Below are 72,089 nucleotides of genomic sequence, written 5' to 3' on the forward strand. Positions count from 1 at the left end.
GGGACTGGATAATAAACCAGGCTGCCTACTGGTTCACCTGAACCTGATATGTTGAACCCCCTACAATGGCTATTCAGTACATATCTAAAAATAGGTTTCATGCTGGATGAATGAAAGACTGCAACAGAGACTTCAGTGGGCCCTGGCAATTCTATACACATAAGCCTAATTAGTCTCATATGAGAGCTTATGAGAACAATGATCTGTCCCTTGATTACCACAAATTCACTATTGTAAGGAAGTTCTTTGTCATTGTACAGCTTATATCTAAAGGTATAGCATTCATATTCAGGCACATAATTGTTTCCCTCTACTTGGCACTCATTAGGTCAATCACTGAGTGTAATGCCCCTTCTGGTATGTACCTGTCCAAACACTTGTCACAAGTGGATGTCATCTAACTCTCAAACATTTAAGAATTATTCCAAATCAAAGCTCCTACCATGGTAAAAATATTCATCCCCCCAAACTATGTAAACTCTGCTACCAGTTTGAAATTGTTTACAGAAACAAACCATATACCATAATGTAAACAGCTGTACCCACAAGGAATTAGCAGAGAACTAACTCGAGTAACAAGCCACCCTGGTGGAATCCCAATATCAACAAGTTGTATTACAAAAGGAGGACAATTATGGCCAAAATAGGAAGTGCAATACCTAGCAAGGTGAGAAACCACTCAAACTAAATTATCAGGCCCACCAAAGTCAAATTTGAGGCAGAAATATCCTCAAAGACAAAGGATAACCACAAGGTCTTCATCAGCTTTGTCTGCAACCTCAAAGGTAACACAACACTGTACTGAACAAATTGTAAATGGAACCACCTAAAAGGAATCAGAGAATATAGCAAACCTGTTGACTGATAAATGTAATCCCAATTTCACCTCTTCTTTCCCTCAATACCTCTCAGGAGACACCCCCGACCATAACTCTTCTGGCTATCACTAGCAAACAAGTCTTCAATGCACTCTTTAAAGCAAAGAATACTACATCAATGGGCCCTGATAATACCCTGGGGTACCTCTTGGATAGCATGACATATGAGCTATCAAATGCTCTAAAATCACTACTCAGCATTAGCCTTCTAACTGGCTTCATGCTTAGTGAATGGAGGACTGCAACAGTTAATCCTCAACACAAGGTTTGGCCTTCTATGGACCTGGATAACTACAGACCATAAGCCTTACTAGTCTTCTATTTTAAGTAAAGGAACCTCTTATTTACGTCTACAGTGATTACAGATATTGAAATAAAATAGCACAAGCACTGATAGCCATTTGCTAAACAAATAATACAGTCTCACATTGAAAACAGACTTAGCATGAGCAGCAAACTTCTATGCCCTTGCAACTCACATTCATTGAAATGGCATGAAAACCCATATTAAAAGAAAATGCATCTGGCCAGTGGAGGATTAAGTTTACCTTTGAGCTGTTTTCAAACCATAGGCTCCTTCCACACATTTATAGGGCCATGCACATGTGTTCTTTGATTCAGCTTCTTGATTTATTACATTATATTCCTTGTGTAATACAGCACCATTTATTACACTGGCATTTTAAATTTGTAGTTGTGAACATTCTTCTAGTAAGCAATGAAACAAAACATATGAACCAATAATGAAAACTACCCATTTCAGAAAATTTCAACCATAAAAGGCCACTCAAATGTCAAGTCTTTACAATCCACCAATATTACTCAATAAACACAATGTCTACAGAATTAAAACAAATCATCCAAATAATTCCGCATTAGAGAGATCTGTAACAAATAAAGAGGTTGCTACTGGCAAACAACTTTACATTTCAGTGTTTCATCTGCAAATTCAGTGCCTGCTGCCCTTGAAGAATTGCCTATGGAACATTAAAAAAATTGGTAAGGTGGTAATATTGCAATAGGGAATGACTGACAAAGTGACAAGTTCATAGTTACTATGCATCTCATACAAAGGAGGACACACTCAGGAGTGCAGAACTCCTATCCCCCCTTAAAATGCACCAAATAATCAGCAATCAAAATGGCACTACTGTATCAGCACTCCATCTACATGGTGTGGAAGTAGAATCCACAGCCTTCGGCACCAAAGGCAATTATGCTACTAACACTGCTTTCAGATTCTACAGCACAAACAGTGACTGCCATTTGCTAAACAAAACAGTTAGTTGCATATTGAAAACAGACTTAGCATGAGCAACAAGTAAACTTATCTTCCCTTGAAACTCACAATTCCATGAAAATGAAATAAAACTCATTCACTTGAAAAATGTAGTTATCTGAAAATGCATTGAAACTCAAACTCACAAGTCCGTCGGCTGTTTTGTAGTTGTTATAGAGGATTCAGACTCTTGGCTCCTGTAACCAAGTTACAGGGTTAAACCTGATCAAGTTAACTGACTAACCTGCCCTCCCCTTAACTAGAGCATTACACACCATACCTCTCACCTCTTAGCATAAGAAATCTGGACAAATCCTAAAATAATGGGAGGACAAAGGCCCCAAAATGGGGACAGATTTTAAATATTGCTCTTACAGACTTAGAAAGTTGCTAGAATAACAACGCTTGTCTTAGCATGCATTTTCTAAAGGAAATGAAGTCTTAAACTCAAATGAATGATATTTAGTTATTTCAGTCCTCAAATGATTTGACAGAAAACCACAGATATTGAGAAACAGGCCAAAAATATGAGGCAAAAATCAGGACATTCTGTAAAACTCTGGACAGTTGAGAGGTACACATATGTCTCAGTCTCTTAGTGCAAGAAGTCTGGACAATGCCTGAAATAAATGGACATATAACAGCCCAATATAGGGATCATGCCTCTCAACCACTTCAAGCAAGAAATCTGGACAAAACCAGTAGTAATGGGGGAACAAAGGCCCAAAAATAGGGAAACTTTTTAAAATATTGCCCTTACAGACTTAGAAAGTTGATATAATTACAGGTTTTGCATTAGCATGAATTTTCTGAAGGATACGGCGTTTGAAACTCAAATGTCTGCCATTATTTTCTCACTTCAGTCCTCAATGGTTATCCAGTAATTTGAAAACCACCAATTTTAGGAGAAATGGAACAAAAATATGAGGCAAAATCTGAACATTCTGTGAAAATCTGGACAGTCGAGAGGTATGATAGGGATAGATTTTAAATAGGTCCATAGGGGATTACTAGGCTAACAGCTTAACAGCCCTTGAAAACCTAGGCAATATAACTTGATTTTACCCAATATATGGCCCCCTAGGGTCAAGAGGATGGCATGCATTTGTGTTTATGCCTTGAGTATCTTACAGATGGCCCCTGTTCATAAGGGACATAAGCACTACCCCAGGTGTGAATTTGTGATTCCCCATCCATTGATCCAAAATGCATTTGAAGTGGGTCAGGGAAGGGCTCTGCGTAATGTGAATAGGAAACCTCTTCCAAAGAAAGGGACAATCTCTGAGACACATATCTGTCTCTAACATGTTTTATTTGAGTCGCTGACTAAGTTTAGATCCCTAGATCAGGTGACCCTCATGCTGTTTGACTTGTGGATGTGTAGCAGCTTCATCAGGGTGGGATTGTAAGTGCCTTGAAGGTCAGAGATAGGTCACCCCTTAATAGTGTGTAGAAGACAGAGTAAAAGTACAGGACTTTATCTAAACACACAGGACATGTTGTTTACGCCCTGTATTTTCTTTGTGAGGAACCTCTGAGGTCACTCCAGCTGCTGTAAGTGCCTAGTCATGTACATGCCAAATGGCACATTGTACTTGATTACTGGTCTAATGAGGGCTGAGTATAGTAGAAATATAATTTCATTGGATCTGGATACCATACCTTTAATCTTAATTTATATCATATCTTTAATCTTCTACACCTGATACCTTGTCCTTAGTCTGGTAGACTTAGGCATTGTTTTCTTTACCGGTGCAAATGCTAGTGTAGTGAGGGTGTTTTGTGCTGTACATATGTATTTGCATTCTGCTTACCACATGTGTTTTGAAGTAAGGAGGTAGCCTTCAATCTCTTACATATTAAATCATTAATTTAGACCCACAAAAGGAGTTACAGACTGAAGTTTACAATTAAATATGTAGCTTAACTCTTCACTTTAATTTGGGTCCTTATCAAGAAGTTTACACCACTGGTACTATTAAACCTTCTTAATTGATTTATTTGTTAATTGGGAAAGCAAACTGTTCTACTGCAGGCACTTTTCAATCGTGACTGAGCCAAAAGGGTTAACAGTAAATTTAATACATATTTTTCTGTCACTACTTTAACCACTGCATTTCAGGAGAAAACTGGAACACACACAAAAAAGTTAATCACACAATCAATTAATAAATAAAAATCCCTAGAGGCATGGGAAAAACACGCAAGTTCAACACAGACAATAATTTATAATCCCTAGATTTTGGGTCTATAAGGCAAAAACATTAAGCACCAATGCTTCTCTTTTTGATAGGATGCACTACAACAGAAATGGGACAAATAACAACTAGTGTCCCTCGACAAGCGACCACACACACACACACATCAATATTTTATTAAATGTGTGGCTAGATAAAACATAATGAAAATTCTATTTTGCAAACACTTTTAAAGAAAGAAGTCAGTTCATTATTAGCACAAGTACTATATATCTCTAAAACAATGTCTAGGCCTTAAACTGCCTAGTTACTCTTTTGGTCATGGTTATAGGATGCATGGTCATGGAAACAGGAAAGCTAAACAGGTCATATGCCATCTGCCTCCCCCTCAGCATGTTCATCCTGCAGTGTGCATGCCAATTGTAAAAAGTGAGACCCCTGAGATCCTGTGCCAACTACCTAACTTTTAACCAGCCTGTGAAAAACTACAATCAGTCGGAAGCCCAACAGCTGCTTTCCACCTCTGAAATCAAGAAAACCTACAAAAGACTTAAACTGCAGTGTAATAAATGAAACCACTGAGATCCTTCACCATCTACCTAACTTTTAACCAATCAGTGAAAAACTACAATCATTTGGAAACCCAACAGCTGCTTTCCTCTTCTGAAATTAGGAGAACCTACAAAAAGACTGAAACTACACTAAGTATGTTTTCTAAAAGTGAGAGCAATATTTAATCATTAGAATCTGCACTTGTATATACAATTTGTTAATCACAAGTCAACTTATATGGTGCACACTGCCAGTGAACATTGTTAAGCTCTAAGTCGGTTGGTAATTAATGGCACTTCTAAATCATAACAACATTGTGTTCATTACAGGGGAAATCTTGCCATCACTTAGCATACAAATCTTTAGCCTGACTGAATATTCTCCTGTAGCCTAATAACCACGTATAATTGAGATACCAACTGTGAACCTCCTAAATAGATAAATGAATAGCATCTCAAGTCATAGTCCCTTTAACATAAAATAAATCCATCTGAAAACTCCTTAATTTAGTGTGGCAATTCTGATCAGGGAATCTACTCACCTAAGTAACATGAAAGTCACTGAGTGACTCTGGAACATCCTGCATAATTTCAGGAGAGTTCTGTCCCATCCCATTTGCCTTTACAATTCATAGCAGATTACTAAGATAACTGCTATTTTAAATTCCATGCAAGAGTGGGAAATAAGTTTACATTTGCGTTAGCGTATGTGCTGCGCACTCATGGCTTTCCTTAAAGGAGAAGACTCTTCTTTAGCTTTTCCCCTGGATCGTAGTGCCTGCCTTGTGCTACCCCTCCACACAAACACTGCACTGAAGTGCGTACAGTGAGTATGCCTCCCGACGTCCCTGCCAGGTACAAGTCTGACCTCTTGGAGTTTGCATGTTCTCCCTGTGACTCTTTGAGGTTCCTCCCACCTCCAAAAAAATCATCTTTCTTTCCATCTCAAACTAACCAATGAAAGGAGTTGTGAGCAGCAGCACAGATTCTATATGGTGCCCTATGTGGGAAGAGTTGTACAGACCAACCACTTTGGGCATCTACTGGATCCTCAAGATAGGAGAACACTGATCACAGACTGTGAACCATAGCAGGGCTAGCCACTCAACGGTGTAAAATATGGCTCTAGTTGATTCGGTCATGTTGACTAATGTCACCAAATGGACATGGGGTTGAGGATCTGACCTACTGACCAGTGTGTACAGGGCCAGCCAAAGTCCAGTTGCCAAGCCTGGGTTACCTGTGATATGTCTGTTGAGTGAAAGCTGGACGTAAAACCAATCAGCTTGCCAGACATAAACTAAGAATTGCTACATTCAATGTAAATTCACTGACAGGATGGAGTTTAGATGGTACGGAGGAGGATGGACATAACTATGTATCAAAGAGACAAGATGGAAGGGTAATGCAGCAAAGCCACTTGGCTTGGGATCCAGAGTTTATTACTCAGGAGGAAGACAGGCTAGAAATGATGTAAGAATTGTGGTGAAAGAGAGGCTTCAAAATGCACTGAGGGATGTAATCAGACTCCAGTCTAATGATAGGACAGTATTCATAATCTCAGCCTAGTGAAGAGAAAGAGTGGATTCAGACAGCTGTTGTAGGGCCTACTAGATAAAGCAGGACTGGTGTTGATAATGGGTGACCTGACTGCACATATCGAGTAAGACAGAACAGGGTATGAGGACTGCCATGGATGGAGCCTACAGGAATAAAGAAGAAGAGATCATTTTAGCTTCTGTCATGCAAATGGCTCAAAAATGGGTCAAAAAGAGCGACAGTCCAAGATCACATACAAGAGTGGTCAACATACAATTCAGGTAGGCTTCCCTGAAAGGGTAGAATCAGGGATTATAAGGTTACCCCTGGGGAAACAGTTGACCCACAACATAAACCACTGATTGTCAAAATCAGCTCCAAGTGGTGGTCAGAGATGGCTCTAAGGTAAACAGAGACCAGGCTAAAGACCTGGAAGTTGACTGGAGAGAATGTACAACAGGTTAAGGAATTATTCAGGGCTCTAGCAGGTGGAGGTGAAGAAGAATGGCAGCACCTCAAAACAGCATATGTGAGAACTGCAGAACAGATATGGAAATAAGGTACATATGGAAAGTTGGTGGTGGAATGCATAATTCCAGGACGTCATCAAAGGATAGAAGGACTGCAAGAAAAAGTGGGAGATAGAAAAGATGGACCAGGCTAGGAAGGAATACTGGTTGTCTAACAAAAATCTAAGACAGCAGTTGCAATAATGAAGAGCACGGCATCAAATGCACGCTGCCATCTTCTGGAAAGTGACTCAGTAGATGGCACAAAGAAAGCACATCAGGTTGCAAGGCAAAGGCAGAAAGCTAAAGAAGATAGTCAGACACCATTCACAATGGATGCCAGCAACAACGTGCTCACCAGTCCACAGGACATGAAATTCAGATGGAAGGAGTGCTTCCAGCAGCTTCTGAATGAACAAAAAAGAAGAAGCTCTACTGCCCCAGACACAGTCTACAATGAGAGAAGAAGAGGAGCCCACCATAGAAGAAATAATCAATGCTAATATAAATGAAGTCAGGGAAAGCAGCAGGTTCAGATGAAGTCACAGCAGATATGATAAAAATGCTGGGTGAGATGGGGAGAAATGTCTCCTATGGGTACTCTTAGCAGTGTGGAAAGAAAGGTATATTCCAGATAACTAGAGAATAAGCAAACCCTTGCCAATGTACAAGAACAAAGGGGACATCCACAACTGTAGGCACTACAGAGGTATCAAATTCCTGTCACACTGCATGAAAGTTCTGGAGAGGGTGATTGATAAACAGATATGCAGAGTAGTAGAAAGTAAGACAGGAGATGAGCAGTTCAGATTCAGGTCACTATGAAGCACAACTGACCCAATGTTTGCAGTGTGACAGGTAGTTGACAAGAAGCTACAGATGAGGAAAGAGTCCAATTGGGCATTCCTAGACTTGGAAAAAACATATGAGAAGGTCTCAAGAAATCTGTTTTGGGTAGTCCTGTGGTAGTTCAAAGTCCCAGAAACATTAGTAGAATTAGTGCAGGCTACATAAAACGTCCAAGTGACTCTACAAACAGTGTTCTGTTTCATAGAGGGGTTCCTATTGGGAGTGGGTGTCCATCAGGGTTCAGCTCTGAGCTCTCTGCTGTTCATATTGGTGATGGATTATATTGGCAAATAGGTTGGCGGGGACAGATCAACAAAGCTGCTTGATGTAGACAATATGGCATTACCGGCAGACTCTGAGCAAGACGTTCAGCAAAGGATAGGGGAATGGAATGCAAAACTGAAGGCACATGGGATGAAACTAAGTCAGATAAAAAAGTGGTAATGGAAGCAAATTGAGGAAATCAGAAGAAGCTACTAATTGAGATAGAAAGGAAGATAGTGGAACTGGTTAACAGCTTCAAGTATCTGGGGGGGGTGGTTGAGGAGAAGGGAAGTCTGAATGAAGAGGTCGAAGGTAGAATCAGAGGGGCTGCAGCCAATTGGCATACAGTGTCAGGTGTAGTGTATGACAGAAGAATGCCAAAGAAGCTGGAAAGTAAGGTATAACAAAACAGTTGTATGACCAGTATTACTATATGGTACAGAGACCTGGGCAATAAAGGTAGAACAGATGAGGAAGCTAGAGGTGATGAAAATTAAGTTCTTGAGATGGGTGGTAGGATGCACACTGTGGGACAGATGAAGAAATGAAGACATAAGAGCAGAAGCCAAAGTAGCTTCAATTGTAGAAAGGATAGAACAGATTATGGATATTCAGGCACATGTGCAGAAAAGCAGAAGACAATCTAGTAAAGAAGATTTGGGACAGACAGGAAGAAGGTAAAAGGAAACAAGGGTATCCAGTGAAGAAGTGCATGGATTGTTTTGAGAAAAGATCTGTGACAGTCAGGAATGAGTGTTAAAGAAGGCAGGAGTGTGGAACTTGAATTGAGAGAGATGGCAACAGTTAAACAACACCCTGGCCCCATGTAGAAAATAGGAAAAAAAAAGAGGTTAATGATGATGATAATATAGGGAATTTATGTATGCAGGCTAATAGCACCACTGTATTATCCATCTCACCATGTATACACAAGAAAAAAGGACCTTACAGCTATAATGTCAGGCAAATCAGAAATATGTATGCAATGAAATGACAGTGGCAGCCATAGGAAAGGGGTTTAGCACCTACGAGCATGTAACAGGCAGGTATGTGTTATATGGTTATGTATATGATACATGCCAATCTAATAACAAACAACATACATAAGAGACAAATGACAAGACATAGTGGATGACACCTCAAAAGTCCAGTTTTGCTATTGCTGATTTCCAAACAGTCTGACATAATAATACTGGGCATGTTAACATGCAGTTACATGGAACAGTAACATAAGAGCAATTCAACAGCAGTAGCACAATAGAAAGTGTTGCAACAGAGGACAAATCACATTTTCTGCTCATTTTGCGGCATGCCACACAGTAAGAAATGTTTATGTAATCACACATCTGCCATTAAGTTGTATAGTGTGACGGAAACAATTGCAGTATCAAACACATGTCCAGAGGAAGACATGCAATACAGAGCATAAATATCTTGTGAATAGGTAATGCATATGAGCAAGGACTGACCTAAGAAACATTTGTATTGTGTCATTTTTGAACACATGCCAGAACAGATATCAGAGAGATGCATAACAATTGTGGGCACCATAGACATAATCGTATCAGTCTTGTAAGGAAGAAAACCCTTTTAAGGGCTTACAGCACTATCATATCATATAAGGTGTATTGATGACCTACCTGATATGAAAATGCCTGAAAAAGGTAGCCATTTGAGCTTGTGTGTAAGCCACTGTTGTCTGACACATTTGTCTATCATACAGATGTTTTCAGAGTCAAACCCCTGCCTAGTATACAAGGCTCTCTGCAGACCCCTGTATTGACTGTATATGCCACGTCAGATAACACTGGAAGTTGTCACAAATAACTGAAGTGAATGTGTTTGTTAGCACAGAAAGTATGAATATAATATCAACAATCTGATTCATTCACAATGCTGGAAAGGAGATACATGTTACTATCCACAAAACACTGAACATTACAGTATGACTGCTTCTTTGACAAGGAAGCTGTTCCCATCATGTAGGACACACACTGTTCCAGAATTGAGCACCAGTATAACTGTGCAGGCATGCTATAAAAGCCAGTACTCAATGAACGTGCCATAGGAGCACTCACAGCACAACATGCCCTGAATAAATATCAGACTGCCATGCAATCACAACCTGTGATGATCTATCATTGTCCAACATAAAAGTGCTTATGGATCACTATATGCAATGGTGTTTATCTAACATCAGCACATTCATATAATGTTGCTCCTTTCAGAAATTGAACAGCAAGTGATGTGACTCTGCTGACTAATGACATCTGAATGAACCACAAGTGCCACAGTGGAAGTCTTACAACTAATATGACAATCCACCCATGCTAACTTATTACATCAGCTGTATGTGTGATAAACAATCTCTGAAATGAAAGGAATGTTCGAGGACTGTCATTCTGTAAATGAACATTACAACTGTGGTACATGTTATTCATGCATTGTAGTATAAGGCATAACAGTGCTAACATGCACTAAATATGTTGGACACATAAGCGTTTAACAGCAGACAATATGTGATATTTTACAGGATGAATGCACCATGGTAAAAACAATAGTGCAATTGTGATGTACGTGGTTATATGAAGGGATTACATCTTGTTATTTCTGCAAGGGATATTATACCTATAACTGCTGTATTTCTTCAACAACAGACAGCATGTTATCTCATTCCCTTGTGCCAGAGGATAACACTTCCTACTTATGTTATGTAAACAACATGAAATCAGATGTCATCATTAATCTGAATAAAAGAATTGCTATGGGAAAAATTGCCATAGCTTTTAGTAAGAGAGGTCAACATCTACAAAGCAAATGTGCTTGACAGTGTTAGTGGAATGTACTGTCACAATAACACTGACACAATGTAGTCTGAGCAGTAATGGATGAATTTCATATAACTACACAACATCGCAAACTAAACATTTTTGCCTGAATTGCAAGCACCACATAACCATGTTGAGATACAACTGAGATAGTGCAGTTAAATGGATGACGTCATCATTGTTTATTAGCTGGATGTTTATGCTAAAAAGTGTTCTAAGTGCACAATAACACCGTGCAGCTGCTCATCATATGTATTGTTGCAGAATAGTATACACAGTGTGAGAGTGAAAGTCGCACTGAAAGCTGGACTCAAACATCTACATTTGTAGTTACACAATGTACAAAACACACTATCAAAGTCATGCAACATAGGAGAATGCACACTCCAAATGTGACATATTGCAGGTATGTTAGCAGTATGTAATCATTGTGTAGACAAAATGTTATTTTCCCTGGTGATGCTAGGATTTGGTAGTATCATAGAGTACCACTGTAATTCAATATCATAATTAGAAGGAATCATAAAGGTGTTTTTCAGGTGGCCACTGTATACGTCAGTAATAACAGTAATAGCAGTGATAAAATCAAAGCATCTTCCTATCCACTTACACCATCTATACAGCACATTATCAGCAGTCAGTGCCACAGCAGAATAATGACTACAATTGAGACATGCAGCATCTATGATGGGAGGACATCAGCATGGTGTTGCCAAGGAGATGTATCTGATAACATCATTTTTATACGATAAAACACACACCAGGATAAAGTATAAATTCTTTACTGATATATCCGGTACCTCGGCTTATGCCTTCAAGGAATAATTTTTTACATCAAACAGCCATCTTATATATTATAACATCAATTAATTAATTCATTCATTCATCCCAATTAAACACTTAAATTACTCAATAAATTCATCTTAACATATTCAATAAAGTGCCTGTGTTGAATTCCCTAATCATGGACATTCTTTCACTAAATTCATACATTCCATTTAATAAAATTTAATTTTTATCAAAATTTCATTTTGATCTAATACCATTAATAGATCCCATGTATTTAACTAGAATACTGTATAACAAATATTTAACTAGCATGTTATATGAAAAGTGATATTTCAACCAAATGCAAAATTTCATTGATACTGACTGTGTGCATAAGTGGTTGTAAATATCTATGCTGTAAATAAATTGACTATGCCATATATCTCTGGACGAACTCAAACAGATCTGTGCCATATGCCCCTTGGTTGGCCCAAGTTGAATTGCAATGCTGAAAGAAAGCCCTGTAGTATTATAATTCACTTGTCTTGCTTACTCGTTATGCTTGAACAGCTGTTTTGGTAGGACTGTCTCATAAATTGTGAACATTTAAATCCAATTCCATATTTAACCCCCTGGGATACAGAGTCTTGAAATTAATAATGCACTTGGTTTCCAACAAAGTTAGATTACCAATTAACTCATCCCCACTCTGCTGTTTTAGTTTGGCTAACACACTAAAAAAGAAGGACTTATCTGAGCCTTCATGGGCCCGAATGAAATGTTCCGCTATGGGACTTTCCATCCTATCTCTTCTAATGTCACCCATGTGCTCCATGATTCTTTTCTTCACGGCTCTTTTTGTTTGACCTATGTACCACTTGATTGTGGTACATCCACATCCTTTGATGTATATCACACCCCCTGAGTCACAGTTATACATGTCCTTGGCTTTATAAATTTTGCCATTGATATTAACCCCATCCAAATTTTTAATTTTCTTACATATGATACACTTCCCACAGGGAAAACTTCCCTTCATGCCATGTTTGCTCTCCAATTTACCTATGGATAGCAATTCTTTCAAGTTTTTTGACCTACTGTAAGAAAAAGTAACTCTGTCAGGAAAAATCCTTCCAAATTTTTCATCACAAAGTATGATGGGCCAATACCTATTAACCAAATCTCTCAGTGTATCTGAAAATGGGGAGTATTTATTAATAAAAATAAGGGTTCCTGTGCTTCACCCTTCTTCCTAAAGTATATCATGTCTCTATTTGTTCTATCTTCTCCAACTACTTGACTGTGTGTTAGCCCCAACTTCCTTTTGACTCTGTTTTCCGCTGTGGTCAAAACATCCTCTTGATATTCCATTCTTAACAATTTGTCCCTGACCTTTCTGAATTCATGTACTAACTCATCTTTCTTTGAAGTATTGTTCGCAATACGCAAATATTCTCCATATGTCAATGATGCCAATAAATGGGGGCCATGCATGCTATCAGCAGTCAGGAAATTATTAGCTGTTGTGTTCTTAAAATAAGGTTTGAAAGCCACTGTGGAATTCTCAGCCACAAAAAATTCCAGATCCAAATATTGTATTGCAATCCTACTGGTATTAAAGGTGAACCCAAGACCAAAAGTTTTGTCCTGCAGTGTGTGTATAAAATCCCCAAATACATCCATCTCCCCTCTGCAGATGAAAATGAGGTTGTCTATGTATCTTTTAAATATCAGAACCATACTTTTATAAAATTCTGTATTATACATGTTGACTTTTTCAAAATAATCCATAAACAAAACTGCATATGTAGGGGCATAAGATGCCCCCATCGCTGTCCCTTCCATCTTAAGGAAAAAATTGTTAAACGTAAAACAGTTATGAGTTAAAGAAAACTCTAACAAACGAATCAAAAAATCAGTCTGTGGAGCTTCCTCCAACATACTTTTTACTGCCTTCAATCCCCATTCAAGCTTTATGCTAGTATATAAAGATTTTACATCAACACTGGCCCAATAAAAATCATGGGACCATGTCATGCCCCCTATCAAATCGGCCAACTCTTTCCCATTCTTAATATGGAAAGTAACTCTGCTCAAATGGCTCTTCAGATGAAAATCCAGGAATATACCTACATTCTGCAGGAAAGCTCCTTTACCCGACACTATAGGTCAATCTGGCGGGTTTTAAATGTTTTTATGCAACTTGGGTATCACTTTAAATATCACATCTTTGGGGTTTCTGATATAAAGTTTACTAACATCTGTAGAGCTCATAAAGCCCAACCTTTCCCCCATCTCTAATATTTCCAATAGGATGCTGTTGAATTCCATAACAGGGTTACATGTTAATTTTTCATATATTGTGGTATCTTCCAGCAATGCATAGGCCATCCCATTATATTGTGTCTTACTCATAACCACCCAGTTTCCACCTTTATCTGCCTGAGTGAAGATGTACTTATCACTACTAAGTCTTAACTGTTGTAAAGCATCCCATTAAATTTTGGTTAGATTAAATGCCCTAAAATGTTCCATAAATACATCGTATTCCCTTTCAATATGCTTACATAAAGCAGTTTCAAAAACGGAAACACTTGACAGTTTTGGTGGCATGAAACGGCTCTTATATGGTACTTGTGGCATTATCAACGTACCGTATCCAGTAAAAAAACTCGTACCTTCGTTCACAATGGCCCCCCCCCATCTTCCTCACATAAAGAAAGTCCTTCATAATCATACACGGACATGTTTAGCAACAGATCATCTTCATTCTCACTTTCCGACTCACTGACACATCCCCCCATAAATTGCAACATTAATGTCGGCATCAGCGTTATACATATCAAATTTTTTAGACAAATTTTGCCTATTATTGAAAAATATTTTTAAATGCAGTTTGCGACAAAACCTGATAATTTCCAAAATCAATTCAGAAAGACTAGTACAATATGTGAGGATGTATTTAGCCCCTTTGTCCAATAAAGCTATAGCATTACAGTCCAAATCCAAATACGACAAATTTACCACTTTCAAATTGTCCACATTGGTATTAAGTCCTGGATTTAAAACAGCTGTCTCCACATTCCTTACACCATCACGGATAACTTGATCCCCTTCAGTTCCTCCTCCTCCTTCTGCCTCTATTACTGCAGCCGAATTGATTTCCCTCATTCTGTTTGCCGCCATTGACATTGAAACTCCCCTGCCATCTGCGGCCATGATCCCTGCCGATTTCCGAGTTCTCCTTCCTGGAACCTGACACCACCGACTCCTCAGTGAGCTCCTCGGATAACACACTTTTTTTGCTGCTGTTTGAAGCCAACTCTCCTGAGAAAACAGAAGAGTCATGAAAATCCTGATTCATATTGCCCAGTCGCCTAACCCTTTGCCTGCCCCTCAAATCCTTCCGCTGCCAAGCAAAAATCAGGTTATTCATATAGTCGCTCATATCTCTCTGTAACTTTCCTTTCTTCCAAATGGTTACAGCTTCCTCCACTTTATCCTTAACTTCCTTAACCTTGGATTCGAAAATGGCATTAGGTATTTTCTCCGCCAGGTCGGTTTGAGTCTGGAGAATCTCGGCTCTAGGTTTTTCTTGCTGTCTCATGTTCCATTTTAACGAGGATGCTCAACCACACCTTGGTGCAAGCCAATGAGGAGGTGTTCTACTCATTCAGCAAATCATTCTAGTCATTCACAAAATCATAGACAGGCAGCTTATTAATCCTGAGGCCCCTGGGGGTAATGTCCAACACAAGGTACTTTTCAAGCAATTTGATATCATAATACAGCATTATCTCCTTGGTAAGTAACCTCTCCAATTTTGAAAACTCAATGTCATTTGGCTCTCTTCCACCATCATTAAGGGATCATCCTCTACTATTCTAGATTCTCATTCTCTCCAAATGTCCACACACATAAAACATCTTCCTATCCACTTACACCATCTATACAGCACATTATCAGCAGCCAGTGCCACAACAGAATAATGACTACAATTGAGACATGCAGCATCTATGAAGGAATGACATCAGCATGGAGTTGCCAAGGAGATGTATCTGGTAACATCATTTTTATAGCCAATCAGGGCTTGTAAATGTTGTCACTACAAATGTGTGTAAAACGATCATGGCAATCACATTTGCAGAGGTTAAGCACTGCTGTATTTGACATCCTACCTATTTAGTTACACATTATATAGAATAGTGTAAGACATGGAAGCACCACAGGAGAAGTCTGACATTCAAATATCTTCAGTTCACTTGCAAAACAATGGCTTCATCAGTGTGTTGACCCAGGGTTGCAGGCAGACAATATAATGTAATCTTGTGCTCTAATTGATGCCACACAAAATACCTACCATTTGAAGACTGGAACCATTCTTCCCCCACATACAACAAATGTTTGCATCACTGTCCCTCTAAAACATTAAATGACTATTTTCTAACCCATAAAACTGTTTTTGAAGCATTACTTTACAAACTCTTGGACACAGTATTGCCAAAAAAAGCAAAGTTTTCTTTACATAATGCAAAGAAAATTGTAATCATTACAGTACAAACAGTATGCATAGCTGCACCCTTGTGTTGCAAACAAGTTGGGATGCAAAAGGTGTGCTTAGGAATTGGTGTAGTTATCTATCATTTACATGATTGACGAAGTAACTCAAGAAGTCACTTTGCATTGAAGGGATAGATTTGCCCCTATTTTAGGAAGAGATGATATCAATGTACGAAATGAGGAGAGGAGTAGGAAAGACAATGATTATGAGAATATATTTGTTCTTGACTATAGTGGGGACACAAAGGTTATTACACAAGCATTGAAAGAAGAATGGGACAGATTCAGTAATTTATCTGATTTAAATCTCCGGTTTGACATACCATTGAAGTTTGTTTTTAGAAAAGGGAAATGTATAAAAAGTATGTTGGAAAATAACAATTACACTAAAGGAAACAATAATAATAATAAAAAATTGGAACTTTTAAATGTGGATCTTGCCCACAATGCCCCTACATTCTCAATATGCCTGAGGTATACGTCTCTAGTTGTAATAGATGTGTTGTTTCCAAAGTGCATTCTAACTGTGAATCAAAAGGCATAGTATACCTTGTGACATGTGAAAAATGTGAAGGTTTTTTATGTGGGGAAGACAGAGAGATGTTTAAGGAGAAGAATTTATGAACATCTATATGACATTAAAAAATGTAATAACAGAAATGCTTTATTCAAACATATAGAGAATTGTGGGCAAGCAACCTACAAGTTCTTTGTATTAGATGAGGTTCAAAGAGATGTCAAAGGGGGACCATGGGAGACACAATTAGAATACTGGGAAGTATATTGGCAGTTGATTTTAGAAGCCAATAGATGGCCTGAGTTAAATGACATTGTGTCCTTGGCACCAGTTTTGAAATTACGAACTGCTAAATTGTAAGTTTTGCACATGTATTATCAGCAATTTTTAATACACACAGTGTTTTGATGTGTATTTATTATACACATTCCCCTTATTCAATTTTGTCACTAACATATATTAATTTCAGAGGGTGTATTTTTATTGTATGTAATACATATTTATTCTATGTACATACACACATTCATATATTTATATTTATTTATATGTTTCATTGATGAATATTTAAAGTTTTTTAACATTTTTATCTTTATGTTCTAATGTAGTAGATTAAATGTATCAGGATTTAAAAAAAGTTTTAAAAGGTTTTACCATTTCATTTTATGTATAAATGTGTACTTGCAAACTAAACATACTTGTATCAAACGGTTTGGGGCAGCACCCTAACTAATTGTCTTTCATAATTGAAGTTCATTGGTATTAATCAAGTAATTAGCAAGGATGAGCTGTGGTATATATTGTTGAATTTGCAAACTTGTCATTGTTCTGAGGAAGTCATGGATGAAAACGTATTGTGTACTGGTGTTTCAGCATTTATTTTATGTGTTTGCTGTGTTTCAAATAAATTTTGGTCAGGTTGAACGGCTATCCAGGTGCTTACTTCTTTTGTTTGGTTTGTTATGTTTTGGCACCTTTTTCCTCCTTTTTGAACTGTATCTATCATTTTAAAACAATTGTCCAGAGTAGAGGTTGATTGAGCACATACCCACCTAACTGTAAATATCCTCACACAAAAGTCTCCCATGTTGTGCATTGAACCTCCTACCTATCTAGTTATACAATGTAGAAAGCAATGTACTAGTCACATGTGTTACAGAAGAAGTCTGACTTTTAAGGATTGAGAGTGAACTTTTGTCAGGATGACCTAATCAATGTGCTTCATACATGATGTTTCTTTAAAAATTGGTATAAGGGAGCTGTGTGTACATTTAAATGAATTCTCTTCAAGGGAAGTGGAGACAGCAACAGACATTGTATACAAAAATTCACACACACATATCTTCCATGGGGGTATTGAACTTCCTACCTATCTATTTACACAATCTAAAGAACACTGTATTAGTCACAAGCACCACAGGAGAATTCCAACTATTAATGGGAGAGAGTGTACATTTGTCAGGATGAGATTATCAGAGTGTGTCATACAGGTTGTTTCTGTAAAAATTGGGATTAGTGAGCTTTGAGAACAGTTACATTTATCATTCTCAGGGGAAGTGGATTTAGTATACACACACACACACACACACACACACACACACACACACACACACACACACACACACACACACACATACAGTCTTCCTTGCTGGGCATTGCACCTCCTACCTATCTAAGTTACACAGTCTAGAGAGCAACGTACTAGTCACAAGTCACAAGTGCCACAAAATACAGACAATACCTATGTGGAATTGGACACTGGAATATTTTAAAAGCAATGCTTGGAACAAATGCATGTGTGCATAGGACAATGTAACATCACTATGATTCTCATGTGCAATGACCTACTTTTATCATGAAATGCAGATACTGTGCATAGTGTACATTGTGTTACTGTTAGGGACATTAACATCTTCCACATAATGGGATGACATGCACATTGACTGTTGCACACTAATGGATTATCAGTCAAACATTGCTATAAGTTCATGTTGGGATGATTGCAAACCTGTATTGTCTCATACATGCACTATGTGCATTGTCAAGACAAACATGCAAGCCATACATAGGACAGTGCATGGCAGAATGACAGTGATGGCTTCTGTGAGAATAGGTTGACCAAGCTGGTTACACAGTGCAAGTGTAAACACTGTACAGTAACAAATGCACTTTAAATGAATGAATTAAGTGAGTCAACGTCATTCTGAAATCATGATCACCAACTGACAATAGTAATACAGACCTACAAATGTTGTGGAACAGAAACTATAGTTCTTTGTTTTTTTATTGTACTCTCTGAGCACAGCATTGCTAAGCTGATTTGTGCTGAAGTTTCTTCTGTCTGACACACCCTTAGTAGGTGTATGTTAAAGAGGGAAGACTGTGAAAGCTGATTGTTCCTGCAGTCAGGGTAATCATAGACACAATCAAGCCATTAACACAGAACACTTAATGCTTGTCCTTGCATTGCTATGGCATGTGCATGTAATCATGTAGGTCCTTACACCAAGTTTGCATTCCTTACACTTAGTGCAGCTTTTGGTATTTAGGAATGCTAATTATTTTCGCATATTCACAGTACTTACAGGGCTGACTGTGCAATATAAAGATAATCGTGCAGCTAATGCCCGTGTACAGTATTGTACTGGAGGGACTGTTTTGAAACACAGAGCTTGATATTGCTAGTAATACAAGACTTTGGACAATTTATCTATTTTCTACAGTGCTGTATTGTCAATGTATGTTGCTGTTTCTTAACTAACACTTTTATTTTAACATTAAAAGGTGAACTGCAGTGATCACTGAAAGCATTTGCATTACTTACTTTCCCCCTCCCTTTTGCCATAGCCATGTCTGCATTTCTAAAATTATGCTACTGATTACTTTATTTTGTATGTCATGTTTGCACACTTATTCCAGATGATTGCATTGTAAGTATGTAGGAAGGTCTAGCATTTTTATCTGTGTTAGCAGGAAAATAAATATTTGTCCAGTGTGTGTATTTCTTCCTAACTGAACTCTTACCCAATGGATATGACAGCAATAACAGTCTGGTTTTACTTTTTTAATGATGCATTTATAATTGTTGGTTAATGCAGCAATGTATTACAAAGTTAAACCTGTGTTATCTCCATTATAGAATTGTTATTAGATCTTTTTTGGGGGGGAGGGTTGGGGGGCTAACTTGTGTGTAGTCATTGTGAACACTTGTTTTATTTTATTTTATTTATTTTACATTTGTTTACCGGGCTAGTCCAACTGGATACATGTCCATTTTCAGTAGAGACTGATAAATACCACCGTTGCAAGTTGCTGCACCTCTAAAAAGCTCCTAGTAATCCAGAGGTTATATTCAGGACTCCTAATAATCCAAAAAATGTCTGTAAAGAACGCCAATAAACGAAAATACCAAACAGGAATTTTATTAAGCTTAAAACCAAGCTTTTCGTCGGCGCTCTGCACCAACTTCTTCAGAAAGCAAACTAAAAACAAAGAACAATACATCTGTCCCATTATTTAAGCATCATAGCTCCACTCAAACACTCCCCCTTGTGGACACACCTGAAAATTGCACATCAATGCACTTAAAAAACTTAACCACAGAAAAACTGTGCATCACCATTTGTATAAGATCAGCATGACCAGCCCTGAATGTTTGTAATCAAACTAATACTCTAAATTTGCACCACCAACATAGCATGTATACAATCTTAAATACCTGGTAGGCACTATAAACACACAAGTGGTAAACCCAGGAAAAGTATATGTGTGTAGCGCCTGTTTTAAAAAAGCCATGTAAATAAATCAAAATGTCATTCAGAAGGTAACACAACTCGATGGAAGACTACAAACCATGAGTTGATATAAAATATACAAAATACATCTATGAGTATACCTTGGAAATGTATGCTTAACATTGTTATGTTGTTATCATAACCATCTGATAATAATAGCAGTATTAGTAGCAAAAAAAAAACACATTCTAGACAACCCAGGTCATGAATTTTCATTTTTGGTGATTGACCAACTTTGTGATGGAGGCACAGGGGGTCCTGATTCTCTGAGACCTGAATGCAAGGAGTTGATGTGGCAACTCAAATTGGAAGCTTACCACCTACCTGGACTAAACAGCATGCTTTCTATTAGTTGCTTTCTTAAACTGAGAAGCCTAGTTAGGTAAAGCTTCTTAGACTGATTTAATCCCCTTGGGAATGACCACCTTTTTAGCTATTTTATGGGGATTGTTTCTTTCTTCATTTTTTGATTGTTAAAATGGTTTAGTGCTACTTTGTTATTATTGGTTTTATTTTTTAATGTCTTTATCAATGGTTACATTGTGATCCATTATTTTAAGCGGGGGATGTGTAGTTTGATCGTTCATCAGAAAAGTCTTTTATGTAAGGGATGTCAGCCTCCTAGTACCAGCCGCTACACACAATATACAATCAATATATAATATATAACTTACTTTTTTTTTTTTTGCTACTAATACTGCTATTTTTTTTTGCTACTAATACTGCTATTATTATCAGATGGTTATGATAACAACATAACAATGTTAAGCATACATTTCCAAGGTATACTCATAGATGTATTTTGTATATTTTATATCAACTCATGGTTTGTAGTCTTCCATCGAGTTGTGTTACCATCTGAATGACATTTTGATTTATTTACATGGCTTTTTTAAAACAGGCGCTACACACATATACTTTTCCTGGGCTTACCACTTGTGTGTTTATAGTGTCTACCAGGTATTTAAGATTGTATACATGCTATGTTGGTGGTGTAAATTTAGAGTATTAGTTTGATTACAAACATTCAGGGCTGGTCATGTTGATCTTATACAAATGGTGATGCACAGTTTTTCTGTGGTTAAGTTTTTTAAGTGCATTGATGTGCAATTTTCAGGTGTGTCTACAAGGGGGAGTGTTTGAGTGGAGCTATGATGCTTAAATAATGGGACAGATGTATTGTTCTTTGTTTTTAGTTTGCTTTCTGAAGAAGTTGGTGCAGAGCGCCGACGAAAAGCTTGGTTTTAAGCTTAATAAAATTCCTGTTTGGTATTTTCGTTTATTGGCGTTCTTTACAGACATTTTTTGGATTATTAGGAGTCCTGAATATAACCTCTGGATTACTAGGAGCTTTTTAGAGGTGCAGCAACCTGCAACGGTGGTATTTATCAGTTTGTGGTTTTGTTTTTGAGTCGTGCAGAACATTTTCAGTAGAGGCCCGGGAAGATAAGCTCCAAGATTAAATTAATGTAACAGGAATACAAAGCAATACAGCAACATAAAACTAATACATGTTAAAAATACAAATACAGTAAAGCTGCAGACTAACATAGCAGAACTAGCATCAAGGAGTATAGGCACTAAAAATGCTAAAAAAATGATTACATACATTATTGTTGTAGGCTAGCATAGGAAGAACAACATCAATAGAAAAATATGAATGCAGGTTTTGGCAATGCAGTAGTTTGAGAAGCATATATCTGAGGTATATAGTTTGACATTTGTTCTACAGAAGAGTGGAGAAGAGATGAGAGGCTCTAACTAATTATTATGCCTGTTTATAACTTTACACATCTATAACATAGGTGGCATTAATACAAAAACTAACATTGAAAGTGCCAGGAGCAGGAGTAGGGTTTTAGAAATATGTAAAGTAAGTTTCATGTAATAAGAAAGAAATAAGAAACTACAATATTAACTAAGAGGAGGGTTTATTTGCCCACTAGTGGGTTATAGAAGGGGGAAAAAGTAGTATACTCTACAGCTAGTGTTAATCTGGGTTAGTACATGGGCATAACTATTGTGCTTTGAGGTGTAGTTTTAGTTGGTACTTGAAGAGTGGTAATGATGAAAGTAATTGTAGGCTGCTGGGGAGTCTGTTCCAAATCTTACCCATGGAATTAGAGAAGAGGGAGTCCCCTGCTTTATTAAGGGATTTCTGAATGGTAACGTGTAATTTATTTGTTGAGCGAAGAGTAGTAAGATTTCTATAAGGAGAGACTATGCTACTAAGACTAGGAGTATTGTTGGTATGAAAGAGAATCTTATGGGTAATTGTAAGTTGATGAAATAGTAGCTCGTTTTGGAGTTCTAGCCAACCTAGCTGTTTGAGATTTAAACAGTGATGGGTTCTATATGGTGAACCCGTTGCAAATCTGGCAGTGTTGTTGTAGGAAGTTGCCAGTTTATTTATGTTAGTTTTGGAAAGATTTGTATAAATAGATGAAGCATAGAGGAGGGTAGAGAGCAGATGGGTATGAGCGATGGTGGTTCTGGCTTCAGGGGTAAGGAAGGATTTTATCCTATAAAGTGAGCCAAGTTTTCTATTATCAGTTTTAATAGTAGTGTTAATATGTGTGTCAAAGTTAAGATTTTGATCAATTGTTACGCCTAAGAGCTTGGTGGTCAGGTCAGGTGTAATAATAGTACCATTGCTAGATTTAACAGTAAGATCAATAGAGGGGGACTTCAGTGTGGGAGTAAATATCAGTAATTTAGTTTTTTTGGCGTTTAGTAGGAGGCAATATTGCAAAAAACATTTTTCAACCGAGTTAAATACTGTCTGGATGATGGTTTGGAGCTCAACAGATGAGGTGGCGGAACACACTAGTGTGGAATCATCTGCATATTGTATTCAGGTAGCTTGAGGAATAATTAGCTTTAGATCGTTGATGAAAATAGAGAAAATGAGAGGTCCCAGGATGGAGCCTTGTGGGACCCCAAGAGTAATAGGAAGAAGAGTGGAAAGGTTGTTGTCCCAGAGGACAGCTTGCTGTCTGTTTTCTAAGTAGGACTTGAACCACTGTAATGCCTGTGTGTTGAGTGAGAAATGTTGTAGTATACCTAGTAGTAATTGATGGTTCACCATATCAAAGGCTTTTGATAGGACTATGAAGAGTGCAGTGGAGAGCCTGTTGATGTTGCAATGCTTATTGATGCAGTCAGAGAATGATAGTCGGGCAGTAGTACTACTATGGAAAGGCTTAAATCCATGTTGACAGTCTGATATAAGATTATATTGGAGAAGGTGATCAAGTAGGAGGCGGTAGATACATTTTTCCATTATTTTGGCAAGGGGGGAGAGTAGGGCTATGAGGCAATAGTTAGATATTTTGGTAGAGTTAGCACCCTTGTGAAGAGGAATTATATGTGAGATTTTCCAGAGAGATGGGATAGAACCTTCAGTAATAGTTCTGCTGATTAGTATGGAAATAGGATAGGAAAGTACTTTAGCTGCGATTTGCAGGTATTCAGCTGGTAGGAGATCAGCGGATGGGGTACATGGTTTAAGTTTAGTAAGTATGGTAAAGATGAAGGATGTAGGGACTGGATTTAGTTGAAATCTAGGAAATTTAGGAGAAGGTGATCAAGTAGGAGGCGGTAGATACATTTTTCCATTATTTTGGCAAGGGGGGAGAGTAGGGCTATGAGGCAATAGTTAGATATTTTGGTAGAGTTACCACCCTTGTGAAGAGGAATTATATGTGAGATTTTCCAGAGAGATGGGATAGAACCTTCAGTAATAGTTCTGCTGTATAGTATGGAAATAGGATAGGAAAGTACTTTAGCTGCGATTTGCAGGTATTCAGCTGGTAGGAGATCAGCGGATGGGGTACATGGTTTAAGTTTAGTAAGTATGGTAAAGATGAATGATGTAGGGACTGGATTTAGTTGAAAGGTAGGGGGTTTTCTAGTCCTGGAGAATAGGAGGGTTGAGGTGACAGAAGGTAGGGAATTAGCAAGAGATTGTACAGTTTCTGTAAAGAAGGTATTGAAGGTGTTAGCAATCTCCTTAGGAGTGCTTAAGGAAAGTCCTGGAGGGGTTGGTGTCTTGGAGTGGCCTGGGTGTAAAAGTCTATTAATAGCTGTCCAGAAAGTTTTTGGGGTTTGATAATGCTTGTCCTGGAGTTTAAAGTAGTAGTTTTTCTTATCAAGGAGTATAGACATGTAGAAATTGTGTGCATGTTGGATGCATACAGTCACACAGAATTGAGCTCACACCCATCTTGTCTATTTATTATATATATAATTTTTCACATCTGTTTTCTATTTCCTTTCATACAAGAATATGGCACCCAAGAAGACACCTGTGCCCCATAAGCCACCATATAGTGATACAGAAAATGAAGTCATTATCCTGGCTTTATGTTGCCCTGGAGCTTTTCTATTAGGTAGACGTAGAGGTGACAATCTGCCTGAGACTGGAAATGGCAGCAGGTAGTTAATGACCTTAATGCTCTCAGTCAGCATGGGAGAACCTACTCCCAGATAAGGCACCAGGCAAATTATTTGATAACCTCTGCCCACCATAGGGCCACTGCAATTGCCTGGGAACAGGTAGCTATGGTGGTTGGTCCTGCTACTGAACCACCACTAGGTGAAACTGAGGCATTCCTGTTAACTATCAGAGATCCAGATAGCTCAGCAGTGGGTTCCACCAGAATTCTCATGGTCCTGCCCTTTGCTATCCTTGTTGAAGCTGTTTCCTAAGAATTGCATTGTGTAACATGGCATAGACTGTAAGTATTTTCACACAGGTGCTCAGATCATACTGTAGTGCACCTCCTGATGTATTTAGACACCAGAACCTTGATTTAAGCAAACCAAACACATGTTCTGTGATATTCCTAGTTTGAAGGTGGGCCTCCTTGTATCCTTGCTCAGTGTGCTCATGTAGGTTTCTCATGGGGGTCATGACTCAGGGCTGTAGTGCATGACCTGCATTCCCCAGTAGAAGCCCTTGAGGAATGTCACCCCTAGCAAACCTGGTGTACAGTTCACAAAAATGCCATATGTGTAAGTTGTAGAAACTGTCTGGGTTACTTGCACAGACATTGTACAAGATCCCTTGAGCATTACAAACAGACTGAGAGTGTACAGAGTGGAAACCTTTTTTGTTGATGTTCCTCCTTCCCTGTTCCCCAGGTGGGGCTTTTATATCTACATGTTTGCAATTTATGACCCCCAAAACTTCAGGGACATATGCTATTGCATAAAATTCCTGCCAGGTTATTGCTCTCTCCTATGGTGTTCATAGGAAACAGATTAGCACCCTTGCATGTAGTACTGTTGCATTTAAAAACTGATATAATATTCTCGAGGCCAGTGCCAGTGTATATAATACTAAATACATAGTTGCTATGTATTGTACCCAGGGAGTGGCGCACTGCAACTGTGGTCCCACTTCACAAAGGCGGTGCCTCCACCGACCCTGGAAATTACCGGCCCATTAGCTTGACAAGCCTTATCTGCAAAGCCATGGAGAGGATCATAATGGACCTCATAAATAAAGACATAGGGAATTTGCAGACTTTGGATCCAACCCAGTTTGGCTTTGTCAAAGGCAGATCATGCCTTTTAAAGTTGATTGACTTCTTCGAAACAGTCACCAAAGCCATTGACGAGGGAAAGGCAGTCCATACAGCCTACCTCGATCTGGCTAAGGCCTTCGATACAATACCCCACTCGGGTATCATTGAAAAACTCATCAGCTTAAATGTTAACCCATACATCACAAGATGGGTTGCAAACTGGCTGAGTGACAGAACCCACAGGGTCAGAGTTGCTGGCGCCATGTCAGACTCAAAACCTGTCACAAGTGGTGTCCCACAGGGCTCAGTCCTGGGCCCACTCTTGTTTGGCATCTACTTTTCTGAAGTACAAGCAAACACAGGAGGGTTATGGCTGACCAAGTTTGCAGATGACTGCAAACTGGGCGCCATAGTAGAAAACACATCTGACACAGATATCCTTCAGAAGGGTCTCACGGAAGTGGATAACTGGTGCCAGAGCCACGGCCTGAAGTTAAATGCCAAAAAATGCATAGTCATACCCTTTGGGAAAAACAAGGTTACCCCTAGCTACCAAATAGGTGGCAATCCACTGAGCACAGAAGAAGTTATCAGGGACCTGGGGACCCAGGTTGATAGTAGTCTGTCATTCGACACCCATGTAGCTAAAGTAGTTAGGAAGACCTTCTACATTGCCCACCTTATCATGAAGGGATTCTCATCTAGATCAAGGGAGGTCATAGTCTCCCTTTACTCATCACTCATCAGACCAATGATTGAGTACAATGCCCCATTCGGGATGTATCTGACCCGACACTTGCAGCAGCTGGAGAGGCCACAAAAGTTCCTCACCAAAAGGATAAAGGGTCTCAAAAATCTGTCCTATGCTGCCCGACTGAAAGAACTCCAGCTCTATTCAGTCGCCACCGCTTGCTCAGAGGTGACCTTTGCCTAACATACAAGGCCATGTCAAACCCAGATTTGATGAATATGCTTCACCTCAAAAATCTAGATCCATCAGAGCCACAAGGGCGGGAGACTTAAACCTTGACACGGCTATTAATAGGATGTGCTGGAGGGATAGATTCATCACCCAAAGACTCCCTATGCTGTGGAACAAAATCCCGGTACATGTGAGGCAGAGCACCTCGCTGGCCTTGTTCAAGAGAAATCTTGACCAATGGATGGGAGATCGCAGATATACCCCAGGGATTACCTCAGTGTCACTGCTCGACAGAGGCACAGCAAAATAATGGGTATAGTTCCCCATACTAAAGGGTTGGCGTAAGCCACAAAACGATGGGCTAGGCTTGTAAATGCCCTCGGGCAGATAGCCTAGTATGAACCTATGAACCTATGAACCTATGAATTATTATGCTAGCATAATAATAGCAGCAGCAACCTCAAACATGTTTTTTTTTCTAAGTGTAATTGTGCCTTTATTCCAAAGAGTTCTGGTGTACATGGCAAAAGCCTACACTGAGTGTACAATTGCTTTATAGCTTCCTGAATAGCTTTGCCATGCTGGATTGGTTAATTAATATGTTCTTAGACTCTTTCTGCTTTCATTAGCATATTCTGTGTTCCCCTTTGTTTGGCGGCTCTACACATGAGCTACTTAATGAATACCAAATAGAGTGCCAACATGATTGCTACACTGGGTGTAGCTGTTAATGAATCTGGCTCATTTTATTTTGGGACTGCAAAAAGAATCCTTTTTTCTTTTCTTTTTTTAATAAAAAAGTTTCAGACAGTTTAGGGGTAGGAAGAGACAGAATGGAGGAAATACAATGAAAATCAGGTAGGTGTGTTTAGTTTTGAATAACGTACCTGATTTTCATACTGTTTTCTCCGTCCTGTCTCTCTTGTATGTCCAGAGTCCAGATTTCTGATTTTATTTATTTATTTTTGTTAAAAACATTTAAAAGTTACAGTATATACCAATGGAAAAAAGTCCGGGTGACTGGACCTTTTTCCATTGCTATATGCTCGGATTTACAACGGGCATGCTGATTGGGCTGACCAATCAGCGTGCCCTTTTTCAAATATTAATGGCCAGTCATTGTATAATATTTGTTCTTACCTAGTCCAATCAATTAATATCTTCGACTCCTTCTAATATGCCAATCAACCTCAGTTTTATTTCTTCTGCATTTTATATTCTGTTGCATCTAGCTGCTTCTCCACTTATTCTAGTTGTCTATTTGTTTCATTTGCCTTATCATGAATCCCACTAACTTGCTGCTTAATTGGCATCATGATAACTTTTTGATTGTGCAGAAATTCAGCATCTTCTATTCCACTTACTTCCAATTATACAATGACGGGTCATTCTTATTCAAAAACAAGCAAGTTGATTGGACAACCCAACCAGTGTGACCATTTTAAATTGATCAAATACCAATAGAATAAAGTCCAACCTCTAAAGTACCATTCAGTGGCTAGACTTTTCCAATGGAGTATGCTACGGAGGGACAGTGCAAAACAGAAGAAAAATCAGATGTTCTCAAAAATAAAGATACAGAAACATACCTGATTTTCCTTCTTTTTTTGCACTGTCCCTTCATAAAACTCTACAGATTCTGATACCTCTCAACTGTTCAAATCTTCACTGTATGTCCAGATTTTTGCCATACAGACTTACTGTCTTCACATAAAACAGTAACAGAAATTCTCTTTTCTCCATTGCTATTATGTGAAAAAAAAAAGAAAAACAGCAACAGAGATTCCCTTTTCGCTGTTGCTTGTTTTCAACAGCACTGATGTACTTTGCAAGAGTGGGAATGTAAGTCCCATATGTATGCACCTTACATCAGAAAAGGTGGAAGAACAAAGAAACAGCATGGAAGAACACTACAGCACCATTATACAAAAACATTATTACAGAAAGGTAAGCAATTTCTTTCTTAAATAATGTCATTGTATAATAGAAATAACCCACTTATGGGTGTGGGTATATCAGGAGATAGCCACTGTTGGATTTGTTTAATCACTCTGGCTTCACCCTTGTGATCAAACTATGCCAACCATGGGTAAATCCTGAGACACCAGCACTCACTTGTGGATTATTGCATAACATACAAAGCTATGTCAAACCCAGAGCCGTTGGACATGCTCTACTTAAAGAAATCCCAATCCCTCCGAGCTACACGCTCTAGTGACCTTAACCTTGTCACCACAATAAACAGAACATGCTGGAGGGATAGATTCCTGTCCCAGAGACTTCCCATACTCTGGAACAGACTACCTATCTATGTCAAACAGAGCTCCTCATTAGCACTCTTCAAGAAAAATCTTGATGATTGGATGGGAAATGGGAAATTCACCCCGGGGATCACTTCTGTGGCTCTGCTCGACAGGGGCACAGGAAAATAATTTTCTTGGGTGTCGAAAGCCAGAGTACATTTTTTGGCTAGGCTTGTATGGGCTCTAGGGCCGATAGCCTAGTACCTACCTATGAACCTATGAACCTATAAATGTCTCTCATAACTAGCCAGCAGTCATGTTAATTGCCATAGACTATGCCTAATCTCCCAAACACCTTCACTGCTTCTCTTACATTACTTTTCTTTTCTGTCATTCTCTCATCCTTTTGATATATGTTGCAGTTCTCTCTGCACTGCTACTCATCTCTTCTTCTAAACTTGAATTTTCTATAGTGCTTTCAATATCTTCCATCATTACTCATTACACAACATCTTTACACATTAGTATGCTTAATCTCACCTCAAATTACTTAATCTAACTTAAAAAGTATTATTTATCCAAGATACACAGTAGAACACCGCGGTGGTGGTGCTGCGGTAGCGTTGTCACCTCACAGTAAGACACTGTCCGGTTTGATTCTCAGCTAGACTGTCTTCTGTGTGGAGTCATGCATGAATGGGTGTACCTTCGTTCAAGGTTGTGCATCAGGGCTGGTAACTTGGCACGTAAAAATCAACTACCAATCATTAGCGGACTGGAGTTCCGCTGTGGCGACCCCTAACCGGGAAAAGCCGAAAGACACAACAACAACACAGTAGAACACAAGGAATCTGTGACATCCACTCTTTACCCCAGGCCAACAATCAAGGAGCCTCAATCCTCAACACTGACATCAGTGACAGACAGTCACTAAGAACAGTAATGGATTTACACAGTATTTTAAGATGCAGCTCTCTGCATCAATCACAGTTTCCTCCAAGAGCACGCAGGGAATATGCTCCACACCTATGAATGGACTCTTTGTCTCTCCAGATCCCAAACAATTCTCAGTTTGGAGCTCTGTGTCCCAGTTCCAAGTAGCTGACACACCCACACCTGGGTATTTGATTTTCACACACACACTCCTAAGAAAGGATGGTACAGATTTACCAGCTGTGCCTGATCTGCCCAGACTATAAGGTAAACACACTGCCACCAGTCAACTACTCTCAGACAAAGGTATCCAATTATACTGAGTAAAATCAATACTAATATAAATGGTAGAGTGTAACCAAAGCAGCCAGGCTTTTTGGAGTGACCAAGGCATCACTAAAATAAGCACAAGTACTCTCAAGATGTTAAAAATATTGTCTAAAATACCAGCCACAATGAAAGGCATAAAATATTTAATAATAAATAATAAAATAGAAAATATAAGAATACTAAATATCTAAGTACAATAAACATCAGAGTTTCAATCACAGGAGAAATAAAAATAACACAGTTGGACAGATTAAAACAGATGTAGAAAAACACTACTTAACTAATATCACTGTATTTCCTGACTGTTTTAAGAATAGCTATTCCCTAGCTAACTTATTACAACAAGGCAAGATAGGATGCTGAAATGTTTACTTCTACAAGGCAAGATGATGAGCTTCTAACTAAAATTTAACTGAACTGTGATAACTGTCATAGATCATTTATATCAGGTTCCAAAGATAACAAAACAAAACAAGCTGCTGTGTGAGTTCCATCCTCTCAGTGCTGGTTTTAGAATGACATCACATTTGATCACCTGACTCTGATACAATACACACTCATACCTTTGCTAAGAACTGTTGCAGTATCTGAAAGTTACAGAACAATTTCTAAAACCACTACCCTTCCCTTCCAGAATTCTTTGTTTAATCATAAACATTTAATCAGGTATAATAACACTATTGATACATTTTAACATAAGCATCTGTAAAAGTTAGCATGAGAGTCAAATGACACAAAATTATTTACAAAACTCCAGCTAACTATGCTGGCATATGTTACACATGCACTGCCCTATCCGCCCTGGCACAGATGGCAATACCCCACATCATCACATCTTTGAAGACTCAAGCTAGTTTTTCAAATTACCCTGGAAAAACATTGCTTGGGAGAAATGGGCCTTTCTGGGAACACATTAACCTATACCCTGTCTTAAGAGTCCATCTGCATTGGCATTGCTGACCCCACTGCTGTGCTCTACTCTCATGTCATATGCCTGCAACCCTAGGCTTTACCTTAATAACTTGGCATTTTGCTGGCTGACTTTATATAGCCATGTTAAGGGATTTACAGTGAAATTCCTTCCATACAGATAAGCCTGAAGTTTCTTCAGTGCCCATACTATGGTTAAACATTATTTTTTTACAACTGCATAACATTCCTCCCTGGGTTGGAGTCTATAGCTGAGATATACAACTGGGTGCTCTTCTCCCTCTGAGGAAACTTGGCTGAGTACAGACCCCATCCCATGTTTTGAAACATCCACCTGCTCAATAAATGATGTGCTGTAATCTGGACTGGCTAACACAGAGGGTCCTCCCAATGCCCCTTTAAGGTTTTGAAATGCCTGCTCACATGCTGGGATCCATACTACATTATCTGGCCTGTTTTTCCTTGTCAGTTCTGTGAGGGGAGCAGCTATTGTACTATAGTTGGGAATGAACTTTCTATAGTACCCTTCATTCCCAAGAATGCCATCACCTACTTTTTGGTAACAGGGACAGACCACGCCTGAATAGCTTCCACTTTGGCAGGTTCTGGCCTAATCTTACCACTCCCCACTCTATGTCCCAGGTAGGAGAGCTCTGCCATACCCACCTGACACTTACTGGGCTTAATGGTCAGCCCTACCCTTTTCAGTCTGCCCAGGACATCCCTGACATGCTGAAGGAGCTCTTGGCAGGAATGGCTGTAGATGGCAATATCATCCAGGTAAGCAAGGTTATAATTTCCTGCTCCTGCTAGGATATGATCTACCAGCCTCTGGAAGGATGATGGCACATTTTTCATCCCAAAGGGCATCTTTGTGAACTTAAATAATCCAAAAGGTGTCACAAAAGCTGAGATTTCTCTAGCAATGGGAGTCAAGGGAACCTGCCAGTAGCACTTGGTCAGATCAATAGTGGTCAGATACTTAGCCTCACCCAGCTGTTCTAAAGCTTCATCTGTCCTAGACATGGGGTAAGCATCTGACTCTGTATTTCTGTTTCATTTTCTGTAGTCCATGCACAATCTAATGCTAACATCTTTCTTTGGTACCAACACCAATGGGGAGGCCAAGGGACTGCTGGACTCCTTGATTACTCCCAGTTCCAACATTTCTTGCATCTCCTACATCAGAGTCTGTCTAACTCACTCAGGCACCCAATAAAGGTGCCTGCTTGATTGGCCTTTGGTGTCCTGTATCCACATGGTGCTGCATGAGATGGGTGCACCCAGGTTTCCCAGTGAACATGCTTTCAAACTCCTGCAATATAGCTCAGATTTCTTGAATCTGAGGGATAGCCACTGAGATACCTCTACTCCTTCCACAGGGGTGTCAGTCCGAGCCTCACTGAAGGGATCAGTCACCAGATCCCCCTCAGACTCCTCCTGCCATCCACTGCAAATACTCAGCACTAGGGCCTCCCTATCATGGTAAGATTTCATCATGTTAACATGATACAGCTTGTGCCCCTGCCTCCTTCTAGCAGGTTTACCACATAATTAGCATCACTGACCTTCCTTTCCACTTTTAAGAGTTCCTCCTAAGCTGTCTGCAGCTTATTGTGTCTGACATGCATGAGCACCATAACCTACTGTCCCACAGCATACTCTCAGGCTCAATCATTCATGTTATACCACTTATAAAATGAGAAATCCAAACCAGAAAAAACACCACAAACCACTCACTCCAGGATAAAACCACAGCTTTATTCATCTAAAATCTAAATAAGCACTTTCATCCCAAAATTTACAATTAGTATAGGAACTTCATCAGATCTGATGAAGTTCCTATACTAATTGTAAATTTTGGGACAAAAGCAGTTATTTGGATTTTAGATTAATAAAGCTGTGGTTTTATCCTGGAGTGAGCAGTTTCTGTTGTTATTCCTGTCATACCAGACATTTTCTGTTGTTGGGCTCCTGACAAGTTCTCCTGAGCCAAACCCATGAACTCCTTAAGCCTTGTCCTGAGGTTTAGGACATATACCACAACAGACTCCTTGTGAGATTCACACTCACCTTCCCACTCATCACAAATCAAATCTAAAGATCCCCTCATGCTGTACCCGTACAGCAAATCAAAGGGTGAAAAACCTGTAGATTCCTGAGGTACCTCTCTGTATGCAAACAATAAATGGGACAAATATCTGTCCCACCCTCTCCCAAACGTGTGTGCAAATGCCCATAACATGGAATTTAGTGTAGAGTTTAACCTTCACAGGGAAGGTAACCACTTTTTGGAAAAATCCCACTGAGAAATGGAATACAGGAGAGTGTAAACCCAGGTAATTGTGTTTTTACTATTACAGTTACTCTTTTCAAATAAGATATTGGACTTATGCTTGACTTTATCAGGCATTTAAAATGTTGGGACCTAGTGCATAAATTGTCTTACTTGGAAGTAAGAAATGCCTGATACATTAAGCATGGAAATACAACATCTTGCACATTCACTTTGATAGTGAGGCATTGTGGGTTTAGTCATTCAGAATTCATGGCAGGAGCTTTCTAGTCCCAAGTAAAATTTCACAGTTAATCCTTATCAACAAAATAAAATGCAAAACAACCTACCTTTTGCGTCAAAAACTGCATAACTTGCCATTAAATTTTGTAAAGAGGTTACATCCAGCTCCAAAGATTTGTGAAGGTAAAGTTTTGCTTATTTTTAATTGACTTGAGGCATTTGGGTCCATGTAACAGAGTGATTTTTCTGAAGAATGTTTCTCTTTTTCCTTTGACAGTGTTAGGTCTCGTCAGTCTGAGGGGTCTCTAACTTGGTAACGTTAGAGCATAGTTAGATAATGGCATTTCTATTATTCAAGCCAAAGGTAGACAGTAATCTACATGTAGTAGTTTATACATAAAAGATGAAGGAGTCAAGGTGGCACACAGTGTAGTGGGCAGCTACCTAGCTTTTTGCAGAGAGAGACAATGAATTTCTCATGAATACATGGAGGAAATAAACTTACAGATCTTCATGATAGCAGCTTGGAGTGTATTAGTGCTGTCAGTGGACTTCAGAGATAATAGGGAGTGCATACTGTAGCTTCTGAACCAGAAGAGTCAAACCAGGAAATCTTCTGCCTGTAGCAAACTCTGAGTTATTTTAATACTTAATTTCTAAAAAAATTCCACACGTTTTAAAGCAAAACTGGGGTCAAGACAAACACCTATGAGTCTGTGTTATGTAACTATAATAATAGAATTGTTCAGTGGATCATCTATTTTGAGTGTGATGTCTTTACTCAGTTTCTGGGGTATTCTAAAAATCACTGGGTTATTTTGTGACATAAGACTAATTTGTTACTGTTTATCCTAAGAAATAACTTGGTAAAATCCTTCTATAATTCTTTTCTTTGCAGACTGACTTGATGTCCTGGCATTGCTGAGTATAATGATATCACCTGCATACATGATGATGTTCAGGTATAAAAGAACAGTTGTTAGATCGCTAATTAATACAGAAAACAGCACAGGGCTAAGTTCTGAGCCGTACAGAGGAGAGTGCACCTATATCTGAACATTATGAAAAAATAAAACACTGAATAGTCTAACACATGGATAATTAGTGAATCAACTAACTAGGCAATCTCTAAAGGCTAGCTTCTTCTGAAGGGTTCTAAAAAACACATTTTTAAATAATATTTAAAAACTATTCTGGACAGGTTGACAGACGAGATCAGACAGAAGTCCCCATGGACTATGATGTTTGCAGATGACATTGTGATATGTAGTGAGAGTAGTGAACAGGTTGAGAAGACCCTGGAGAGGTGGAGATATGTTCTAGAGAGAAGAAGAATGGAGGTCAGCAGGACTAAGACAGAATATATGCGTGTGAATGAGAGGGAGGATAGAGGAATGGTGAGGATGCAGGGAGTAGAGTTGGCGAATGTGGATGAGTTTAAATACTTGGAATCAACAGTTCAGAGTAATGGCGAGTGTGGAAGAGAGGTGAAGAAGAGAGTACAGGCAGGGTGGAGTGGGTGGAGAAGAGTGTCAGGAGTGATTTGTGACAGACTAGTACCAGTAAGAGTGAAAGGGAAGGTATACAAGAGGGTAGTGAGACCAGCTATGTTATATAGTTTGGAGACAGTGGCACTGACAAAAAGGCAGGAGTCAGAGCTGGATGTTAAGATTTGCACTGGGTGTGACATGGGTAGACAGGATTAGGAATAAGTATATTAGAGGGTCAGCCCAGGTTGGACGGTTTGGAGACAAAGCCAGAGAGGCGAGATTCCATTGGTTTGGACATGTGCTGAGGAGGGATGCTGGGTATATTGGGGAAAGGATGCTAAGGATGAAGCTGCCAGGTAAGAGGAAAAGAGGAAGGCCTAAGATAAGGTTTATGGATGTGGTGAGAGAGGACATGCAGGTGGTTGGTGTGACAGAGCAAGATGCAGAGGGCAGGAAGAAATGGAAACAGATGATCCACTGTGGTGATCCCTAATGGGAACAGCTGAAAGAAAAAAAAAGAAGACGATTTAAAAACTACTCTTGTGGGTTGCAAAGGTTGCATTTCTTTATGCCACAAACAGAATTATTAGCAATAAGATTTGATATAAAGCTACAATGGTGTTTTCATTGTGTAAACTACACTTACTGTTTCAAATGGATAGGCTCATTTACTTCAAAGTGTAAGAGCTCTGGTGTCAGAAGTATGTCACCTATTATCAGAGGTAACATTAGATAAAAGCTTTTTTTCCCCTTGTTTTATGTGTTATTGAATTTAGTACCAAAAACATCTCTTCAGCACAGCTATTACTACACATTGATATCTGTGATTCAATGCAGTTGAGTCTTATTCATGCTGCAACTAGCACACCATTGCTATAGCATTTCAGTTATCACAAAAAAAGAAAAAACAAAACTTTAGAAGTAGTAATTCCTCCAAATTACAGCTACATTATACAAACTTGTTTTGGTAGTTCCCAATGCTCTATACTTATATAAGTGATGTTTACCATGTCACTAACATTTGAAATTAAGAAATTTGACAAATATATGTTTAAAGGTGGAGTAGCATGGAAAGTGTCTCAACTCACAAGAGCATGCCAGTTGACTAGTGAGTTGTTTTAAGTTTTGTATTTAAGCTAAAAAGAATGCCAGACAAGCACCCCCAAAGTGAATTATGTCTGTATGGTTCTCCTATAACATTAAAAGTGAACAGCAGTGAATTTTTAAAAGCATTAAATATATACTAATATTCTGTTTCATAATGTAAAAGAGATCATTATACATACATTTATTCCGTGTTATTCACCCTAGTTCATTATACAGACATTCATTCCCTGTTATTTGACCTAATTGCTATAAATTCTGCACAATTATTTTTAGTAAAAGAAAGTAATTTGTGGCCATACAATATCCCTTTCAGTAGCACAATGCAGACCTTCACAAAATGATTGTGTAAATTCAATATTCTTCAATGTTAAGTGGTGCAGGTGAGCCAACAAAAAGATGGCGACATAATTGCATAGTACCTCATTAAGGGAATGTATAGTCTATCATAGACATTGTTGGATAGAGCTTTCCAAGAATCTGAAAAAACAAAGAGCTATCAGAACAAAGAAGCAATGTTGGCTGTGTTAGCCAGGACACTGTGGCAAGCAGTGCAGAAGGGCCTATGATGTGTCAAGTGACAGCTCAAGGTGGTACAAAACCAGTTGCAAGTTTCTTAAGTTGTAGTAGTTCAGCAGACTACTATACTGGCCCATATAATACAGCAGATTTTCTGCATGAAGGATGTACTGGAAACTCTTCAGTCAAAGCAGGATACCTTTAAAAATAAGTCAAGCATGACAATGAGTAAGTGGCAGTCTGAATGGTCAGAGATGAAAATGCTTGATTTTTTTATACTTAGCATAATAAATCTATCCTCGTGGGCAGCCATGGTGGTGCAGAGGTTAGCATTGCCACCTCATAGCAAAAGGTTATGTTAAAAAGGCTATCCAGCTGTATTAGGTTCTTTTAGACATTGTTATGGCTGAGGAGATTATATGGCTTGCTACTTCTTCCAGCTTTTCCCGGTTAGGGGTCGCCACAGTGGATCACCTGTCCGCTCATGATTGGCAGTGGAGTTTTACAGTGTCGAGTTGCCAGCCCAGCACCCAACCTTGCACGGAAGGTGCACACACACACACACACGCACACACACACACAGCCAATTTAGAGTGTCCAATCCACCTACAGCATGTCTTTGGGATGTGGGAGGAAACTGGAGCACCCAGAGGAAACCCATGTGACCACAGGGAGGACATGCAGACTCTGCACAGAAGGCAGCCCAGCCGAGGATCGAACCAGAGAACGTCTGGCTGTGAAGTGACAACGTTAACTGCTGCACCACTGCGGCTGCCCATTATATGGATTGCTACTACAGAAAGATATTTATACCTCTCAACTGTACAGATTTTCGCAAAATGTCCAGATTTTCCCTCATATTTTTGATTTGTTTCGCATAAAAATGTGCTTTTCTGGCAAATCACTGGCAAATCATCGAGGGGTGAAGTCAGCAAATAATGACAGACAATTGAGTTTTTTACTTCATATCCTTCAGAAAATACATGTTAATGCAAAATCTGTTATTATATCTACTTTCTAACTTTATAAGAGCAGTATTTAAAAAGTGTCCCCATTTTTGGGCCTTTGTCCCCACATTACTTATGGCTTTGTCCACATGTCTTGCACTAAGAGGTTGAGAGGTATGTAGACAATCCACTGGAGTGTATAGAACAGGAAGGAAAAGGAAGAAGCCAATGGAGGTGGAAGGGTGGAGCCTAAGAAATATAAGGTGGACAATAGGGATGGTGCAGAGGAGTATGGGAGAGGGTAAAGGAAAGTGGAAGGTATAGATAAAGGAATGCTGGGATGACTTGAAGATCATCTGGAGAAGTCAGATGTGCTAGGAAAATAGAGGATGATGGAGGAGGAGAGTAGTTACAGAAAGAACTGAGGTATCTGCACAGGGAAGTGAAGGGTGAAGTTTCAGGGGATGAGGTGTTGCAAAGAAAAACAAATGCTATTTAGTCATAAGTAAAGCATAACATGGGAGAGAAAAGGGAAATGAGTGACCTGAAAGCTGGAGATGAAAGATAAATGAGATACTTGCAGAGTGGAGGCACTTAGAATTATAGAAGGGGATGGTCTGTAGATATGAAAAGATTAGGGAAGAATTTGGGGAGTTTATCAGGGATTATATACAAACAAAGCACATACAGGGGGCAGTGGGGATGAACTAATAAGGATGACTTTAGGGGTGAAGGGAATGGAATACCAAAAATGGGAATTTTTAAATAAAGAAATAGTGTGAGAGGAGGCAGTGAATGCAATACATTATCTGAAAGGATGAAAGACCCTGGGGTGGCTAGGTTTCCAGTGTATTTTTGCAAGCTGGTATATAAGGAGATGGTGAAAATATTACTTGAGGGTAAGTAGAGGGGCAACTTATGGGAAAGAAACTCCCAGACCAGATACAGAGGTAGTGGTGGTGGTGGTGGTTCCACCAGAAGAGCAGAATGAATCTAAATGATCACTGCAGATCTAAAGTGTTTACATAGATTTTGTCGGAATGGTGAGAGAGATTGCTGGTCAGTCAGAGGGTACAGAACATATGGGCTGTGTTAAGAGGATGTGTTTGACAGAATTTATTTATTTTATTTTCCATTTGCTTACCGGGAAAGCCCGACTAGGTGAAACCTATTTTCAGGGGAGGCCTGGGGAGAAAAGCTCCACATACAGTCAACAAAATGTAAGAAGGACAAAATAAAAGGTTACAGTTACATATGTAGAATCAATACATAGGGTAAAACTTGACAAAACCGAGATATACATATAATACATATCATTAGATAGATATAACACATAGTATGACTCATACTTCCCTATAGCTGTCATAAGTACAAGTTAACACTGCTGGGCAGTGGACTTGATTGAAAGGGTAGGATGAAACACTAGAGGGACAGAGCTTTTTTGCTAAGTAAAAAAATATGTATATTACTTTTGGTGGGCTGCATCCTCATGTTTAGATTAGTTAAGCAAAATAATTTAGGCGACAGGTTTATACAAGGAGTGAAGACATTGTATATAAGTCCATGGTTAATGGTGGTTGTAAATGTTAGATTATTATGGAAGGTGGAAAGAGACAAGGTGCTAGACAATTCTATCCAGTTTTAGCACTGATAATTATACTTGCAATGTATATACTAGTTGGGAGAGCTAATAAGGAGTTATTGCAGTGAGACAATAAGTGTAGTTTTTATCTACATGGGTTTATATCAGTCAGTTGAAACGGCTGAATATCGAATACCAGATGTTCGAACTGTAAAGTTTGAACACTGGTGATCGCAAAGCTGCAGCCCACCGAATTCTTGCCCAGGGAACATATTTGGTGGGCCGTTTCTGTGGCTTCGCGAATATCAGGACTGTGGTGGGAAGTTACGGGTCGGGTTCAGGCAAGTGTGCAATTGTGTGGATGTTAGGGTTAGGGCATGGGTTAAGTGAGTTAGGGTTAGGGTGTGGGTGAGGTGGGTATGCAGTAGTGAAAGACTTTAGGGTTAGGGCAGGATAGGTGAGTTAGGGTTAGGGTGCGGGTCAGGTGAGTGCGCGATAGTGACGGACCTTAGGGTTAGGGTTTGGGTTAAGGTAAGTGGATAGGTAGTAGTGTATGTACAGTTTAGTGTAGGGTTAGGTGTAGGATTTTGAGTGTATCTGTGTGGATTGATGTTGTTTTGGTGTGTTTGTGTTGCGTGTGTGTTTCTTGGAACAGCGATTTTATTCCCTGGGAAAAAAAATTGCTGTTTTAAGACTTCTATGTTTTTGCAGTTCGTGGTTTGAAGTTCAAACATATGGTGTTCAAACTTCAGACGTTTCAATGAACTGATATAGACCCATCTACATGACTGCTTTTATGGTGCTCTTAACAGACATATGCAGGTAGTTACCATGGGTGGTAGAGATTTTAAAGAAGTTGTTTGAGATCTGGATCTGATGGGTAGAAAGAAGCTGATGTGCCAGTGGCCAGAGAATCAAGGGAAGGGTGACTGCTTCCATACGTGGTTATGGGAGCCACATATCTGAAGCTAAAATAGAATCAGGAAGGTCCATTTGCAGAATGGGATGGAAGTAGCAATGAAGTTGTTGGATAGGTGGAGTGGAAGGGTGGGAAGAATCAGGGTTATATGGATGATGCTTTCATTGTGCTGGGTGCATCCAGTGTGACATATAGCCTGCTGCCACTGGGGGAAACATTGATGAAGGAAGGGTAGAGGGTCTGTGACAGATATATTTGGAGATGGGGGTGGGACAAAGATTGAGAAGAAAATGATGAGGCTGAAGGAGGAGAAGATGGGCTTCATAAATTTATAGATCCAAGGCCATTACATTTTATGACCACTTATGCTATGCTTGTACCATTCCTCAGGATGCACTTCCTTTCTACAGGAGAGCCATCCCATTCACTCCCACAATAAATAAGAGGATATCCATCCAATCATTTAGGTGATGTTTAAAGGAAGATAGTGAACTTAATTACTTAACATGTAGTGGAAAGCTTATTGCAAAGGTTTGGGAAGTGTTGGGTTATATATCTGTCCCTCCAACATGTTTTATCGGCTTGTGATGATTCAGGTTCTGGTTCTAGTATTTGTCAAGATACTAGACTTACATGATACAGAAGGTCCAGGCCAACCAAATGTGTAGTGGTTCAGTATGCAAGACATCGCGCATGGCCACAATCTACAACCTCATTAACCCTTTCAAAGAAGTTAACCAGATTCAGTAGACAGGATCTACTCACACCAAATCTAAATTGTTGGGGGTCATGTCTAATAAGATTCTTGATACCATAATCTACAAGGTCAGTTTGGTTTTACAGATGAACCTTGTAAAGCTGGGAATGTCAGACGTGAAAGAGTAAAATGTAATACTTAATTTAGGGAATGTGGCACATTGGGGGAGGGTGCAAAATGTATCACTTGCTCTAAGATGGTCTGCAGAAGGATGAGAGGTTCAGGTCAGAAGTCTTATCTGTTGGGGGCTTAAGGAACACATGAAGATTTAAATAGTTAAAGGAGGACAATATTAGGTGGGTAGTTAAGGAACTGGAGGAAATAGATGGAGAAGAAAGGGAGATAATGTGAAGGAAGGAAGGACTGAGATGTGGAGGGGTTGGGGAGGAAGGATGTTGGATGTAAATATTACAAAGACAAGTACAGAGTTTTAAGTTGAAGTCATTTAAGGAGTTCAGTGAGATATTGGGAATTAAAGTGGGGGATGGATGTGGTATGAGGGTATGTTAGGTACGATGATTGTGGGGTAGATGGCAGAAGGTGACAGTGGGAAGTTTGAGAGTCTCAGAAACAGATAGACTATGGAAAAGTTGAGGAAGAGGGGAGTGGACCAGATATGCAGAGATCTGGAGGGAGCAGAAATGTTGGGAATGAGCAAGTTAGGATATACTAAGAAAAAGAAGATGAACCTCTTAGGATGGGGTAGTGTAGTTCAGCAGTGGTCCAACAGGATTGAAATCTCATATTCACCAAAAGATGTATCTCTGCACCAATGGTTCATCATGTTGACTAAACTGTTTAAGTGTTGTATAAAGGAAGATAGTTGGTGTTGGAAGTAGAAGACAGAGTAGGGCAGGGCAGTTACATATGTAGTAGGACAATGTAGACGTCAAATTGGCTAAGGGTAAGGCAGGGTGGTTTGTTGGAGAGAGTGCATGGGGAGCTGGAAGGCTAGAATTGGTTATTAGGGCTGTTTGGGGTGGGAGGCCACTGATGGTAGCTAGGCACAATAGAATCATGGCAGTTCTGCTGCTGGAATGGGTTGACAGAGAGACTACTAAATGATGGAAAAGATGGGGATGAAACCTAGAATGGAGGATAATCTTTTTTTTGTTTTATTTCCACCTAGAGCTAAGCCTTAACTCTTCTTCTTCTTCCCTGTTCTCCCAATTGGTCCATGCCCCATTTGTTCCTTTTTGGACTAGGGGCAGAGGTGCTAGAATGGGTTAACATAGAGACTACAACATGATGAAAAAGGTGGAGAAGATAACTATAATGGAGGATAATCTTTTTTGTTGTTGTTGTCTTTCCTCCACCTACAGCTGAACATTAACTCTTCCTATCCTAGTAAGTCAATTGGTTCATGACCCATTTCTTCCTTTTTGGCTCTTCTCACTTTTTCACTGTAGAAAACTGCTTGCTACAGTTTATGCTGCCTGAGACACACAAAAGGAAAAGCTCTTATGTCTTTTTTAAACTGTTGCAAACTGCTTGTCGCAACTGCTACAATTCAGTTATACCTGCCACACATGGAATGCTAAAGTGTTTCAGCATGACTATAATATTGACATGCAAATGCTGGTATTGAACTCAACACTGATTGGTTTCTGCTGACCTTGCCCCCTAACACTTTGTAGCTGGGGTGGCTGCCCCTTTCTCCCCACCCTAGATTCACTACTGACTAGGGGTGAGGGTCAGGTTAATGAGGAGAGGACATCATACTGTGGGCAGGAAAAATGTAGCTGTACCACCCCTGTGTCAGTCTTAGGATCACTCTCAGGCTTATGACCTGTAAGGCAAATGTCCTCATCTCTGGAGTGGTGTGCCTACCTTGAGGACTCTCCTTCAAGGAGCATGCAGTGGGGCACTACAAGGACATGATTAGCCTCTGAAGTGCACATTGCTTTATCCATGGATCCACCCATCCCAGCCTGGTATTTACTTTATTGTGCTCTTCAAAACACTGGCCAAACAACAACTACACAGTCCCCATCCTTCACCTCAGAGTGGACACTACTCCTTCATTCCTTGCTCTCTTCCCTCCAGTGCTGGGGTCACTTACTGAGCCCTGGTCAGCTGGTCAAAAGCAGGGTTCCTTCTGTCTGTGCCATGGATCTGATGAATCATATAGAATGCATGGAGAAGTTGAGGAGGGGAGAGGAAGGTTTTATCAGAAGTATTATGTTATAAGATGCTTGTGGACAACAGCAAAGAATGCCTGGTAGAGATAGTCAGGGAGGAAAAGTAGACAGTCAATACAGCAGATCAGCTTAGTGGTGGTGGTGGGGGTGGTGGGGGCGGGGGAGTTGAATAAAAGAACATATGGCAGTCCTGGAAATAGAATGGATTGGAAGTGTTGGTCCTTCTGACCTTTTCAGCCTTGGCCACATAGACTAGGTAAATGCAATATATAAGGTTATTTTAGAGTAGCCAATTAACCAGCATGTTTTATGGAGATGAATAGAAACTGGAGTACCTGGAGAAAATCAACATAGACACAGGACAATGTCTAAACTCCGCATGGACAGGGACCTGAGGTCAAGACTGCATCCAGGACCTGGAGGTGTGAAGAAGGTAAAGATATTAACCTCTGCATTATTTTGTTGTCCAAGTCTTATTATAAAAGTGGCTATAAGGGATCACTTTTGAATAGATCTGTCTGTTGAATGTATGTTTATGCTGAACCGACAGGCTTATACTGCAGTTAGGAGATAATTAAAAAGATATTAAGTAGCAAAAAATGATTTAATGTATTATCTTTATAAATACATGCTTAGTTAACAGAGGAGCCTAAATCAGAGCCAAGACATTAACCTCATCAGTTACCCTGAAAAAACAAATAGGTAGCTTCTGACAAACATACAAGGAACAGAAGGATTTTTGTGTGTCCTAACAAACCCCCACTAAAATAAAAAAATAAAATAGTGAAATATCTGAATTTATAACAGAAATTTTCATTAACTGATGTGTCATGTTTGCAGTGTGAGTTAGAAGCAAGTAGCCTATAAACTCACTATCTGATTTCACCATACCTCTCAACCTCCTAGCACAAGAAATCTGGACAAAGTCTAAAATAATGTGGGGACAAAGGCCCACAAATATGGATATATTTAAATCTTGTAAACTAAGAAAATTGCTAGAATAACAGGATTTGTGATAGCATGCATTTTCTGAACGCTATGAAGTCTGAAACTCAAATGTATGTCATTATTTAGTGACTTCAATCCTCAGTGATTGCCAGAAAAGCACAGATTTTATTAGGAATAGACCAAAAATAGAAGGCAAAAATCTGGACATTCTGCAAAAATCTGGACAGCTGAGAGGTATGCTGTAAACATCTCCTGGGGTAATGTCTATAAACAATGTAGCCAGTTACGATTTAGAGATTTCCTTACCAATCTCATAGTCTGTAGTTTCCACAAGCTATTGTCTAAGCAGACTGCCTTTAGCCTATTCACTACTGAATATAACAGCACTAGAAAAAACAAATTGATGGCACACTGTAGCAAGGAAAACTTGACAGAACAGTAATCCTTTCATTTCAATGTGAACATCTTATAAATGGTGCACATTAAATGCTGAAACCGTATAAAATAAACACTTTTCAAGATACTGCCTCCCAGAGGTAGAGTAGACAAATTGATTTCTGTCTTTAGATAAGAAATGCCAAAATTGCTTTCAATTCCCCACTGGACATGAAAGTGAATATTTATTGAGAAAATGAGATAATTTTCACAGATGTGAACACTTTTATAGAATTTTAAAAATATAAGGAAAATTACAAGATACTGCATTAAATAATATAGTTTTTGCCTTCAGGGAAAGATCTGTCCAGCTCAAAACAGTACATGGAAGTTAAGGCTGTGTGCTACAGTGCTCTACAAGGCATTTCAGATAAACAAAGTTAATAAATTCAGTTGTTTAAGTCTGCATTACTATAGAGAAATGCAGGTGTTATGTCTGGCAGAACTAAGACAGACGAGATGTGAATTCAGACTTTTGGTGAATGGAAAGTACATATCGAATGGGACCCTAGAAGATGGATGGACATTGATGGATGGATAAAGAGACAAGGAAGGAAGGGATTCTGCCAAAGAATTAAGAAAGACACCACATTGGCAATCTGTTCCATGTCGCTGTCTTTTTGTCCATAGAGCCTTTGATAAGACATGGTATAAGTCTCAGAGGGAAAGTTGTATAAAGACTAAGGTTTGTAAAGGAAGTTTATTTGGCAGATGAATGAGTTGTTAATATGCCACAGTTCTGTATGAAGATAGTACCCCATCCTATACAGAGCTTTAAGTAATTGCAATCAGTAGGAACCAGGTTAAACTTCTGTGGAGTTAAAGAAATGCAACAAGGAGAATTCTGTCCCAAGTGAAGAATTTTTTTTTTAAATATTATCACCTTCTTCTAGTGGGTGGACTTGAAGTCAAAACTGTGTAGATATGGATATTATTTAAGTGTTATTTATTATTATATTATTATTATTATTATTATTATTATTATTATTATTATTATTATTTATCTTTTGTTATCTGGGTATCCAGGTTGGTTGTGGTGCATTTTTAGAGAAGTCCATGTGATAAATACTCCAAGAAATGATAACAAACTGGTGCTTACAGCAGAACATGTGAAGTACATTTCATTACCTAAGGTAATAGAATACAGTTAGAAGTACTTCAGAAGCAAATAAATAGAATTGTACATGTATTCAGGTAACAAAAAGTGACTAGCTACAAAATAATACAATAAAAGACTTTGTATTGGAATATGATGAGTAACCATTTTCTTGCAATAAGATATTTTGTTATGACATATGAATACACGTAGTTAGAATGTAAAAAATAAGTACACATTTAAGACAAATAATATATCCTTGAGACCAAGAATGACAACAGCAGTTTAGGAGTGAATAAAGGGGAAAAAAAGGCCTATAGGAAATAACAAGGTTATAGTATAGTTAAACATCAATGAGGGTAAAGAAAGCCAAGTACATGATGGAGCTTAATGCAAGAGGGACTTTGAGTGGGTGTAGCACTCTAATACTTTTATATATACCACATGCATATATACTCTGGGCCAGATTAATATGAACTGAGACCAGTGGTGTATAAATATTTTAAGAACACACTCCCCAAATGCTTAACCACCGCAAGAAAAATCAAAGCAGTGGAATCCAGCAAAAAAAAATCCTTGGAGGTCTCAAGCCTGCTTCCTCACATATATTTAATTTGGCCCTTCATGTATTCACCAGTTGTATGTGCACACATGCATGTCAGTACACGCTCACACACATACACAAAACAGAATGTGATAATTGAAGTGATATTCCAAAGACAGAAATTCATATACACAGTATTTATTTAATGTAACATTTGTTGACCAGGAAAGTCCGACTAGGACAAAACCTATTTTCAGCAGAGGCCTGGGGAGAAACACTCCAGATGCATGTCTTCAGAATGTGGGAGGATACCAGAGCACCCAGAGGGAACCCACACAAATGCAGGGAGGACATGCAGACTCTGCACAGAAGGAACCCCAGCCGAGAATCGAACCAGAGAACCTCTTGCTTCCAGGTGACAAAGTTAACCACTGCACCACTGTGCTGATTTGTAAATCAGGAAGGTGGGCTGGTTTCCAGAAACCCTTTTCAGCTATGACATAGGTCATCTGTCAATACAGCCACGCTGAGCAGTAACAAAACATATAATATGTACAGTTGTAAACATACTGTCAGTTACAGACACTACATAAGACAATATAGCACATTCAGAGTAATAACAAAGCATATGCATACTAATATTAACATACTTTCAGTTATAACACAAAGTATATATATCATATTTGAGTCTTTGGTTGTTCTGATGATAATTGGTACTGTTACCATATAGAATATTATAAGAGATATTTACAATGTTTACGGCATGAAATGCAGTTATTAAACAGAAGAAATCATTCATGGATAATGGAGCTCGGTAACACCAGAGGAAGTGATATGTTTTACTAATAGGTATCAACCTGGGTCATTGAATCAAGTCATTTGCAATCTTTCAATAGCTGTTTCTCTATCATCTTCTTTTGGCTGTTCCTGTTAGGGGTTGCCACAGCGGATCATATGTTTCCATTTCTTCCTGTCCTCTGCATCTTGCTCTGTCACACCAGCCACCTGCATCTCCTCCTCTCACCACATCCATAAACCTTATCTTAGGCCTTCCTCTTTTCCTGTTACTTGGTAGCTTCATCCTTAGCATCTTTTTTCCAATATACTCAGCATCCCTCCTCAGCACATGTCCAAATCAACGTAATCTTGCCTCTCTGGTTTTGTCTCCAAACCTTCCAACCTGGGATGACCCACTAATATACTTATTCCTAATCCTGTTCACCCTCGTCACACCCAGTGCAAATCTTAACATCTTTAACTCTGCCACATCCAGCTCTAACTCCTGCCTTTTTGTCAATGCCACTGTCTCCACCCCATATAACATAGCTGGTCTCACTACCCTCTTGTAGACCTTCCCTTTCACTCTTACTGGTACTCGTCTGTCACAAATCACTCCTGACACTCGTCTCCACCCACCCATCCTTCCTGTACTCTCTTCTTCACCTCTCTTCCACACTCACCATTACTCTAATCTATTGATCCCAAGTATTTAACCTCATCCACCTTCGCCACCTCTACTCCTTGCATCCTCACCATTCCTCTATAGGATAGTGATTGTAGCACTGTAGAGCAAATGAACAGATTGGTGACTTCTGCCTAGCTTGTATGGTACAACTGCACTAGAAAGGGATACCCAGCACTACTACTAGCTCAAGTTCATATCATGACGTAAAATATTTTCAGTGTAACCAAATGTGGCTTGTATGGTGTAAGTATGCACAGTGACAGTTTAGACAACAATGGCAACTTGAGGAAGCTAACAGGTTTAGCACCATTGTAATAGTGGGCTGTCTTGAAAATGTAGCTACTCCAGAATATCAAAAGAATTTGTTTTAATTATTCTTTTTTTATAAAAATGTTATTGTAAATTAAAGAAACTTTGCTAGACAGTGAGTCTGCAAAAGGTCCATGTGGATAAGTACTCTACCCTGGTTAACAAACACAAATAAATACTTCAATTACCATGGGGTTGAAGTAAAATTATTTGAAATACTTCCTGTTGTAATTCTGAGGACTGTAACTAAAGGCTTTCAAAAGGTGCTGCTTTAATAGTGATTCCAAAGGTTTACTATCAAAATGTTGAAGATAAGTTCAGCGGATATGGAAATGATAAACGGCAGTTGGCCGATTTCTGTGTTGCCAAACATTAATTGAATGAGAGAGTTCATATTATCGAATGTCACTGTGCATTCACTGATAGGAGCTTGATGTTATGAGTACAGATCGCGGTACTGTATGGACTGGAAAATTCATCCCTTTTCTCACTGTAGTGCGATCTTAGAGTTGGAATATATAGTTATCAGGGGTTGTGGGAGTGCAGGGGGCATGCCCCCCCTTCAAAACAGTGAATTCCAGGGTAGGAGCAAGACATACCTTAGCTCCTATGTGGACATCCTCATGAGTATGCATGGATTTGGCATTGTGATTCAGTGTTAAGAATGGATTTTATTTTTAACGTTGAGATTTTGATAGTAAACCAATTGCAAGGAATATATACTAAGTCCGAGGCTGTAGTACCTTGGAGTATTCCCCTGTTCTGATGTACAGCAGTCTTGGAGTTGGTATGTATATGTAGCAGGGATATGGGGGCACAGATCCTCACATTAGGATGTTTTGAAATGTAACAGTGAGCTTTCTAGTTAATCGATATTATACTAAAAATCACACATTAGTTTTCACGTTTGGGGCAGAATTGGGTAAATGTATTGTGACAGGGGGGGTTATTTTTTGTATGATTATTTAGACTGTTTAGTTGATGATACCAAACTACACAACAGTTTACACACTTTGGTGCTAGTTATATTTGGCAACATTTTTTAAGAACTTTTTTCAATGGTTCTTATTATCAAAAATGTAATTTAATATATAATCAAAATCAGCTCTCTCAATATAACCAGCATCAGTGGCATTAATATGTCAACATGTTCAACCATTTTAAAATAGCCATTCTCAATCACATGTATTTTTCTTACTATTAATATATTCCTGCCTCACCCAAACCAGTACACAAGTACTTTTCACATTCTGATAAGGAAAAACTGTCGTACTACAACAGAGTCAGATGAGTGGTGCAATGGAGCATGTTGGGTCCATAACCTAGAGGTCGAGGGCAGAGGCTCAATCAGCACTCCATGTCAATACCACAATGCAGCACTCCACCCCAGGTAGCTCTTCAACTGAAGAGCAAAAAAAAAAACAAACAAACAAAAAAAAGCAATTCCCTGTATTACAGGTGCATCCACAACCACCCCCAGCTATGTCTACCATTGAAGAATAAACAAAAACAGTTCACTGTAGTAACCAGATGGCTACATTGTAGCCATCAGATTATTACATTTGCATCTCACCCCAGCTTTCTCTTCAACTGCGGAGCAAAAAAAAACCAGCCAAACAGGATGATGAATTTATAACTCAAATGGAGTAGTAGTACATTGTTCTGACTATGGTGTACAGGACCCTGGGTTCGAGACTTGGCAGGGCTGATTAGTTTTCCTACAGAATGGCCTCACTGAGACCAACAACTGGTGTCAGAACCATGGCCTTAAGCTCAATGCCAAAAAATGTGTCATCATCCCCTTTGGGAAAAACCCGGTTCCCTTGAATTACCACATCAATGGTAGTCTACAAAATACAGAAGGCGTTATAAGAGATCTGGGAACACAGGTTCACAGCAAACTCTCTTTTGATCACCACATTGCCACGGTGGTCAGAAAGTCCTATATGGCACATCTTATTACTAAGGGTTTTGCATCCAGGAAGAAAGAGGTCATTGTCTCTCTCTACTCTTCTCTCATTAGACCAATCATCGAGTACAATGACCCATTTGGCATGTACCTCACTAGACACCTGCAACAACTGGAGAGGCCACAAAAGTACCTCACAAAGAGGATCCTCGGCCTTAAACACTTGTCCTATATGAACAGACTCAAAAAACTCCAACTATTCTCTGTCTCATATTGTCTACTTAGAGGCGATCTCTGCTTGACTTACAAAGCCATGTCTGACCCAGCTCTGTTAGAAATGCTACATCTAAAGAAATCCCAATCCCTCCACACCACATGCTCCAGAGACCTCAACTTCATTACCAGTCAACAAAATGTACTGGAGGGACAGGTTCATAACCCAGAGACTGCCCATGCTATGGAATTGACTTCCCATACATGTCAAGCAGAGCACCTCGCTGACCGTCTTCAAGAGAACTCTTGATGAGTAGATGGGAAATAGAAAATTCACCCCAAGGATAACTCCAGTGGCACTACTCGACAGAAGTTCTGGGAACTAAAGTTGGGTGACACGATCCCAGGGTAATCCTATGGCTAGGTTTGTAAAGACCCCAGGGTCATTAGCCTAGTATACACCTATGAACCTATGAATGGCTGATCGCACTTTCCCAACACTTTGCACCCGGGGTATTTGCCCCTCTCAGCCTGCTGTAGCTATGGTTCTGGTCAAGGGATTAAAATTGTCCTCTGCCGTCCAAGTGGGAGAAAGTTTTAAGGGGATAAAACTAGGTAAAAATTAGTCATGTCAATGGGTACATGCAGTTTGTGATCAGTCATCTGGATCAATAGCCTAATATTAACCTAAATCATTTGGAATATCTTCACACATATTTATCATCATTTATATATGGATAATATTTCATTTACTTTTAAGTACTTTATTAGTTCACCAAAATTGATTCTGTTCTTTTCTGACAGCACTTAATTTCCTCTCAGCACTTAATCATTAATTTCTCCTCATTAAAGCAAATATGCAGTATATACCACCATTAACTTATCAGTTTGTACTGCTAGATGAAAATGTGTTAATACTACTTCTTTTTAATAACTTTTGCATATATAATTAACAGTGTATTAATTGACTTTAATTCATTAATGCGTCCTTTAAAAAGTAAATTCTGCAATTATAGTCGTTCAAGCTTACTATAGTCTCCAAAGATAGATGTTTGTGGTCAACAATCACACCGCATAAAGTGTCTCATCATAAATTATTGAAAGTTCTTTTTGATTACGCAAACACTTTTAGTCATCTTTTTGCCAAAATGTTACTAATGTAGCCAACTTGTCTTTCATCTCTGTCACCTTGACAATGGCAATCTGCCTGCTGCATTGTAGGTAACCACCTTGTCTTTCATCTGTGTCACCTTGACAATGTATAAATGTCTGCTGCATTGAAAGTTATTTCTAACCCTTTTCAGCCATCTTCTGCTGTTCTCAGTAATTGAAACTGCAATGCTCACATGAACCAGCTTCAGTTCCAGTTTGCTGTATATCTGCGCAACATAACATTACACTGTTAAGTACTTAACAATATGCAGAATCAGACCTGCTGTATTAATGTCCTTAGCTTAAAGAGTGCAGGAATTCAGTGTCTCTCCTAACAGCATACCTCTCAACTGTCCAGATTTTTGCAGAATGTCCAGACTTTTGCCTCACATTTTTGGTCTGTTTATCATAAAATTGTGGTTTTCTGGTAAAACACTGGCAAATCACTGAGGACTGAAGTCAGAAAATAATAACATACATTTGAGTTTCAGGCTTTATATCCTTCAAAAAAGTCATGTTAATGCAAAATATGTTATTATATCAACTTTTTAAACTTATAGGAACAATATTTAAAAAGTGTCCCTGTTTTTGGGCCTTTGTCCCCCCATTATTTGTGGCTTTGACCAGATTTCTCACTCTAAGAGGTTGAGAGGTATACCTAACAGGTAATGCAGACTGGCTAGAAACAAGCAGCAATGCTCAGTCTGTCTAAACTGGGATACCTCTGAGGAAAGTTGGGAGGGAATCAGGGAAAGCTGGGGATAGGTTATAAAGGTAAAAAGGGCTGGAGCAAGGATAAAGCAGCCCATGAGGAGACCAGGATTCACTGGGATCACCCTCATTCATAGCTGAAATCCCCAAAACATAGTTCCTTCTGGAGTTTTCCCTGGACATATGGACATCCAAGTTAGAAGTGGCCTAGCCACAATAGATGCAGGTAGGCCTATGCCTTTTGTTGTTTCTTCTTGACCTGGTGGGTGAGGAGAAGACTCCTTGGGCCTGTTTTAGGTAATCAGTAGGCTCTTAGCTACCCAGCAGTTTCTGTTGCTTTTTCCAATGTGCAGGTGTGGTGCATGTTTCCCATATGCATGTGCCTTCCCTTTCAGTCTCTGGCTTTACTTGGTTTTCTTTTCTTGGGGGGATCCCCACTTGGTTTTGGCTGTATGGAGTTGCTAAGTGTTGGCAGGCTGGGGCATTAAAAAATTAACAGATGTAACTTTTCCTCATTCCCTGGTCAGACAGGTCAGGAAGGCAGAGGCAGCAAGTAGCAGCAGCATCAGGTCCATCCTAATGCTATGCACTACAGCTGGGAGCCACTCATTGTGGCAGTGTAAGTAATAAAACTGAACAAATCCTATGACTGATCTCTGCTGCAGTCTTTCCAGGTTTGGAAGCATCAAACATACCCCTCAGTTGTCTAGATTTTTGCAGAATATCCAGCTTGTTGTCTCATATTTTAGTCTGTCCCTCATAAAATTTGTAATTTTCTGGTAAATCATTGAGAACTGAAGTCAGTAAATCATTGCATACATTTGAGTTTCAGACTTCATGTCCTTCAGAAAATGCATGCTAAAAATAGTTTATAGTATAAATATATAATAAAATAGTATGTTTAGGCTTATGTGATTCATGTATATGCTTCTATGTTGGTAAAACTATAAGGAAGATGGCAAGTAGAATTTATGAACATTTACTAGCAATTAGAAAGGGGGACACTGGTAATGGCTTGGCGAGACATTCTCTGTAGTGTAATAACTTTAAGAAATTTTGATTTTTTTTTTGTGCTGGACTCTGTTGAAATGAATGACTTCTGTGGCAACTACAAAGTGCTATTAGAGTGCAGAGTCTGTATGGCAGATCAGGCTTAACGCTGATAAATTTCTTGGTCTGAATGAGAGTGTGAATATATGAACATAAAAATGTTTTTTGCAAGCACAGAGTTTATAAAGCATTAAACGAACAGCTCTTGATGTATACAGTAATGTATACAGTTAATGTATATATTCATTTAAATTCTTATAATTTTAGTTTTTAGTTGTGTTGTTTCTTTAAATTTCTTTGAATATTGACTAATTGAAGTTGGCTGGGGATTGGTTCTTTTGAACATGTGATTCATTTGGTACTGTTTTTAAATGTGAAACGTGATTCAAATCTGAAGAAGTTCTTAGTGTAAACTAAAAGAATGAAAGCGCTCATTTACAATTCTGTTGACTCCTTATGTGCTGCTTTATAGAACATTTTTTCCTGTTCCTAATTTAAAAAACAATGCTTCCAAACTCAAAAGACTAAGCTACCACATCAGGCTTTCCAGCATTAATATTAATGGATCAGTAGAAAGCATTTACATTATTTTAGGTTCCATGCTTAATTATATTTGATTAGCATGTGCAAATGGTTGTGAAGCAATTATGTAACTTCCAGCCTGTTAAATTAACAATTTGGCAAAACAACTAACCATCACTTAGTAAGGGTAAGGTGGAATATAGGTTAGAAAGGTGGAAAGATAGGTGGAAAGGTCTGGAGCAGGGATTAGGCAGTCCATGGGGAGAGTTGAGAAAAGGCTAGGCCCCACTGGGATTAGCCTCCTTCACACCTGAGATGCCCATGGAAGAGCTTTTTTCCCACCTGAACAAGTCACCTTGTAAAGCTAATAGGTTGGTAATTACATAATTGCTTAACAATTATTTATTCCATTTGTTTACCAGAATAGTCCAACTAGGCCTAAAAGATCACTTTTCAGTGGAGGCCTGGGGAGAAAAGCTCCACAGAAGAAAAAGGACAATAGAATTGCAAACAGACAATTTAAAAACATTTACAGTTAATACACTTTTGCTAAAACAAAAATGCAGAATGAGCAGAATATCAGCAGGAATACAGTTCTAGAATTACAAATGCTAATCAAGCATAAATAGACCTGAACCTAAAGTGACATAAATACCTCTTGATGGTACATTTTATTTTTAAAATTAAGTTTTTCAAAAAAATAATTTGAAATGAACTTTTGTTTTTCAACAAAAAATAGAAGTTTATTCTGTATCGTTAACTATGATGTTTAATGCAAGTTGATTTTTTTTTTATTTATACCTAGTTTCCCAGAATGTGACCATACTGACTTATTGTGCATCTCAAAAACATGTTTATTGCACTTAAGTGCCAAGACATGCATTTGAAATGCATATTTATTTGGTCACATTCCATGAAACTAGATAAAACTAAAAAAACTCTGTCTCGCATGAATTAGCACTTTACATAAATGCTATACTTTTCTGCCTACCCACTATACTTATCAGACTCATTCTCCAACCTAATTAATATGACTAGGTCAAAAATATTCCATAGTTAGTGAGAAATGTTTTACTTGCTGTGTTTGCCATGATTTAACTACATATGCTGTACAACCTTTTACCTCTCTTCATCATATATTTTTTCTGGAATTATGAGTATAGCATAATGTTGTCCATTTTGCCACAAGTGACTGTGATCTCTGATGTATAATAGAGTGATTCACAGCTGAATGTGACGTGTCTCATGGCTTGGATGAAAGTAATCACTGCCAAATCAGAGATCATAGTTGTGTCCCTGAAAAGACTGGATGGCTGTTTATGGGTGGGTGAGGGGTAGCAGATAACACAGGCGGAGGAATTTAAGTATACTTGGATCTTGTTCATGAGTGAAGTTACATGGGATGGGGAGACTGACCAGTGCACAGTGCAGCAGCAACTGCGGTATGTTCACATGTCCAGGTGCTGCAGTTCACTTAGTTGTACTAATCGGTTAAAGGGTGACTCCATTCAAAATGAAATGCCTGTAAAGGTGAACAACTTGTAAGCAGAAGAATTTGGCAAAAAGAAATTGCTTGTCTTTAACAGTCCTCTGTAACAGTTAAAACTGAATATTCAAAATGGGAAATAACTGCTTTTTTCATTTATACACTGAATATATCATGCATATTTGTTTCAGTAAGTTGGAATAGCATCCCTCATAAAATTCAATCAAACGATAACAAAATAAAAGAAATTATAGAGAAACAGCTATTGTGAAGTGCAATGGATTAACAAGGAGGAAGTAAGGATAGCTATGAAGAGGATGAAGAATGGAAAGGCTGTTGGTCCAGGTGACATACCTGTGGAAGCATGGAGGTGTTTAGGTAAAATGTCAGTGGAGTTTCTAACCAGATTGTTTAATGAAATCTTGGAAAGTGAGAGTATGCCTGAGGAATGGAGAAAAAGTGTCTTGGTACCGATTTTTAAGAATAAGGGTGATGTGCAGAGCTGTAGTAACTACAGAGGGATTAAATTGATCAGTCACAGCATGAAGTTATGGGAAAAAGTAGTGGAAGCTAGGTTAAGAAGGGACGTGGTGATTAGTGATCAGCAGTATGGTTTCATGCTGGGAAAGAGCACTACAGATGTGATATTTTGCTCTGAGAGTGTTGATGGAGAAGTACAGAGAAGGTCAGAAGGAGTTACATCGTGTTTTTGTAGAATTAGAGAAAGCATATGACAGGGTGCCTAGACAAGAGTTGTGGTATTGTATGAGGAAGTTGGGAGTGTCAGAGAAGTATGTAAAAGTGGTACAGGATATGTACGAGGGTAGTGTGGCAGCGGTGAGGTCTGCAGTGGGAGTGATGGGTGCGTTTAAGGTGGAGGTGGGATTACATCAAGGATCAGCTCTGAGCCCTTTCTTATTTGCAATGGTGATGGACAGGTTGACAGACGAGATCAGACAGGAGTCCCCATGGACTATGATGTTTGCAGACGACATTGTGATCTGTATTGAGAGTAGGGAACAGGTGGAGGAGCCCCTGGAGAGATGGAGATATGCTCTAGAGAGAAGAGGAATGAAGGTCAGCAGGACTAAGACAGAATATATGTGTGTGAATGAGAGGGAGGATAGAGGAATGGTGAGGATGCAGGGAGTAGAGGTGGCAAAGGTGGATGAGTTTAAATAGTTGGGATCAACAGTTCAGAGTAATGGTGAGTGTGGAAGAGAGGTGAAGAAGTGAGTACAGGCAGGATGGAGTGGGTGGAGAAGAGTGTCAGGAGTGATTTGTGACAGACGAGTACCAGTAAAAGTGAAAGGGAAGGTCTACAAGAGGGTAGTTAGACCAGCTATGTTATATGGGTTGGAGACAGTGGCACTGACAAAAAGGCAGGAGTCAGAGCTTGATGTGGCAGAGTTGAGGATGTTAAGATTTGCACTGGGTGTGACGAGGATGGACAGGATTAGGAATAAGTATATTAGAGGGTCAGCCCACGTTGGAAGGTTTGGAGACAAAGCCAGAGAGGCAAGATTACATTGGTTTGGACATGTGCTGAGGAGGGATGCAGAGTATATTGGGAAAAAGATGCTAAGGATGAAGCTGCCAGGTAACAGGAAAAGAAGAAGGCCTAAGATAAGGTTTATGGATGTGGTGAGAGAGGACATGCAGGTGGTTGGTGTGACAGAGCAAGATGCTGAGGACAGGAAGAAATGGAAACATTTGATCTGCTGTGGCGACCCCTGATGGGAGCAGCTGAAAGAAGAAGAAGAAGAAATAGTATCACTCAAGCCTGGGGGGACATGGGCATTGAGGAAGACCTGCCACCAAGTCTCCTTGTCCTCCAACCATAGTTTCCAAGGTCCCCCCCGCTCACCCCTCCTGACCTGTTGTAACACCACAAATTTAAATGTATGATCAGGGAATATTTTGATATGTCTATATAAAGTGTTTTTTTCATCACTCCTACGAACATCATAAAGATGTTCGTAAATACACTGACTCAATTTACGTTGAGTTTTCCCAATATAAATACCAAGACAGTGGGAACAAAGGGCAGCATAAACAACACCTTGTGTATGACAATTAAACTTACCCTTAATACAAACAAGTCTGTTAGCAATTTTAATCTTGGATGTCACTACGTGAATATGGGGGGAAGGAACAACTATACATCTTGTCTTTTGGTAACAGCATTTTCTAATGATAGCTGTGTTATACAAGATATAATTAACAAGAATTGGTCTATTTTGAATAGTGATCCGGGGTTGGGTACTTGTTTTGGCATACACCCTGAATTTGTATTCAGACGAGGTAGGAATATCAAAAATTTATTAGAACAAGTTAGGGATGGTAAAGTACAGGGTAAAATGGCAACTTGTGGTGCGTTTAGCCAGTGTAGGAATATTTTAGTGACATCCAAGATTAAAATTGCTAACAGACTTGTTTGTATTAAGGGTAAGTTTAATTGTCGTACACAAGGTGTTGTTTATGCTGCCCTTTGTTCCCACTGTCCTGGTTTTTATATCGGGAAAACTCAACGTAAATTGAGTCAGAGTATTTACGAACATCTTTATGATGTTCGTAGGAGTGATGAAAAAAATGCTTTATATAGACATATCAAAATATTCTATGGTCATACATTTAAATTTGTGGTGTTACAGCAGGTCAGGAGGGGTGAGCGGGGGAGACCTTGGAAACTATGGTTAGAGGACAAGGAGACTTGGTAGCAGGTCTTCCTCAATGCCTATGTCCCCCCAGGGTTGAATGATACTATTTCTATCAGTAGTAAATTAAAGCTTAGAGTATTGGATAGATGATAAAAATCTTTTTGTATTTTTTATTGATGGAAAAAGCATGTGTGTACTGAAGTACAGTTACATTTTATTTTATTTATTCAGTATATGTATGCAATACAGGTTTGTTTTAATATTTTTAATAACTTTTATGTTTATGTATTGAAGTGTATTGTATGTATTACTGATTGGTTTAATTAAACCTGACTGATACTAATTGAGTAAACAATTGTAGGGGGTGGGGACTTTATAAAAGCTGAACTGTTGTATCATTGAATTGTCTGATGAAGTTTGGTCTATGTGCCTGACGAAAGCGCTTACTTTTTGTAATCAAATACTGAGTGTGTGATATCCATTTTAGTAAACTTGTTTCTACTCAGCGAGTGGTTCTATTTTATTATCTACAATGTCATCCTGGGTCATACCAGCATATGTAATTCCCTAACCTTGCACTACTTAGTTAGCTGTGACACTGACATATTTCTCATATTTCACAGAAGTTATATTTGCCTGTTTCTTAAATATTCTGTCAAAAGAATAACTGCTGTACAAAGTACACTGTTGTATATTTATCTTGTAGCTACAAGGGTACACACACTTTCTGATATAAAAAATGTTTTTCAGGCCACACAAGCTCAATTTACAATATCCACACTGCTGCAAATCAAATGATGTATCACATGCTGGGTTACAGGTTTCAAATCTGCACTTTTGGCACTGAATAACGTGTAATACAATGGGAGTATAAACCCACCCACTGCGGCCAAACAAAATGTGATATTCAGGGGCTACAGTCCACACTCTGTACTGCTGACCATGAAATAATAACCAAGGAGTGACTGACCTTATGACTGTATAGTATATGCTGACTGCGGCCTTGAGTAATAGCCAGCATCTGGAGCATTCAACACAAGACACCAGGGAGTACCTTTAGCAGTAAGTGCTGTAATAACACTGACAGCAGCATGGGGATCTGGGCTGGGGGATGCACTAGACACAGCAGATTACTCTTGATAGTAATTCTCTTAAATGCACTAACATTATTACAGGGTTCAGGGATTGGGGATTGGGGCACACACTAGGCACTAGTGATTACTCTTAATGCTAACCACCGTAAAGATTCCGATACTGTACTGGGATCAGGGTATGGGGGACATACTAGACCTCAGGGATTACTCTTAATATTAAGTACTATGATGGCATTGACAGCAGTATGAGAATCAGGAGAGTGGGGGATGCACTAACCAGCAGGGTATAATAGATTTCTGCTGTAATGGCACTTCAACTATTATGGAGGTGAGAGGAACCATAGAACAACAAACAGATCAGGGACAAGTACTAGGACTGTGGTGTATGTGTGTTCATGTTTTGTGTACTTATAGGTTCATAGGTATTTACTAGGCTAACAACCACAAGGGCCCTTTTAAGACTAGCCATGCATCCCAAATCTCTGACAAGTTATGATACCCTTGAAAAGTGTAAGCAGGGGTTTGGGAAATTATGGGGACACTTCTGTGCATGTGTGTGTGTGTGTGGGGGGGGGGGGGGTGAGTGACTGGGGAAGAAATGTCACTGCCAAAGCAAGCAGCAGTTTACTGCTCCAATGGGCAGATCAGCAGGGATCTGTACTTAGCAGTAGTAAATGTAATTCAGAGACATGCAGGTTAGCAGATAATGAGGTCTTACCTCATCAAAGCTAACATGCCTACAATTCACAAATTGGTTCATCGGTGGAGCAGGGATTTTTAGCATGAGGCACATAGCTCATGCAAGGCTCTTTAATAAATACATGGGGTTATTTGAAATAAATAAAATTAAGCAATGCACTTAGCAAAATCCAATATACAAACAGCTATAAAACTGCATAAAGAAAATGCAAAATAAATTTGTTTAAACAGAGAAAAGGCACAAAGAAGAACTGTAATTAACAGGTTCTCCACATCTATCACCACCAGTAGTTAAGGAAATACACTGAATTCTGACTACCTCTGACTGAGAAGTCCAAACAATAGTTATACAATTCCATAGGCCATTAGACTCTAACTTTAACTCTATTTCAAGTTGGTGTTACATTAATGCTTCATAAATCTATAATAGTGTCCAGGATAGTACTATCCACCCATATAGATTAATGGAACTCCTGATTTGTCAAAGTGCTAGGGCTCTGCATCACTCCAAACAGTGTCAGTGCAAGCTGGCAGGCTGTAACACTTCACTTAAAAATTCCTTCTGTGCATCATTGCCACTCCACATATTATGTTCATTGTTTTGTCTATACCTCTGTTTTTATCTACGTCTGCACATCATAAAGTTAAACAGCACTTTTTTGTTATGCTATAGTATCATTTCATAGTTTCCAAAAATCACACACAGGTTAATTACACTGTTTTATTTATATTATCGCTCTTTTTTAAATAACCATGTAAGTTTGTCACAACGCTGTATTTATTTTAAATACCTATGTCTATTCCAAATATATTTCTATTTCAAAACTTGTTTCACTCTCTCCTAAGAACTGATTATTGTTGTACCTGGGTCTGTGGCCTTTACCAATGTCTTCCTAAATTCATAGGGTCATAGATTTATAGTCAGCTAGTTGTATGTCAACCACTGTAGGCTCAACCAGCAATACCATAAAAGATGAACGCTTGGAAGTGAGCTAGTAGTTCAGAAGATTATAATAGGATATAGACTTAATGTGTTAGATATAGCTAGAATAATTTTAGTTTGGATTATGAAAGATGGGAATATGGTGAAATTGGAAAAAATGAAGGAGAAGAGAAAGACAACAGGATTGAGATAAAAGAGTTTGTGAATTTACTAGATCCCATCCTTTCATTTAATTGAAGTTTTAATACTGCTTTTACATGGTCTAATATATTGGGGAATCTTGTTCCATAGGGTGATGGACATACTGAGTGATGAATTTATCCCTGAATCAGGACTTGTTGATATTTTAAAACAAAATTAGGTTTCTGAAGGGGTACTTGCTGAGGAATATTGAATGAGGAATTTTTCTTTTCAAGGACGAGATTTGCATTCTCATTGTGCCATTTTTCTAAAGACAGAGCACATGTCAATGGATTATGAGCTGGGTAAAAAGTCAAACATCACTATTAGAAATAGATTAGTAAAATCTTTGCAAGCATGTTTCTTCAGAAAAAACGAAGCAGATATCTGGAAAGAAGTCTCTGTGTGTGTGTGTGTGTGTGTGTGTGTGTGTGTGTGTGTGTGTGTGTGTGTGTGTGTGTGTGTGTGTGTGTGTGTGTGTTGGGGGAGACTAGAAGCAGAAGAGGTGCAAAAGCAGAAGCTTGAAAGAAATTATTCCAAAAAGAAATTGCCCTCATCATTTTTGGAAGGTTTAGGTATTAGAAAACATAACAATACTAAAGTGCCAACACAAATTCAGAGAAAGTTGATAAGAAAATGGAAAAATAAAGTAAAACCTCCTTACAAGTGTCTGTAAATCCATTGAAGGTTATTAAGCCAAGTGCCATATCTATATCTATAATGAAAAGGTCTTTCATGAAAGAAAAGATAGTTTTGATTAGACCAGATCACTGCAGTCATGGTTCAGTCCCTCCAGCTTCCTCGGATAAAGAAGGATTTAATGAATGGCTGCACTCATCCTCTTGGTATACAGGCCTATGTCCCATTTGCCCCAATAAATTGTATAGGACATCAGAAGCTCATCCAGAACTTTTTAGAGTGCATAAAGCATACCTTGAGATGAAAGCTCTGTCAGCAGAACCATCCTGACATTAGGGTTTCTGCCAACAGATAAGGAAGTACAAAGGTGTAGCATTAGACCAATGTCAATACATTATAGGGTATCTCTCAGAAGAATACATCAAAGAAAAACTTACAAAATCTTACAGCTAATAAATTAGGGACCTCATGACAACATGCACCTGCGATGCCACCAATGTCCTCCTAAGATCCAAACCTTCTAGGATGGTTCTGAGAATCCCTGCCTCATTTAAAACACAGGACTGTCCTGTGGGTGCAAGGTGCCTATCTGGTATGCACCTTTGAAAGCAGAAACTTTATTTAGAGTACCTGTCACATGGCACATGTCGCCCACCCGGAGGGTGTAAGGGGGCTTGCCCTTCTGCAAGAAACATGATTTTATTATTGCAAATGCTGATGTTATGTCTTGCAGCATGTTCAGTTTAGTGCTTGCTTTATTCATTTTTTTTTATGCTGACATTAATGATGTCAACATTTGAGTGTTTAAACTGTTTTAAGTATACACACACACACACACACACACACACACACACACACACACACACACACACACACACACACACACACACACACACACACATATACACACACATACACCCACACGCACACACACATACTAGCGCACGTGCGCGCACACACATAAAAATGGACATATACTGTAAATATATATTTGTGTGTATATCATATAGTCATATAGTATGTGCATATTCATACACATGTATGCATAAATAGAGAATCACTGCAGTGTTGTATACAAATTATATACACAGATAGAACCCACAGTGTGAAAGTAGTAGACTCCAAGTCAGACTGCTGACCAATCACAAGTGGAGTCCCACAGGGATCGGTCCTGGGTCCTCTTCTGTTTTGCATCTGCTTCTCAGAAGTCCAGGCCAACAGAAAGGGACTCTGGCTGACCAAGGTCGCAGACAACTGCAAGATGAGAGCCATTATTAACTCCCCAAGTGATGTACAGATCCTACAGAAAGGCCTCACTGAGACCAATGACTAATGTCAAAACCATGGCCTTAAGCTTAATGCCAAAAAATGTGTCGTCATCCCCTTTGGTAAAAACTCAGTTCCCACTAATTACCATATCAATGGGAGCCCACAGGGGGACACAGGTTGGCAGCAATCTCTCCTTCGACCACCTCATTGCCACTGTGGTCAGAAAGTCCTTCTATGTGGCACATCTCATTACCAATGGTTTTGCATCCAGGAGGAAAGAGGTCATCATCTCTCTCTACACTTCCCTCATTAGACCAGTCATTGGGTATAATGCCCCATTTGGCATGTACCTCACTAGACACCTGCAACAGCTGGAGAGGCCACAGAAGTACCTCACGAAGAGGATCCTAGGAATTAAACACGTCCTACACGGACAGATTCAAAAGACTCCAGCTATTCTCTGTCTCATATCGCCTACTTAGAAAAGATCTTTGCCTGACTTACAAAGACATGTCTGATCCAATTCTGTTAGAAACCTCAATCCCTCTGCACCACATGCTCCAGAGACCTCAACCTCATTACCACAATCAAGAGAACATGCTGAAGGGACAGGTTCGTAACCCAGAGACTGCCCATGCTCTGGAATAGGCTTCCCATAGATGTCAAGCAGAGCACCTCACTGGCCCTCTTCATGACAAATCTTGATGAGTGGATGGGAAATAGAAAGTTCACCCCGGGGATCACTCCAGTGGCTCTACTTGCTAGAGGCACTGGGAACTAACGTCGGGTTGGACGATGCCAGGGCACTTCTAAGGACTAGGCTTGTAAAGGCTCCAGGGCCATTAGCCTAGTACACAACTATGAACCTATGAACCTATGTATATTGCATGTGTACACATATATATTAAACACCTTTATTAAATTAACATTATACTGATTAATACACATACATTAATGGAAAAGAAAAAAATGACATTATAAATATTTTTGATTTCCATGCATTATGCGTGAATTGCCCAAGTGCTGCCTTCCCTGAAATTTCACCTCTCCTGAACATTATTCTGCATGTATTGTTCTCACCAATTCCTTTTATTTCTGTGTAGTTTGCGCCTTCCCTTTTCTAAAGATCCCTCTTCTGGTTCTTTCTTCTCCTTTACAGCATTCAGTACTTCAGTTAAAGTTAGTTTTGAATCTGATTTCCATTTTGTAGTAATTGCTTTTTTGGCAGTAGCACTGAATTTAGGCCTTACTATGTCTAGGCAATTCAGTTTCTGCATCCTAGCTTAAAAGAAACATTTCCTTACTTATAAAAATTTGCTCACCCAACATGTATTTCTGATAAAGTACCCTGTAGGGATTTTTTTTTTAATTTGTCAACTCATTACATTCTCAGAAAATATGTCCCCAATTACCTTTGTCTTTTCAACCACACCCCCAACATTTGCTTTCTAGCTGTGGAAAAATTCAATGATGTTGGCTTGGGATATGAAAATACCTATGCACACACTTCAGTAGAAAATCCTAAACCTTCATGATGTTGTTGTATACCTGGGAAGCATGCAAAGGACCTCCCAGTATGTATAATGCCTTCCTATTCTCACTCTGCATATATCTGTACCTATATCCATATCTGTATCTGTATCTATATCTGTATCTATATATATATATATATATATATATATATATATATATATATATATCAGTATATATATCGATATCTGTGTGTGTGTGTGTGTGTGTGTGTGTGTGTGTGTGTGTGTGTGTGTGTGTGTGTGTTTTACCACAAATCAAAGGTTGCAGAGCCTCATACTTCAGGTACTACTATATAATAATGATACTGCACTATCCAACACAATTGATCAGAAAATACCTTGGTTTAATACCTGACCTTCACTAACCTTTACTCAGCATACATAAACAGCAGTCAGCAGAACACTTGCCCAACTTAATCTATGCTGTAGGATAGTCCATCTTTTCTCACCTACAGCATATCACGTTCCAGCAAGAAATGTTCTTATCCCCAAGATGGAATATACCCTTCCATTGCTTACATTTCAACCCTGCTCTAATGCACATAAATTAAAGACCACACTAAACAATATATGCAAGTTTGCAGACACCCGGGCACATCAATGTGGCCACTAAAGGGCTTCATATGGCTCCCTGTAAATAACAGAGATACATTACTGCTTAGCTCTTCACTTTTCAAAATCATCAGTCAAGGTCAGTGCCTCCACTTAAGGTCAAAGTTTCAAATTGGACAGCAAACATATTCATTGAAGGATAACCTCAATGATACCCCTTCACTATCCAGGGCATGCTATAAAACCTCTATAGGTGAAGTGTATTTTCCAAAATTAGCACAACCATTTGGGATGGGATCTCATTAGGAGCTAGACAACAAAAATCCCTGCAGAGCCTCAAAACAAAGCTATAGAATATCTGTTCCATGGGACAGCTTAAGCCTTTCTTTGCAAAAATTGCTAAATGGTTCAGCAATTGCTAGCATCTATAGTAATTTCTTGCTGCTGCAAATATAAGTAATACATTGTAATATAAATAACATCCTTTTGGCTACTGTATTTTTAGCACGTGTTAAATGTACTTGGTTTTCTAACTGTTTGTACCTGTACTTTTTAGCACACTACTTGTTAAGTTTACTTGAATGCTCTTGGTTTTCTGACTATATACACAGATATCAAACTTAAATAATTAATTATAAACTCTGTATCACTGCTTATTCTTTGAATGGGAATGACTGTTTTTTTTCTGTATAACATATACATAAGTTCCAATTATATACCTCCAGGTTGCTGAACCAAGACAATAAAGGCTGAATGTACCCATAAAGACTTAAAAAGTCAGAAGTCATGAGCATTCAGAAGCCATTTAGTTGAAACAGTGTATGTCCTGAAGAGGTCATTTGTATATTTCCCATGGGCCTACATGGGTCCACCGAAATACATCATATTTATCACTGGTCGACATCTGTTAAGATGTCAAAATATGGCTAACTACACAGGTGTGCGAGATCACACATTTCTCAGGGTAGGGAAATATGCCCCTTCTCTGAGACTGTGTGATCTCAGAGTTAGTATATATAATTAGCAGGGAGTATGGGAAGTGCAGGGTGGCTCACCCCCTACAAAAAAATGATGTTTTATTTTATTTTTTAAGTTTAAGTTTTGCATGTGCTGAGATTGTTGTTCTGACAAGCATAGTAGCAAGTCAACGTTTGCAAAGTCAACTTTTTGTGGTTGACTTTGTAAATGGTGATCTTTGGGTGTTTCACTTAATTTTAGTACATGCATATATATATATAAAAGGTTAGGGTTAGCACACATTGATGGTGCAGGGGGGCTCTGCCCCCTTTTCCTCTTTAGTAATGGGTGCTTTTGAGTCAGGTGCAAAACTAAAAAATTTTGAACTCCCAGGGAAACAAGACGATAACCGATTTATTGAAAGGGTGGTGAGGGATATAGAAGAAACCTTAAATTCTGCTTTCTTTGTGTAAAAAGGACTTCTATTCGTGTGTTGTAGGAACTTTAAAATGTACCTGTCATCATATTTTCATGTTCTGAATATGTCTTAGCAGAGGGAATGTTCCTACTGTATTGCCTTGTTGCAGGTTACATTCTGACTATATATATATATATATATATATATATATATATATATATATATATATATATATATATATATATATATATGGTTTACCATCACAATGCCGACGTGCACTTGCACGGCTATGAAGTATTCGAACATCAGATGTTCGAATACTTCATATTGCGGCAGGTGATGTGAGCGAACGTTGCCATTGCGAATGGACTGTGCATTCGCAATTCCAACGTCATCATGGAGCGGATCGCGGTACAGTGCGGTTAGGGAAATACATCCCTTTCCTCACTGTAGTGCGATCTCGGAGTTGGAATATTAAGTTAGGGGGGGTGTGAGGGGCACAGCCCCCCACGGGGGGGTGCAGGGGCCCCTGCTTAACTGTGTGTGTCGGTTAGGTAGGTAGGTGGTTATGGGAAGGTTGGGTTTGCTGTGTATTGCCGAAAATGTCGCGCGCGACATTTTCGACAATACACCCTTGTTTTCGAGGTTAGGTGGATTCGGAAATGTTCATTTCCGATGTAACACTTCGAAAATAAAGACATGATTTGTTTTTATTTTCGAATTAATGATAGTAAACCTATATATATATATATATATATATATATATATATATATATATATATACACACATATAAATTTCCACTAGAAATAAGGACTGTGACTCACCCCCAAACAATTTAAGCTAGCAACCAAAGACCACTTTAAAAAACACCGGTCCTGCCATTGTACTAACCCTCACTGATTATTACCTACCTTTATAGTACAGTCTAACTTACTAAACTTACCATTAGCTACTTCATCCTATGCTTCCTATGCAACATCCAAAGCTTCTTCTAAACTCTGCTTCCTGAAATTCTTATGAAACCTTTTAAGTTTCTGCTACACTGCATTCAAAACCTTATATTTACTCAACTCTCTTCTTAAAACAAAACATGCAACTTATTCGACTTTTTAACATTCTCCTTTTATTTTATAGTACTGTTTTATCTGTCAACAATATACATGTATGTAACTTACGTATTTTAACTACCAAAATTCTCTATTGCTATTTTTATTGAAATGTATCTGCATTGCTATTTTTATTGCATTGTATGTCTTTGGAGCATTGCTCCCTGGACCTCTGCTGAAAAAGGGCAATAACTCAGCCGGACACTCCTGGTCAACAAATGTAAAATAAAATAAAATAAAATAAAGTAAATATTTTTTTTTCTCTAATTGTGAACGAACAGGCTGCACCAAGTACTCTAAAAAACACCGATGTCCTAAAACACCGACTTTCCACTCTAGGTAAGTAACTGCTTGGCCATCATGTTGAACTTTGCCCCTTACTCCCATGGTAGTGTGATCTCAGAGTTAATATATTTAGTTAGGGTGGGTTTACTTTCCTTTGGTTTTACTTTCCTTTGGTTTTACTTTTTTTTCAGGATGGCCAAGCAGATACTTACCTGGAGTGGAAAGTAAGTGTTCCGGCCGTCAGTATTATGCGGTTGTCAGCCTTTTCATTTCAGCAATATAAAAGTTGGGCAAATAAACATTCAGTCTACTGAAGTAGACCTATATATATATATATATATATATATATATATATATATATATATATATAGAGAGAGAGAGAGAGACACACACACACACACACACACACACACACACACACACACACACACACACACACACACACACACACACACACACACACATGGGTCTACTTCTAAATTTCAAAGTTGTAAAACTTTGAATTTCTTATGGTCTCTTCCAAATCTAAAATTTAGAAGTAGACCCGTATAGATAGAAGCAGAAATCAGTGAACATACATAACCGAAAGTGCTGTTCACCGAAGCAGCACTTATGCTGGTTGTGCCGGTCACACTACGGTGCGGTTAAGGGAGAATTCCCCTTTCCCCACTGTAGTGTGACCTCGGAGTGGGAATATAAAAGTAGGGGGTGTGTGGGGGGGTTCAGGGGGGCTTGCTCCCCTGCATAAAAGAAGATTTATTGTTTTTTTTTTTAATGAAAGTGCTTTTTCAGTGAAAGCGCTTTCTTTAAAGTGCATTTGGGTATTGTGGATTCGGACTATTGAACTTTCGTTCATATATATATATATATATATATAGTCACTAGCTATATAAATCCATTAGTACATGAACTCATCTGTGATGCAATAAGCAGATGTCATTTGCTTTATTTAAAATGGGCAACAAGTATAAAAAAATACATGACAATCAGTGAAGGTATAACTCTTAAGTGATGTGCTGATGTAATCATAATTGAAGCTAGCCAGGACCATTCTGTGAAATGCCTAGCTGCCTCAGTGACTGGATGCATTGGCCTTGTATCCTTTATGTCAGTTAATGTGCCACCCTTTCCAATAAAGAAGGAAAATATTTAGTGATATATCAGTTAGAAGTAGTTTGCCAAGAACCAAAGTGCTAGGTCTAAGATAGCTTACAGCTTTTTATGACAGTGGACTGAACACAGTTAAATATGACTGATTCCTATTTCAGTAGGCTCTATATAGTGATAAAAGATGTAATCTGCTTAGAACTTTTTCAAGTATAGATTAATTCATAAATTGTTCTTATAGTACTAGGAAGAATTAGGTGTTGTATGAAGATAGGTCCACCACCAATATTCAGCCTGGTGGTGTGAGTCATGGCACTAGATGATTGTCACAGTGGAAGTGACAGCCGGTCCCCATGTGTAGAAAATAGGAGAAAGGGGTTGCAGATGGATGGATGGATGGATGAAACTGTGTAGATGTTGCAGTCTGTAAGACTAACACATGCTCAGCCTGTGGTAGGAGAGTAAACACATTTGTGTGACATAATCTCATGGTGTGAAGCTATATATATGGGACTACATATGATGATTGAAACACCAAAATGTCGATGGCAATAATGTCTACCACAAAAGATGGACAACGCAAATTTTAACAGTCAGCTGCGCATGTGTGAGGAAAATCCTCCTCAAGCAAAAACTTGGGGGAAAGACAAAGAAATAGTTTTGTGCAGGGAGGGCAAACCCTCTCCACCCTCCACACTCCTGTTAGATCACAGAATCCTGGGGTATTCCTATGAAATTACTGATGCTGTATATGATGGACAAAGTCATGAAGACTCTTGTCCTCTATGTGGCTCTATAAAGTTTATCTGGGCAAACAATGCAGCATGTATATTGATGTGAAACATCTTACCTTTGTTTTAATGGAGAATATGCATTTGTCACTTTTTGTCCAGGGTGACTGTCACTAGTTCAATAACATGAACCCTTACTTTTGATACCAGAAGTGGTTCTATTCCACTCAGCAAACACTCAGGATTTACTCTCCAATATTAGCACTGCAGTTTATCATAGGATTGCTATACTCCTGGGCGACCCATTTTATGATGACATTTTTAAAATAATGTTTCATGTGACCATTCTTCTAATATTTCAGGTTTGTGTTACACATGCAGTGATACTGAGCAAAGCAAAGATGTTTTTCTTCTGTTTTTCCAACCCTTTTCTCTATACACATCCTGGGTTCTACCAGTGAAATAACTGCATTTGCTGTTAAGGATGTATCATTATGTAAAGACCTTTTGTGTCTTTCGACTTTTCCCGGTTAGGGGTCGCCACAGCAGAACTCCGGTCCGCTAATGATTGGCAGTTGATTTTTACGTACCTGCTTGCCAGGCCTGACGCACAACCTTCAATGAAGGTACGCCCATTCACGCATGCCTCCACGCAGAAGACGCTCTAGCTGAGAATCGAACCAGACAGCATCTTACTGTGAGGCGACAACGCTACCGCAGCACCACCACAGCTGTATCATTATGTAAAGACCATCACATAATATTCTGTCCTGAGACTAACGCACTCCTCGGCCTTAGCTCATTTCAGAAATCTAACAATACACATCTGATACACCACTGAATATTCTCTAAGTGAGTGACCTAAAAAAGGCAAAGCATTTTATTTTTTTTCTTTCCCTGTAATAACTTTCTCTACTATGGACTGCTGTCAACCAATATAATTCAGTTGTATGAAGTGAGTTTTTTTAGGTTGGCCTCAGTAATATTAAATTATATTTGCTTAGCTTTTTTAAATCTAATTTACCATAATTTATCAGGATAGGTAAATAGCCCAATGGGGTGAAACTCATTAGTGCGCGCGCGCGCGTGTGTGTGTGTGTGTGTGTGTGTGTGTGTGTGTGTGTGTGTGCGCGCATGTGCACGTGTGCGCGTGTGTGTGTATGTGTGTGTGTGTACTGTTGTACTGTTTTTATTTGTAATTGACTTGCAGTAGAATTTCTACAAGTATGCTGACTTTCATCATAAAATAATTCTAACCTGCAATGATAAATGATTTGGAATTAAGAAGAGAGGATTAAAAAGTTCAGAGTCTGGGGCTAACTACTGTTAGAGAGAAAGGAATTAATTAACACAAAGTAAACAGCTTGACAAAGACAATAACAGACCACAAGTAACTAGGGAGACATAAACTATCTCACAGTGGAGGAAGGTAGAAATACAAAAAGCAGTCAGCAGTGATTATTTTTATTGAGTGATGGAAATAAATATGTAACAGATGACTGTAGGCAGAAGAAGAATCTTAACTCACAACTGTTGATATTGTGTTCAGACAGAAGAGTCTAAAATCAAGACCAAATAACTATGACACAGGTTGAATCTATAGATGGATATGCTCCCATTACAAATATGCTCATAAAAATAAAATCAGACCTTTACATGTTTATTTCAGGCTGATTATAAAATGCATTCCTGTATGTAACAGATAATTATACAAGTTTCTTGCTTGCTGTATGCAGTTAATTGCACCAGCAAAGCAGGACACATGTACACTGTAGCTAGTTCATATGAAGTAGCTTTTTTCCAGGCATGCACTGTAAGCATCATCTGACAATAATAATAATAATAATAATAATAACAAGTACACACACACACACACACACACACACACACACACACACACACACACACACAGACACATGCACACACACACACATGAAATAAACTGAATACTGTGCAAAGAAGGTACAATGGAAAAGCATGAAACCAAACAAAAAAACAGCCACCAATATCATCATGTTTTTCTGGATGCATTTTTCCAGTTATTCTGCTTTGTATATCTATCACCAAACAAAATCCTTCTCCTTGTCTGAGTTTACCAAAACTAAATCCAAAGAAAAAAAAAAAAAATATATATATATATATATATATATATATATATATATATATATATATATATATATTTATATATATATATATATATATATATATATATATATATATATATGTATATATATATATATATATATATATATATATATATATATAAACTGGTGAAGGAAAAATAGTGAGTCTTTATTATCACACTTTCATCCATGCTTACAGAAAACATCAATAAAAATAATCTCATACAGCAATTGCTTACAAACATGTGATGCAAAGTAACCAATAGCTGGCATTACTGTTTACGTAAAACATATATGAAATTGCAAAATCTCCTGAAGATTCCGTACATCTGCTTGAAATGTAAATTTTCAGGATTTGTCCTAAAAGGGGTACCTTGATGTCTGTTGAAATCACCTATTCACGAAAATACAAATAAAGAAATGTTAGTTTTGACCTTTAACATTACAAGTAATTTAAGCAAATACAAAGTATGTTTCCCAATGTCATTTACATCAGAAGACGCACTGAAATATATATATTTTTTTAATTTAAATATTTTAAATAAAATATTTTGGT

This window comes from Protopterus annectens, chromosome 5.part1, assembly GCF_019279795.1.
Source record: "Protopterus annectens isolate FY-2018-M chromosome 5.part1, PAN1.0, whole genome shotgun sequence".
Lineage (NCBI taxonomy): Eukaryota > Metazoa > Chordata > Ceratodontiformes > Protopteridae > Protopterus > Protopterus annectens.